This window comes from Lepus europaeus, chromosome 15 (assembly GCF_033115175.1).
Source record: "Lepus europaeus isolate LE1 chromosome 15, mLepTim1.pri, whole genome shotgun sequence".
Taxonomy (NCBI): Eukaryota; Metazoa; Chordata; class Mammalia; order Lagomorpha; family Leporidae; genus Lepus; species Lepus europaeus.
In genome coordinates, this window is record NC_084841.1 from 76,097,485 (window position 1) to 76,163,435 (window position 65,951).

Below are 65,951 nucleotides of genomic sequence, written 5' to 3' on the forward strand. Positions count from 1 at the left end.
CTTGAGGATGAATCATATCATAAAATCCTCAGTCACTTATTTGAGACATAAATAGTCTTCGACCAGAATATGAGGGAGGAATTTCAGGACCCAAACTATTTGTACTTGTGTAGTGATGGGATACAAACTGCCCGGGCTTACCACACCTTCCTGGCTTGGTTTTATCCTATTTCACGCCACAGTTAACCACACATGGCAGCAGCACATCGTGAGAAATGAAGCTTCTTGAAAAAAATCAGTCTCAGGTCATCTGCTCTACTTTTCTCTGACATTGACAGAAGCTACCCTGAACTTCCCATCAGCAGCCAAGTCAGAAGACTTTGTTTCCTTACCAATCATGGTGAGCCAAACTCCATCACTGCTTCACTTCTCCCAACCTCTCCAGACTCACCCAGTAATCCCCAAATTCTTTCACCCCCTCAACTCAGTCACTGTGCCCTTGCCTACTAAGAAATGACTTGTCTTCACATGATAGGGCTTACAAACAACTCTACCACTTAAGAAAATGTCTGATATAACTAAGCAAACATGAGTACATTTAGAATAAACATGAATAAAAGAATAAAACGTTATTCCAGAAGCTTCTACAAAAAAAATTTCAGAGTTGAAATGTTTAAAAACAGCTGATAATAAGTGTCAATCCAAATCTTACCCATGATTTCTGTCATATAAGCATGGAAGACATAAGGATGTTATGTTAACCATCTTCAATAAATCATTTTCAAAATACAAACGTATGTTTTAAAATTCACCCTAAATATGATCATGTCCTTTATTTTGTGTTGGGCTGCATGACCAGTGAAATGGAGTGCAGAATAGATAGGGGCCGACACTGTGGTGCAGCAGGTTAAGCTGCTGCTTGTGATCCAAGCATCCCCTCAGAGTGCTTGTTCAAGTCTTGGTTCCTCTGCTTCTAGTCCAACTTCCCGGGAAGGCAGCAGAGGGTGGCTCAAGTACTTGGGACCCTGCAACCCACATGGAAGGCAAGGATGGAGTTCCAGGCCCCTGGTTCCAGTCTGGACCAGCTCCTGGCCTTGCAGCCAATTGAGGCATGAACCAGTAGATGGCAGGTATTTTCTTTTTCTCTCTCTCTCTCTCTCCCTCCTTCCTCCCATTCTGACCTTCAAATAGATAAAAGTTTATTTATAAAATTGGTATCAAGCTCCCAAACACATATAAAGCTTCTCGCAAGGGAACGAAACTGCTATAGTCTGAATGCTTGTGGCCCCTCAAAATTCATTTGTTGAAATCAAATCCCCAGTGCAGTGGTAGTAAATATCAGGTCTTTGGGAGATGAATAGGTCATGGAGTCAGGGTCCTGATAAAAGAAGCCCAAGGGAGCATTTTTGCCCCTCCACCATTCGAGGATGCAGCCAATAGATACATCTGTGTAATAGAGAGCACGCCTTCACCAAACACTACATCTGCCAGCACTTTGATCTTGGACTTCCCAGCTTCCAGAACCATAACAAATTTCTGTTGTTTATAAATTAACCAGTCTAAAGTAAAGCAGCCATACCAGACTAAAATAGGCATTTAGTACTAACCCCTGTTGAGAACCAAAGGAGCCCAAGTTATTAATTATTAGTCTTGCACCATGATAACTCCTCACATCTATTGTGGATTTACTATGTACCTGCTATGGTTTGAACGTGTCCCTCAAACTTCATGTGTTGGAAATTTAATTCCTATTGCACCATGTAGGGAGGTTAGTGCCTAATAAGAGATGCTGAATCACAAAGGCTCTGCCCTCATGAATGGATTAATGGCATTACAGAGGGACTAGGTTAGTTAGCTTAAGAATGAGTTAGCTATTCTCTTGTGCATGGAAGCCAAGTGCAGGTTTTCTGCCTTCTACCATGAGATACATGAGATAACACAGAAAGAAAGCCCTCACAACATGTAAGTTCCTTGACCTTGGATTTGCTAGCCTCCAGAACTGTTAGAAATAGACTTTTGTTCTTTATAAATTATCCAGTCGCAGATATTCTATCATACCAATACCAAAGACTATGCCATATACTAAAAATATTCTTGTTTACATATTAACCAACCCTAAGAGTATGATCATTAATGGCATTTTACAAAGGAGAGAAGCAGAGACAGGATAATGACTTGCCTAAATTCATCAGCTAATGACTAGCACAAACTGAAATCCCGACAGTCTGGTTCCAGTCCCCTACTGTTAATGACCATGCTGAAATACCTCCAAAAAATCCAGTGAGGGAGTTTCACATGCCAAGACCCTAAAGATGCTATAGAGGTCTCCCCATCCTACTAAATTGTCCTAAGAACTGTACACCACCATGTGTGTTTTCTTCAGAATGATATTATTTTCTCTATAAAAATGAGAAGAGATAAAATGCTATGGTTAGAAATTCTAACTAACTGTAAGGAACATTTGAAAATCATGGATTATCTATAAATATCTTTCAGATAAGTTTTGGGTTTGGGGAGATTTTTTAAAAGATTGATTTATTTAATTCGAAAGAGTTACAGAGAGAGAGAGAGAGAGAAATCTTCCATCTTCTGGTTCACTCCCCAGATGGCCAAAATGGCCAGCACTTGGCCAGGCAAAACCAAGGAACCAGGAGCTTCTTCAAGTGTCCTATGTGGGTGGTAGGGCTCAAACCCCTGGGACATCTTCCATTGATCTTCTCAGGCCATTAGCAGGGAGCTGTATCAAAAGGGGAGCCACTGGGACATGAACTGGCACCCATATAGGATGCCAGTGTCACAGGCAGCAGCTTTACTCACTATGTGACAATGCTGGCCCCTAATGTAAATTTTTAAACAAAGGATCTTATACTTGGAAATTCATGAAGGACTGTCTTCTCAAATTAAATCCAGTTCTTCTGCATTGTGTAAAAATATTTTACGCTCCTAAAGTTATTTCATTCCTAAAAAATTCTTTAAAATTCAAACAACTGAAAAAAATAAGAGGCATAAAATGCTTAAGAAATTTGTGCTAAGTGCATAAAAATATCTCTAATTAGCAAAACAAAAATCTCATATTTGGAAAAACTAGCAATACATCCATAAACATAGAATTAGTACACAAATCTGAAGCTGCAATATGAAAAGTTTCATTCTGTTTGTATTAAAAAATATGTGTGTCATAGGAATGTACATAAATATATATGAGATTAACTTAAAATGTCTTGGCACATTAGACAACTAAAATCCACAAAAATTATTTATTTAAAAACTTTTTTAAAAATAAACTCAGGTGCGGTAGTTGCTGCTTGAGACACCTGTATCCCACCCTGCAGTGCTTGGTTCAAATCCCAGCTCCTCCATCTCTGATCCAGTTTCCTGCTAACATACCCCCAGGGAGGCAGCAGGTGATGGCTTAAGCAACTTGTTTCTGCCATGGATGTTGTCACTCAGCAGGTTAAGCTGCCACTTGGACACCCATGTCCCATATCAGAGAGCCAATTCAAGTCCCTGCTACTCTGCTTCTAATTTGGTTCCCTGCTACTGTACCCTGGAAGACAGTGAATGTTAGCCTGAGTACTTGGGCCCCTGCCATCTGCCTGAGAGAGCAGGATGGAGTATCCGGTTCCTGGCTTTAGCCTGGCCAAGATCTGGCTGTTGAGACCATTTGGGGAGTGAACCAGTGCAAAGAAGATCCATGTGTTTCTGTGTGTAACTCCCTCTCTGTCACTCCGCCTTTCAAATAAATAAATAATAAATCTTGAACCAAAAAAAAGTACCTCCAGATTAAGGATTTTTCATACTGGATCACATCCCTTTCCATTTCCTGGGAAGTTTAAAGAACATGGTATACTCTGGTTATCAGCCTTAACCCTCATTCTGGAAGGAGAAGCAAAGAAGATACTTTTTCATGTTCAGCCTTTTCTGAAGTAGTATGTACATTTGAAAACAAAGGGGCACTAAAACCCAGGACTTCATCGTTAGTAAGGAAATCTGTGTTATCTTCCAGTAATGGTGACCAGTGAAAACAGTTAAGGAAATGTGTCCAATTCTTATATTCTCTGTAAGCACTGAGGTCCTGACAGGTCTTCTAGATTCATAAAATTCTAAAGAAAAGTTTATCAGCTGTGGTAGCTAACTAGAGACAAAGTACTCCACACAAATTTGTTTAGAGCTCTTGAGAAAGTTGTCAGCATCAGTTTAATCTTAGATTTATGTTATTTGTGTAATAATATTACACATCAGTTTAATCTTAGATTTGTTACTTGTGCTTGTATTATTTAAATTTATATCATCTATTTCACTTCAGTAACTATAGCTACAAAACTTCTCTCCAAAAAACTCAAATAATTCACCCTTCTCATGTGAAAAAGATACATAAATTCATTGAAGGAGGAAAATATGAAATTTATACAAGTACTGTATGTTAATCAGAAATTTTTAAATGAAATAATTTTAAAAGAAATTTAAATTTCATTGAAAATGTCATCTGAAATCCTCAGTTCTCAGCTTTAATGACAGACTAAAGGGCCTATCTATCCTCAGTTGTCCAGCATTATTTTCAATATGTACCCATCAAAAAGATGTAAAAAAAAACCTACAAAACAGGAAAATGACTCTGAAATAAGCATCATTTGATTGAAACCCATATAATACACATACATAGTTTATATAGAATGGTTAAAATTGTGATTTAGCTATTTATCTTCAAATCTGTAATAATGCCTAGAATAAACCTTGAAGGAAAAAGATCTGAAGTCACTGATAGCCAATTAAAAGTTCTCTCAGACAAGGAATTATTTAAAAATGCTTTTATCAAAAAGGAAAATTAAAAATAAGTTTTAACTTTGGGATTAAAGAAATACAGGAACAAAGTGTTCGAGAAAATGAAGGAATGAGTCAAAATTACATTTGAAACCAAAACATTTTATATAATTACATAAGAAATGAAATTAGGATTATTCCATTAAATTTTAAGAAAAATGTAGTGATAAGATACAAGAATGTTGTTTTTTGTACACAGTATTCCAATAACATTCCTTATGCTTTTGCATTTCTACGTATTTATTACACACTTAATACTTAACTTTTTAGTTCTACTAAGCAAAGTAAATGACTGTGGTATTCATTTATTTACTGTGTGGTTAACATAATGAATAAAATGTGCTTTGTGTGCAGAAAACCAGATTCAAATATTTAATCAGAAGTTGCCAAAACTATCTTAAGTTATTTTTCTCAAAAACTGCAAGTTGGGTAGAACTGTTTTTTTAAAAATGGAAATTTTGTGTTCATCAGTTTTCATTACTAATGTAATTTTAAATTGCAAGGCTCTGAAGCACTTGGTAATTGGAGCCAAGTTTCACAAGTCACATTTTTCAGTACACAAATATTGACATTGTGGCTCTATCTCATTTCACTTGTGAAACTCTGCTATTCCTGACTTTCAAGGTACCATGATAGTCTTATAAAAGCTTCCCTGATACATTTGCCTTTATCATATAAAAAATCAAATGAGGGCCATGTTTTGCTGCCATTTCAGCAAAATTATTTAGGTTTCTTGGAAAAGGTTGTGGATATTTTTTCCAGAAAAGTACTAAATACAAAATAGACCATTCATATTACCCATAACAGTATCTAACTTTTTATTTACAATAAATCCACATGCCCTAGCTTGCTCTATAAATATAATCTTAACATTGTTTCCTAGGCCAAACTTATCCTCATAAAATTCTGCGATCTTAAAGTTCTCTAGCATCAAGCTTTCATTTTCTTATAATATGTGAATGCTCATTTAAATTTTCAGTAGAGTCAATATTCTTCATTTGCAGCTTCATAAAGTACTAGAGATGAATGGACTTTTCCACATTGTAAAATGAAAATTAGCATAGTATTAATGCTCTCTGTTACAAAACACAGTCCAAGAACAAAGCATTTTCTAGGATAACACTTTAATTTTCTCACTTCCTTTCTACTTATTTCTCCTTGCTCCACGTATGTACACAGGCAACAAAGCACAGTCAACATTTCTACTCAATTAACATATCTTCCCTCACTCTTGGCAGCACATGTAACATAGGGCCTGTCATTCTATCTGGTAAGTTATCATCATGAGGATCTCAGGAATGTGGCCAAGGCCTCAAATTTGTCCCCACCTGTTCCTCAATAACATCACATACCAGAATAGTTCTGCATTGCCTGTAGTTCCTTCAAGTAGACTGTTATCTTAAAATAGCCCTGTGCCATGCTTTTAGGGGAGACAATCAATAATTAGGCATTACTCAGGATAACATTAAGTTACTAACACAATCAGAACGTAATGAGTTTCGGTGATAGCTGGTGATATTTAAAGCTTGAAATACCACAACTACATCTATAACTTCATGATTTGTCACGTATTTATTTACCCTTTGCCCACTATGATCAGCATATGAGAATGAGAGGACAAAGTTTACCATAGTTTACAAATAAGGAAACTGAGGACCAGAGAATCAAGCCACTTGGTTAAGTCACATGGCTAGTAAGTGATAGAAGAAAGGTAGAAACCAAGTTATTAATGCTTTCAAGATGATTTTTTATCATTGGCAAACCCATTTCCTTAATTTTACAAGGCATTTATTACTGAACAGATTTTTAATAAAGCATCTATCATGTGGTTTCACCACACTCAAGACCATGCTCAAAAACTCTATTAAAATTTTTTATTCAATGATAAATAATGAATTGCCCCATTTTTTAAAATTTCATTTGTATTACTTCCAACATATCTATTTTTTGTTTGTTTTGTAGGCTGAGAAAAGCTATAAAGGAGTGCTTTGGTCTTTTTTGGCTGTCATCAGTCATCTATTTTACTGCTAATAGCAAAGTTTGATACAACATTTGAGGCTATATCAAACAGTGTGTTATATAAAGGAACCGTGGTGGTTGTTTTGGAACTGAACTAGGAAACTCTGCACACAGTAAGTTATTTAGGATTTTCCTCTATAGTTTCGAACATAAATATAAAGATATCCATTCATTCAACCCCTAAAAACAGTCAATTAAATGAAGGTGGGTATTCGCCAGCCAACTTCTAAAAGCAAAGGTATTTCATTTTCTGGATAACATATAATAATAATTAATGTAATTAGTAATTCTATAAGTGTGTTATGTGAATATAATATTGAAATTATATGCAATATTTCATTTTCTGGATAATATAATACATGCTAACTATATATTTAACTCAGCTATTCATATATTTATACACTTTTACATGTATATTAAATATATATGATATTTGCAAAATGTGGCACACTCTATCATAAGACTGTTAGTTGATTTGTTAAGAGAATAGAGAAAAATATAAGGAGGAAGGGAGTCTGAGAAGAATATTCTCTGCACCAGATAAATGACCTTATTCCACACTTTGCTTTCAGCTCTTACCCCACTTGAACTTTCAGCAGCATATGATCTACTTACTTTCTCCATTTCTTATCTCTGTCCCCTTGGCTTCCAAGACAATTCTCTTTCCACCACTTTATTCTCTGATGTTTCTTTCTTTATCATGCCTTAAATGTTCATTTACCCAGAAAGGATCAAGGTGTTTATAAGAAACCTAATGGTTTTCAGAGCTGGCACTGTGGCACAGAGGTTAAGCCTCCACTTACAATGCCAGCATCCCATATCAGAATGAAGGTTGAAGACCTGGTTACTCTGCTTCTAATCCAGCTCCCTGCTAATGTTCCAGGGAAGACAATGGACAAAGGCCCAAGTGTTTGGGACTCTACCATCCATGTGGGTGATCTGGATGGAGCTCCTGGCTCCTGGCGTTTGCCTGTCCTAGCCCTGGCACTGCAGCCATTTGCAGAGTGAACAAGCGGATGGTAGATCTCTGCATGTGTGTTTGTGTGTGCATGTTTGTATGTGTGTGTGTGTGTTTGTCTCCCCTTTTTTCTGTAATTCAGCCTTTTAAACAAATAAATAAATCTTAAAACAAAAATGCACGCTAAGAGCCTCTCTTGACTAAGCCTAGTGCTGGCCTTGTCAGGAAGCAATCATCAGTGAATGCCTCTTGATGAGTTTTACTGATGAGTCTTAGAGTCTCACAAGAATTTATTCATGGAGATTTGTATTCTAGAATCTATCCTTTCTAGGAAACATTTTAAGTCTACTTCATTTACCAATGAACATAAATTCAGCACTTGTTAAATATCAGACAACATCAAATCCCCTGAGGATACAACATAATATGAGGTCCTTAGCTCAAAATATTCATGTCTAGTGAAAAATGTTATCAAGTGAACACTTACCATTAGAAACAAGTGTTAAAGGGAGACATGGACTACACGCTGTAGGGGTAGTCAGAAGAGAGGGCCTAATACTGAAAACTGGGAAGAGGATTATGGGGAAAGATGAGGAAAAAACATTCCATCTATGACAGGGGATAGATACAAACTCATGACTAAGGGCCCACCAAGGAAAATCCAAAGGTTTCTGAATACTGCTAAATGTCAATGGATACTCCATGTCAAGGTACAGGAAGTAGAGGGAGTGATGGGAATCATGGAAAATTGGATGACGGTCCAAAATGCACCACCACTCAGTATAGTTCAATGTTGCTATGTGGGAAAGTAGGTTCACTAATGGTCAGATAGTCCAATTTTCCAGAGGTTGGAAATTTGCACTTTTATATGAAAACTTTCAACTGTTAAATACTTGTCATTAATTCACACTTTTCAAAAACACCATATAGGCCAAATAAAATATATCTGTAGGCCAGATTCAGCACACTGAACAGACTAAGACAACTGTCTATCTCATTACAGATGGTGAGAGGACTCACAGAAAGTGTAGGTGAAGGACACAGCACTGCATATGGTAACAATGGTAATTATTATCACTTTGAATAGACAATAATATTTTTAAAGATTTATTTATTTATTTGAAAGGCAGAGTTACAGAAAGGAAGGGAGAGATGAAGAGACAGAGATGGGGGGAGAGAAAAAGGGAAAGAGAGAGAGAGAGAGAGAGAGAGAGAGAGAGAGAGAGAGAGAAGCACTTCCATCCACAGGTTCACTCCCTAGATGTCCACAACGGCCAGGGCTGGGACAGGCCCAAGCCAGGAGCTTCCTGTAGGTCTCCCAGGTGGGTAACAGGGACCCAGGTACTTTGGCCATCCTCTGCTGCCTTCCCAGGCCTTGAGCAGGGAACTGGATAGAAAGTGCAGCAGTCAGGACACAAACTGGCACCCATCGCAAGTGGCTTTACCCACTATGCCACTACACCAGCCCCAACAATAATTTGAATAACAAAACCATAAAGTCCATACCAAATAGAGTTATTTTTGATTATTCAGATCATATTTCAAGATCTTTCAGAGTTCTTAGTTTGAAATGATAACAACAAAACAATAGCAGAAATGGCAGTTAGCAGAGACTTGCTAGAATTCCAGAAACAAATATCCTCCAAACACACTGAGCTAATATGGACCAGGCATCTCTACAACAAGTTTGTGAAACAGTCATAAACTCTTTAGAGAGTTTATAGCGGAGGGTAGGGGCAGGCAGAAAGACAATTAATCATAATATAAATGTGTAAGACACAATGCACCATCAAGTCATAAATGCTAATAAAAAAGAGAGGATAGACTGTGGGAAATTGGAAGTACAGAGTAGTTGGCAGGTGAGATTACAGTTTCAAACTGGGTAGTCACAATAGATCTCACTGGGAAGCGGATATTTAAGGACAGATTTTTAAAAGATGAGGAACTAGCCATGAGAGTACCATTCTAGGAACAAATGCACAGTAAATATTTTTTAATTTGTAAATTGTTAAACCTCGGGGCCCGTCACTGTGGCACAGCAGGTAAAGCTACCACCTGCAGTGCCAGCATCCCATATGTGTGCCGGTTCGAGTCCCAGCTGCTCCTCTTCCGATCCATCTCTCTGCTATGGCCTGGGAAAGCAATGGAAGATGGTACAAGTCCTTCGGCCTCTGCACCCACGTGGGAGACCCAGAAGAAGCTCCTGGATCCTGGCTTCGGATCAGCACAGCTCCAGCCATTGCGGCCAACTGGGGAGTGAACCAGTGGATGGAAGACCTCTCTCTCTGCCTCTCTTTCTCTCTCTATGTAAATCTGACTTTCAAATAAACAAATAAATCTTAAAATAAATAAATAGTTAAACCTCTATCATATCAATTTTTTTCTTATATTTTCTAACTTAAAAATTCCTTTCCAAGTAGCTAGTGACAGATAATAATCAAAAAAGAAAGATCAAAAAAGAAAATCCTCATTTAGTGGGCACTCGATAAACAATTTTTTAATAAATATCACTTATGAGATAAGTTAAATTAGCAAGTTTAAATTTTAGAGATGTTCCTTCACTAACATAAATATCTTTTTTTAAGATTTATTTATAGGCTGCGCCATGGCTCAATAGGCTAATCCTCCATCTGCGGTGCCAGCACACCGGGTTCTAGTCCCGGTCGGGGCGCCAGATTCTATCCCGGTTGCTCCTCTTCCTGTTCAGCTCTCTGCTATGGCCCGGGAAGGCAGTGGAGAATGGCCCAATTGCTTGGGCCCTGCACCCGCAAGGGAGACCAGGAAGAAGCACCTGGCTCCTGGCTTCGGATCGGCACAGCACACCGGCTGCAGCGGCCATTTTGGGGGTGAACCAACAGAAAAAGGAAGACTTTTCTCTCTGTCTCTCTCTCTCACTGTCCACTCTGCCTGTCAAAAAAAAAAAAAAAGATTTATTTATTTGTTTGAAAGGCAGAGTTACAGAGAGGCAGAGGCAGAGAGAAGAAAGAGGCCTTCTATCCGCTGGTTCACTCCCCAAATGATCGCAACAGCTGGAGCTGGGCTGATTCAAAGCCAGGTACTTAGAGCTTCTTTCAGGTCTCCCACGTGAGTTCAGGGGCCCATGCACTTAGGCCATCTTCCACTGCTTTCCCAGGCCATAGCAGAGAGCTGGATTGGAAGAGGAGCAGCAGGGACTTGAACTAGCGCCCAAATGGGATGCCAGCATTTCAGGTGGCAGCTTTACCTGCTATGCCACAGCATGAGCCCCACTTAAATATATTTTTTAAATAATACATTTAGGAGCAGGCTTTCAGTGCAGTGATTAAGCCAGCTCTTGGGACGCCCACATCCCATATTGGAATGCCTGGGTTTGAGTTCTGACTCCACTCATGATTCCAATTTCCTGTTAATGTACACCCTAGGATGCAGTAGGTGATAGTTCACATAGTTGGTTCCTTGCCACCTCCATGACAGACCTGGATTGAGTTCCCAGTTCCTGGCTGGGGGCATCTGGGAAGTGAACCTGTGGGTGGGAGTCTCTGTGGGCCTCTGTATCTCTCTTTCTCTCTTTCACTCCCTCTCTGCTTCTCAAATAAAAAAATAAATAAATAGGGGCTAGCACAGCAGGTTAAGCTGCCACCTGCTACTTATGGGTCTTATGGGACTCTGGCATCCCATATCAAAGTGCAGATTAGCGACCTGGCTGCTCCACTTCTAATCCAGTGTCCTGCTAATGGGTCGAAGAAAGCAATGGAAGAAGTCCCAAGTACTTGGGCCCCTGCCACCCATGTAGGAGACCCAGCTTGACTCAGCTCTGGCCATCACGGCCATTTGGAGAGTGAATCAAGCGATGGAAGATCTTTCTTTCCTTCTCTCGCTCACTCTGCCTTTCAAATAAATAAAAAATAAATGTTTTTAATTTATTTGAAAGGCAGAGAGACAGAGAGGCAGAGAGAGAGAGAGAGAGAGGTCTTCCACCACTGATTCATTCTCCATATGGCCACAACAGCCAGAGCTGAGCCAATCTGAAGCCAGGAGCCAGGAGCTTCTTCCAGGTCTCCCACACGGGTAAAGGGACCCAAGAACTTGGGCCATCTCCACTGCTTTCCCAGGCTATAGCAGAGAGCTGGATCACAAGTGGAGCAGCCGGGACTCGAACCGGCACCCATATGGGATGTCAGTGCTGCAGGCAGTGACTGTACACGCTATGCCAAAAAAAAAAGTTAACATAGATAAATAATAATGCATTTAATAATATTATCTCTCTAAAACCACTTAAAAATATGACCAATATTTTTAGCAATAACATACAAATATGACTATCATTCTTAATAGGCGAGCAGGCTGTGACTCTGTACAGTAAGGTAACTATACACCACACATGATTCTGTTGAAAATTGTGATAAAGAAAGTTGACAAATATGATTCTTGGAAATAATTACACAGAGTTTTCAGTGCTCAGATCTGTGTGTGTGCTCCCAAAAATAGAAATTATATAACAAGACTACCTAAATAATTAAAAGGCTTAAAAAAATAGAGAATCAATAAAAATCATACAAGATTAGAAATGTTCAAAAAAGAAAATGAATCACATAATAGAGCTATGAACTCTACCAGTACTGAAAAATGTTCAAGTTGAATTATAAAACAAACATTCAAATACATATTTTAATATCCTCCCAGCACATTTTAGTATTACCTTGAACCAATTTTATGTAAATGTAATTTATGTTTCTATGTCAAACACCTGCATGTTATAAATATACTAGTACAAAAACTTATTTTGAGGATTTTATTAAATCAGAAGTATGTGCTAGTGCACTTCCATTCAGTTGAAGAAGTTAATACAAGAGTTTCTGGCTGGTTATGGTATAAAACTGAGCCAGGAAAAACATTCATTTATTTAAATACTGTAGCACCTGAAAATGTCTCATTTACACTGTGCCCAGAACCACAAAATTTATCAAATAAATGTCCAGGCTCTCTCATCCAAGTAAAGACTACATGTCTAAAGACACTGTAAAATTCAGGTTGAAAGATTAGCTCTACATAATGGTAGCTGAAAACAGAAAGAAAAAAAAAGAGATGGTTTTCTGTAAATGGTAAAAAGAAGAATGTACTAAAAATTTTGTAAAATAAAGAAGAATATCCAGAAATTGTGGAAATAATGATACAAAGAGTATTTTATATAAATAAATCAAGATTGTACATGATAAAGCTGAAAATCCAAGAGTTTGGGCATATAACACTGTCACAAACATGTAAGAAGAGTTGAAATGCCCATTTTAAAATTATTATTTATAATACTTATAACCAGTCTTTTAATTTAGCATGGAAAAACTATGGTGTTTAAATGTCCAGTCAAATCAACCAGCATCCACACAAATTGCAGCCTAGCCAAAAATCCCATCCCTATACTGGGCCATCAAATTATATAACTTTGAGAACATCTCTTAATAAAGCAAAATTTTTGCCATGAGTTCTGGGAAAACAATAAAAACAAAGTTACCTTGAATCCACCCCCACCCCTAACCTCAGGAACATATAGCAATGTCTAGAGATATTTTTGATTCATATAACCAGAGGTAAGGAGGGGAGGAAGGCAGCAGTACTGGCATATAGCAGATAGATGTCAGGAATGATGCTAAGCATCATATAGTGCACAGGAAAGCCCTTCAAAATGTCAACAGCATTAAGAATTATCAGCCCAAAATGTCAATAGCACCAGTGTTAAGACATCTTGCTTATAGCCGTAGATGTCCTTGTTTAGGACCCCTTCCCTGGGACAATCAGCTTTGAGCAGGATATCAGAGTCAAGTGGAACAAAGACATAATCTCCATAAAGAGTCCATCATAAAAGGGCAATATATTAGAAGACAACATGACTGGCAGGTATGATGTGTCAAAAGAGCACAGTACCCTCTTCTTGGCCACCACCTGTCACTTCTCACACCTCTGTCCCAGGTCTGAAAGACCTCTACTTACTTGGCTGAAAGCTAGTATATTCTAATCCTCCATACACCTTTTTATTTTGTATTATATAAATATTTGGGCATACACAGAACAGAACAGTATAACATAGTTTTGGCATTGTGTCTTTTTTAAGATCTATTTTTATCTATTTGAAAGACAGAATTACACAGAGAGGTAGATACACAGAGAGAAAAAGGTCTTCAACCTGCTGCTTTACTCCCCAAATGGCCACAACGGCCAGAGCTCAACCAATCCGAAATCAGGAGCCAGGAGCTTCTTCCAGGTCTCCCACGTGGGTACAGGAGCCCAAGGACTTGGACCATCTTCCACTGCTTTCCCAGACCATAACAGAGAGCTGGATTGGAAGAGGAGCAGCCGGGACTCAAGCTGGCACCCAGATGCAATGCCGGCATTTCAGGTCAGCTTTAACCCACTACATAACAGCACCAGCCCCAGCATTGTCATTTTTTAAATTCATCTATGTTATTGGTTTTGGTAGGGTTTCTAAAAGCAAATCCCAGATAATATATTATTTTACCAATTAATAGTTCAGTTTCTGTCTATATATTTACCTATAAAGATAACTGGCCTGGATGAACTGAGTTTGATCAACCTGAGAAATGAGCAACAATGGAAAGAGGAGGAGGAGATGAAAGGGACCAGAGCAGATAACTCACACCCAGACAAGAAGAAAAGCAAGTCCCCCACGGCTCCAAGAAGTGAGCCAAGCATTGCACACCAAAAATGATAAAGTCCTGAGCTGCAGATACAGATAACAACAGTTAAGGCAGAAATGAGATGGCATCACATAGAGGCTAGTACCCTCATCAGGGGAGAAAGCCATTGTAATCCATAAGCTGTACTTTGGAAATTTATATTCATTAAATAAAGTTTAAAAAAAGTTAACTATAAAAATAAAATAATGTCCCTCACTTAACCCATGTTGCACCTCTGTATTTTGTGGCCTAGAGCTAGAAGTTGCTTTCAAATGAGGGAAGACTGAAAGACATGTTATGAAGTCCATACACTTTACAGGATAGACAGCAGAGTTACATGTATACACCAGCAATTAGGTGAGCCATATCATGGTAAACTATATGTGTACACAAGAGCCAGTGAGAATTAAGAGCTGGTACACAATTTAGGAAGGGTAGACCATATGTTGATTTCTTTTGTTTCTATACAATCTGAAGACAACAAACTCAATGGTATTTCAGTGTATCACAGCTTAGTTAAATGATTCATAAAGCCAACTCTGAATCAAATAATATGTGTTTAAGTCAGGGAAGTAAATAGTTATGCAAATATTTTCATTCTAAATGATTTTTTAAAAACTTGATACAGATTTAAACTTCAGTATTTTAAAAATTCTACATTATCTCTATAGTATTGGCTACATGGGGACTAGTCATCTACAAAATACATATAATGTCAACTGAAGACTGGATAAAGAAATTATAGTATATGTACTCTATGGAATACTACACAACAGTAAAAAAAATGAAATCCAGCCATTTGCAGCAAAATGGATGAATCTGGAAAACATCATACTTAGTGAAATAAGCCAGTCCCAAAGGAATAAATACCATATGCTCTCCCTGGTCTGTGATAATTAATAGAGCACCTAGAAGGATAGCTGTACAAGTGAATTTGACACTTTGAGTAGCAATGACTTGAACAGCCCTTGTCTTGACTGTCGGGGAACAGTTTTTTGTTGTTGTTTTTGTTGTTATTTCCTTAATGGAGAATGGGACTAGGAATGGGAGAGGGAAGAGGAGGTGGGATAGGAGTGGGAGTGAGAGTGTGGGTATGATGGGAAGAATCACTATATTCCTAAAGTTGTGCTTATGAAATTTATACTCATTAAATAAGTGGTTTCTTTGGGGAAAAAAGCAAAAACAAAATATATATAGTATAAGTTCTTTAATAATTCATTGGTCTAAATATAGGACAGAGGCTAGTCTGTTCAAGGAGACATATATGAGGTTTGGAACTGCATTTGAACAAGTACATGCAAATTAAAATACTGAGCATGAGGAATTTACAGTTGTCTGGAGAACCTCTCATGTATTCCCTGTAGTTGAGGGACATTGTCATCCTTTGCATGACACCCTCATCAGAAAAAGCACATTATGGCAGCAGGTAGAAAAGGCTGAATCCAGGAAGTAAATGCACTGCCCCCCAATGGTTGATCAAAACGTGTGTCTTGAAGACAAAATATGGAACCCATGATAGAGATGTTGGCCTGGGATCAATCAACCAGGATCCTGTGGAAAAGGAATCCAAGCACCCTGTTGTGCTCTGTCAATAGGAGCATTTGAAGGATGCTAGAGGAAAGAAATACATCCTGTATACATCCTGCTTCTATCAGTATCACTCAGCAGTGACACTTGACTGGCAGAAACAGTTGATCCTACAGCAGCAATAGGTTGCAGTTTGTACTCCCCAAACCACCTTCCCTGTGGGCCTCAGAGATACCAGTATCGGATAGCCAGTGCCCATCCCTGACCCCAAGTTCTCAGCCTAGTCCCATACTCCTGAAGTACCAGTACTAACCAGACAATGATTCCTTCTCAGTAGTCTGAGTCCCTCCAGTCTTCTACAAAGTAAAAATATCAACCCATCTCTTACCCTTTTTACCCTCAGACTTAAAGAGAATACCTATGCTCAATCCTGGTTAATAATTTTATATAAAATTCTTTGCTAAAATAATCGGTATGATTTCTGTCTCCTGACTAGACCTTGTAAATCTTGCTGTCCTCAGGAGAACCTAATGCATAACTTACAATGTGACATCGTAGAAGGCATCCTGAAGCCTGTGCCCAACAGATGGTTACCATAAAGACACTAGCCTACCATGGTACCAAGTGTGTCCAAACAGGCTTTAAACTCACTGACTCATAAACAGACAAATTTCCTTAACTCCTTTGAGGCTTCCCCAACCTCTGGAACTCACAATGATCTCAATGAAACCACCTATTTCTGACTTTCACCATGCCCTTCCAGCCAGGTCTTTAACTCAAGACTTTTAGAACTAAAATAATTTCCTGGCCCTAAATCCCCTAAATATTCAGGGCTACCTTTGAAGTTCTCTAAATGCGTCTCTTCAAGGTCCTATCACTTAACCTGAAGTAGAGCTGAGCACCACTCTCCTCTCCAAAGGAAAGGCAGGAGGGAAAAATACCCTAAAATAAGATATGTCTCTCCCAAGAAATTCTCAACATAGGCCTCTACCTGTGAATATCCTGTCTCTCGCATCGTATGGAGGTGGATGGTGAGTCAATGAGAGCAGAACTGAGTTTTGGAAGCTGCTTTGCCAACCTTACACAGATGGCCTAATGTGTAAGCTGAAGTCATAGACACCTAGGGGATAACTTTTTACTTAAAATCCTACCTCTATTAGTTAGGGGGTGAACTAATCTGGTATAACAAGAGACCCTAAAAATATGGTGGCTAAAACAAGGCAAAAGTTTATTGTTCTCTCAACTAACATTCAGAGGTAGGCTGGTAGAGCAGAATTGAAAGATAGTCTGCTCTCTGGGGTCACCCTATAACTAGAGTCCTTAATCTTGCTTTTACACATCCTGAGAGCATTGCCCACATCTCCATGGTTGAAACTAGTTCACTAACACAATGATCAAGGTCCAGTCTGCATGAAAATGGAACAAAACAGGAGGATTCACCATCCCTAATTTCTTTAAGGCAAGACCCAGAAGCAGAATTTATAATTCATACCCACTAACCATTAGGAAAAACTTGGATGTGTAACCACACTTAGCTCTGACAAGGTTGGAAAATGTAATCTGTAGCTCGGAGGTCATGAGCCCAATTGAAAACCAGCAGCTGCTATGGCAAGGGTGAAAAAGGAAAGAATGGATATTGGGGATTATTAGCAGATTCTGCTAATTATCATTTATAAGTAAGTTCAAATCAAAAATGAATACTAAAAAAGTTTAACATGAAATACCACATCAAGAATATACTTCAGAGTCAGGCATAGTGCCTCAGCTAGTTAAGCTACTGCTTGGGACGCCTGCATCCATATCAGAGTCCAGTTCAAGTCCTGGCTCTTCTGCTTCTGATACAGCTTCCTGCTAACACATTTAACAGATAATGGCTCCCGTGCTTGGGCCCTGCCACCTCTGTGGGACACCTGGATAGATCTTCATGCTTCTGACTTCATCTTGGCACAGCCCCGCCATTGTAGCATTCTGGAGAGTGATCCAGCGGTGGAAGATATCTGTGTGTGTGAGTGTGTGTGTGTGTGTGTGTCACCTGGGCCTTTCAAGAAGATGAAAATATAGTTTTAAAAATAATTAAATATGCATAATGGTCTACCTTGACGTTTACAAAACTAATATTGAAATCTACTTTCAATGATCTTAGTGGAAACAAAGGCAAAAAACAGATCCTTAAATAAGCCAATACCCTCAATAAAATACTTCCAAACTCTTAAAAAAAAATACAAATGATACAATTTTCATTTCACCTTACTTTGTTTTATCCAGCTATCTTAAGTTTCACAGTTAGGAAAATGTCCAGATAAGGAATCATGAAGAAAAATCCAAGAGAGAGTTTCAGTTTATTCATAATCTGAATGATCCAGTGATTGCAAAGAGGCTAGGCACTGAAGTACCAGAACATGCCACCACCGATATTTATAGACGCAGTGAAAGCTCCAGCCCAGCAGATTAATTTTGACTAAACTACACTGGGTGAGCTTTATTCCATAACGGTTTAACACATGTTAGATATGTTTCAGGAAAACAAATCAGTTCAACATGAACTAATAGTCGGGCAGCAACCACAGATCAACTAATGCCAACCTCTTACTTCCTTGACGAGAACTCCCTGAGTAATAAATGAGCTGGAATATCAGAGTAATAGTGACCATGGTAACCCTAGTCACTGTTTGAAAAGCTAATTCCAATATTTCCAGATGTTCTCTGACTATGGGTGACAGCTTAACAAGTTGAGAATTCTAAGAGAACAAGTCTTATCCTTGGGAGACTTGTTTGAAAAAGTACACCTGCATTAATAAAAATGGAGCCATTTGAAATGTCTTGAGAACAGCGGTTTTCCAAAACTTTCATGAAAGAAACCACTATATGAACTTCCCGGTTCGTGTTGAACTTTCAAAAAGCATTTTGAGGTATTTATAAATTTACCTATGGAAAAGAATTTGCAGTATTTGGAGGTCTGGCACGGTTACTGCCTTTCACTAAGCTTAACTAGAACCTATTTCCACAATTCGGATCTTAGGTAAAGTATATTTTTGGAGCATCACATACACTTAAGTACAAAATGAAAGCTTTTCCACAGATTATCCTTTATAATAAGGTTTCAACTGATAAACACAAGCGACTAAATAACTACATTCTCATATTTTCTTTTTTTATGTCAGCAGATATTTTTAAGTAGTCTTCAACTAATTAAACCACCATTCACATTTGAACACCTCATTTTTAATATTCTCTATTTATTTGGCCATTTCCTACTGAAAGTTTCATACCACATTTTATATAAAGTCTACCTTCATGAGAATTCCTTGTGAGCAAATAATGTTTTCGTGTTAAAGAGTTGCACACTAAGCCGCGTGAAGGGAAGCATAGCAGAAATGTTTAAACAGTTTGGAAGTCAGGCAGTAGCTCAGACCAAAAAAAGCTCTTCTAACAGTGGCAGTTAAATACTCCAAAATCTGGAGAATATTTTTAAAACCAAGATTCATTATCGAAAAAAAATCGTAAAACTATGTAAAATGCAATATATGTAAATATTTAAAATTCTGGTATTTGAAATAGCAACTTGGAATAGTATATCAAGTGTTCTAATTTGAAACCAAGATAATTAAGCCTACTATTTTAAGCTACTCAAAAATTTCTGCCAGAGCAAGGGAATTAATTTCAGTTCTCATAAACAACAATACAGCAACAACAACAACAAAAAAAAACTAGCATAAGACTTAAGCAAGTAAATTCATTAATTAAAGAAAGGGAGGCCAGCGCCGCAGCTCAATAGGCTAATCCTCTGCCTGTGGTGCCGGCTCCCCGGGTTCTAGTCCCAGTCGGGGCGCCAGATTTTGTCCCGCTTGCTCCTCTTCCAGTCCAGCTCTTTGCTGTGGCCCAAGAGTGCAGTGGACGATGGCCCAAGTGCTTGGGCCCTGCACCTGCATGGGAGACCAGGAGAAGCACCTGGCTCCTGGCTTTGGATCAGCGCAGTACGCCGGCTGCAGCGGCCATTGGAGGGTGAACCAACGGAAAAGGAAGACCTTTCTCTCTGTCTCTCTCTCTCACTGTCCACTCTGCCTGTCAAAAAATAAAAAAAGAAGAGAAAAAAAAAAAGAAAGAAAGGGAATGGAGTAGAAGACCAAAAATTTGACACGTTGTTCTCAAAGTACATGAAAAGTAACCATCTCAAAACAGAAAAACTATTAAGATACTTCCTTAATTACTACCGTGTGCAGGTCTAGCAGGCAGGCAAATAGAATCTCAAAGCTTTGAAATACCCTAGAGGTTATGCCAAGTAATAGGCTACTGTCTCTTAGCTCCAAATCCAAAATCCTAAACTGCCTTCTCTGATGCTAGGGCTGGGTCCTTGTAAACTACCTTTCTGATTGGTCAGCTGGCTCTATGTTGAGCCCTGCCAAAAAGAAGTTGAGAAGGTAATGAACTTGCTCCTTCTGCCTGCCTCCTGTTTGCCTCCTCCAGGCTTCCTGTGTGAGTGCCATTTTTGCTGGCATCCCCCTACTACACTTCTTTGCCCCAGCAGTAGCACAGCAGTTCCATGGCATCAGCTCAACCTGGTTAGCTATTTTCCCAACATTTGTCAGGGAGCCTGATCATGTTCTCTTGTCCCACAGATATCAGCACCAATATGGCATGTTCCTCGGGTCTAGGGGAGCTCTGTTTTAATAATCTAAGTTTTAGACATTTCCATCTCTCACTTGTGCTCCTCCAGTCCTAGTGATGGTAATCATGGTGGCTTAGTTTTCTCCTTTACCCTTTTCCAGTTCTATATTTAATTCATACCTAAATCATAATCCTTAATATTAAATTATCTGTTTAAATTGCTAATATGGTTTCTATCCCCTGACAGGACCCTGACTAATCACCTATCAAGTAACTCTCAAGGTGAATAAGTGGTGTTACCAACATCACTAAGAGTTTGGGAGGTTCAGTTGGAAAATGATTATCTAGTATTCTAGTGTTCTATTTACAAAATGAAAAACATTAATAAAACAAATCTTAACCAAATAGTCTTATTAATATGCTATGGATATAATTAACAAATCATAATTATATGTATTATGGGTTACAATCTGATATTTTGATATGTGTATAGAATGATTAAATCAAGTCAATGAACAGATCCATCACCTTATTTATAATTTTTGTAGTGACATTTGAAATTTATTTTCAAATATTTATTATTGCAAACTAATCACCTTGTGCATTGATCACAAAACTTATTCATCCTATGGAAATTTTGTACCCTTTGAACAACATCTACCCATATCCTCCCTTCTTCCCATCCACAGCCTCTGATAATTGGCATTACACTCTCTACTTCTATGAGTTCAATATTTTTTAGATCCCACATATAAGTGAGATCATGTGGTGCTTGCCTTTCTGGGCCTGGTTTATTTCACTTAGCATGTCTTCCAGGTTCACTCACAGTATCACAAATGGCAGGATTTCCTTCCATTTTAAGGCTGAATAATATACCATTATATATGCTATGGTTTGGAGGTGTCCCCCAAAGGCTCATGTGTTGAAATGTTTGGTCTTCATTAGGTCAGTGTTGAGGGGGTGGAACCTTTAAGAGGTAGATCCTAGTGCAAAGTAATAAGGTCATTAGATCCCAGTTGATCCCACTAGAATGGGTTGCCACAGAAGAAAAAGCCTGATTCCTGCATATCTCTGGCTTCGTCTTCTAGCACATGACCTCTCTATGCACACTCATGCCACAGTGTCTTACTACATGACTCTCTGCACACTCATTAAAGCTATCATGAGGCCCTCACCAGAGCCAAGTAGAAGCCAGTTCCATGCTCTTGAAAATTAGAACTATGAGATGTATGAATCTCTTTATTAAGTATCTACCCTCAGGTATTTTGTTATAGTAACAGAAGAGAGACCAAGATAGTGTATGTACACCACATCCTCTCAACAGTCATCTGTTGATGAACATTTAGGTTGAGTCTGTATCTTGACTATTGTGACACTGATTCAATGAATATGACAGTGAAGGAAGACATCCGTAGGACATAGTGATTTCAATTCCTTTGAATATATGCCTAGAAATGGGATTGCTGTACCATGTAGTAATTGTATTTTTTTTTAATTTTTGAGGCACACCCATGCTGTTTTCCCTATGGCAATACTAATTTACATTCCCACCAACAGTGTGTAAGGGTCCCCTTTTCTTCACATCCTCACCAACGCTTGTTTTTTGTCATTTTTAAAAAATTTTATTTGAGACAAATAAAGTGAACTCCAATCCACTGGTCCACTCCCCAAATACCCACAACAGTCAACAGCCAGGGCAGCTGAAGGCAGGAGCTAGGAATCCAACCCATGTTTCTTACATGGGTGGCAAGTATTCAACTGTTTGAGCCATCATCACTGCTCCCTAGGATCCACATTTGCAGGAAGCTGGATACAGAAGCCAGAGCTAGGAATCAAACTCATGTACTCTGATGTGGGACACAGGTGTCCTAGCCAGCATCTTAACTGCTAGGCCAAATGCCTGCACCTTTTGTCTTTCCAATAATAATCAATGTAACTGTAATGAGGTGATATCTTATGGTGGTTTGGATTAGCATTTCCCTGATGATTAGTGACGTTAAGCATATTTCCACTTACCTTTGGTCCTTTGTATGTCTTCTTTTGAGAAATGTCTATTAAAGTCCTCTGCCCATTTTTTAAAAAGTTATTTGAAAGGCAAAGAGATTCAGAGATCATCTACCACTGTTCACTCCTCAAATGTCTGCAATAGCTGGGGCAGGGCCAGACTGAAGTCAGAAGCCTAGAACTCAACCCACGTCTCCCATGTAGGTGGCAGAGACTCCAGTACTTGAGCTATCACCTGCTTCCTCCAAGGATTCACAGTAGCAGGAAGCTGGAATCAGAAGATTTCAAGCTGGAATCAGGACTCAAACCCAGGCACTCTTTCTTATATGGGATACAGGGGTCCCAAACAGCATCTAAACCACTTTGCCAAACACCTACCTCTCTTTGCCAAATGTTAAATCAAGTTGTTTATTTTCTTGCAATTGATTATAATCAACCCCTCATCAGATGTATTGTTTGTAAATATGTTCTCCCATTCTGTGGGTTTTCTCTTTATTTTGTTAATTGTTTCCTTTGCTGTTAAGAAGCTTTTTATTTGAATGCAATCCTATTTGTCTAGTTTTGCTTTTGTTGCCTGTGTTTCAGAATTCTATCTAAAATATAATTGCCCATATCAATGCTGTGGAGTTTTCCTGCTACCTTTTATTCTAACAGTTTCAGATCTTATATTTAAACTTTAAATTGTTTAATTTTTAATATGGTGTGAGAAAAGAATCCAATTTCATTTTTCTGCATATGAATAAGCTGTTTTCCCAACAGCATTTATTGAAGAGCCTGTCCTTTCTCTGTTTACAGGTACTTGGAAGTTTTGTCAAAAATCAATTGACCATAAATATATGGATTGATGTCTGGGTTTTCTAGCTGGTTCTATTGATCAACGTGTCTGTTTCATGCCAATGTCATGCTGTTTTGGTTATAGTAATTTTACATTTTGAAATCAAGGAGTGTGATGCCTGCAGCATTTTTCTCTTTTCCTCAAGATTATTTTGACTATTTGGTTTTTTATTTTATTGGTTCCTACAGGCACACAGAAGAGTTTCAACCAAAGAATGACTGTGGCAAGATGTGGACTTAACAAAAGGTACAGAAACACCAATTCAAGTCCAATCCTAGTATCCGTTAGATGAATAAGCTCTTTGAGGAAAGGAACCAATATACATTGTGTAGGAAACACTCAAAATAAAAACTTGCATGAAAGAAATTATGAGTTTACCAAAGGTCAAAAATCTCATTAGTGATATAATTAAGCCAATTATATAGCCCTCAGAGGCCTTAACCTTCCTATCCAATTTTGAACGGAAAGGTCCCATTATGGGCCAGCGCTGTGGCTCACTTGGTTAATCCTCCGCCTGCAGTGCCGGCATCCCATATGGGCACCAGGTTCTAGTCCCAGTTGCTCCTCTTTCAGTCCAGCTCTCTGCTGTGGCCTGGGAGGGCAGTGGAGGATGGCCCAAGCACTTGGGCCCCTGCACCCGCATGGGAGACCAGGAGGAAGCACCTGGCTCCTGGCTTCAGATTGGCATAGCTCTGGCCACAACAGCTATTTGGGGGGTGAACCAATGAAAGGAAGACCTTTCTCTCTATCATTCTCTCTCTCTCACTGTCTATAATTCTACATGTCAAACTAAAAAAAAAAAAAAAAAGTCCCATTATTACTAGGCTGGGGTCCCAGAAAAACAGTGGTGAAGGTTGACTTCCCCAGGAAGCAGATTCCGTACCAGAGAGTGACATGTAGGAGTATTTATACAGAGAGTTCTTATGATGAACACGTGGAGAAAAACAGGGGGAAAACAGTATTAAGCAAAAGAAGAGGTTGATTGATTATGCAGTATCAAAAGAAGCCTCAGTTGATTATACAGGGAGTTTTGAAATTCAGATGAGTCCTTCAGAGTTTTGCTGAGTTCTGACATATTAAGCCTTTAGACGTGTCAGCCATTGGTTTTGAGCAAACCCAACGATTAGGTGTGAATTTAGATGAGTTCGCTCTATTCACCAGAGGTAGTCCAAGTGCAAGCTGTGTTGTCAGGAACAATTATGTTATAGTCATATGCCATATATTGACATTTTAGTCAATGATGGACTGCTTATATGACTGTGGTCCCCTAAGATTATAAAGGAGCTGAAAAATACCTTTCACCCAGTGAATGCATAGCTGAAGAGGCAAAATTAAATGGAACTACAGGAAAAGAACCCCAAGAATATGCACAGTTAAGGTCTAGCATAAGCTTTTGCAGAACTCAAGTAGTTCTTCTGAAAGTTTGAAAACAGGGCAGGCACTGTTGGTGGGGTGGGTTAAGCCCCGACTTGGGACACCCACATCCCATATCACAGTCAGGGATCAAGTCCTGCCTCTGCTGGCAATTCTGCTTCCTGCTAATACACACTCCTGGAAACAGCACAGGATGGCTCACACACTTGTTCCTGCTACCCAGGTGGGAGAGCAGAATAGAGTTTCTGGCTTCTGACTTCAACCTGTCTGAGCCCTGACTGTTGAGGGAATTTGGGTAGTAAGTTAATGAAAGATGTACTCATATTCTCTCTCTCCCTTCCTCATTCTACCTTTCAAATAACTTTAAAAAATTTTTCAAACTTTTTTAAGTTTGAAAACATGGGCCCTTACACCACAAAATTTTCATTAATAGAATGTTCATGGGCATGACCTGCTTCTAAGTCTCTGATGAAAAAAGACAAATCAAGCAAACCACCATGGACTTATTTCTGAAAAGAGTGACACCCCCTTAACAGAAGCCTCAGGCAGTTCCTTTAGCAGGTATCCAAAGGCACTTATCATAGGAGATGAGAGCTGTTCCCTGAACACCTTCCAGTGGGACAAGATGTGCAGCTGGAAGGCAGTATGGTGAGCCCAATCTTGTGTAGATTTAGGCTAATACATATGTTTGTGTCTTCGTTTTTAACAAAAAGGTTTAAAAAGTAAAAAATGTTAAATGCAAAAAATGATAGAATAAGGATATAAAAAAAGAAAATATTTTGGTATAGGTGTACAATATGTATTTTAAGGTGTTATTGCAAAAGAGTAAAAAAGTTTTTAAAAGTTTAAATAGTTTATTATTGAAGAAAATGTTTTTATGTTAATGCAGCCTAATTGTTCAGTGTTTATAAAATCTATTGTAGCATACAGGAACTAGGCATTCGCATCTGCTCAGCACTCATTGCCTCACCCAGAGCTACTTCCAATCCTGAGTTTCATCCACAGTAAGTGCCCAACAAAGGTGTTATCACTTTTTATCTGTAATATTTTTACCATATTTTTTCCATGTTTTGATGTGCAGATACTTACCACTGTGATACAACTGTCCATAGCATTCATGACAGTATGTGCTCTACAGGTTTGCAGCCAGGGAGCAACAGGCTATGCCATGTAGCTGAAGTGTGAGGTAGGCTTTATCAGATAGATTTATGCAAATATACTCACAACCCATTATTAAGCAATGCATAACTGTACTTAAAGCTGTGTTTTCTTTTACGCAGAGAGGTGGGTTGAGACTGAGAGCAATTTCTCATACTCGCAGGTCCTGGAAGGGACTATGTGGGAGGAGTGCCAAGGGAGCAGGCTCAAATAAGCAGGTTAGGAGTCATGGACAAGTGCCTTTATTGGGGTAATAGTGGAATACAGCAAAAGATGGCAGATCTCACTGGGTGTTTTGAATGTCTTTAGGTTACAGTTGGGGAAGAGAGGAAAGGAGAATTTGTGGAAGGGAACAGCCTTATCACACTGGTGCATCTAGTTGCCTGGGCAGAGTGCTCACGGACTGTTAGTGGGGATGTTGAGGCACCAGAAAGACACGAAACTTTTTAAATTTACAACACTGGCTGAAAGTTAAGCACTTTCTGCTGGTAGCATTCCCAGAGGCTTGGGGAATAATCCCTTCGTTCCTAAAGAGGGCTACCTAGGTGATACACATCACAGTATCCACCACTGTCCAACCCTTATGCTATTTGGATCCACTTCTTTAAGTTCTGGAAGCAACTCCTTCAAGATTCCAGTGAGCATCCATTCATGGGGAATCTTGGGGGAGGAATGTAAATAGAACAACCTGTAACCCGCACTGCAGCTGGGTTTGTGCTGTGATTGATACTCATTATTATCTTTACATACTTTCCATACTTTCCATTCTAGAGTCCTATCACCCACTGCTGGTGTGCCTGCTATCATCCATGGTTTGTCTGGTTGCATAATTCAGATCTTTTTCATCCCAAGGTGTCCATGCCCCCTCCTGCCATATCTTCTTGAAACAAGTAGTCTGAAGAACAAATTGTTCAACTACATTCTGGCTGGGTCCCTTGGTGGAAGTATTCCTTTGAAAACCAATATTTCTTTTTTTTTCTTTTTTTAAGGCTTATTTATTTATTTTTAGATATATTTTATTTATTTAAAAGAGTTACAGAGAGAGGTAGATACAGAGAGAAAGGTCTTCCATCTACTGGTTCACTCCCCAAATGGCTGCAATGGTCAGAGCTGAGCTAATCTGAAATCAGGAGCTTCTTCCGGGTCTCCCATGTGGGTTCAGGGGCCCAAGGACTTGGGCCATCCTCTGCTGCTTTCCCAGGTGCATTAGCAGGGAGCTGGATCAGAAGTGGAACAGCCAGGACTCGAATCGGTGCCCAAATGGAATGCCGGCGCTGCAGACCAGGGCTTTAACCTGCTGCGCCACAGCATGAGCTCTAGGTTTGTTTGTTTGTTTGTTTGTTAGAAAGAGTTACAGAGGGACACAGGGAAAGAGAGGAAGAGACAGAGAGAGAGCAAGCGTACTTCTAATCGCTGGTTCATTCTCCAGATGTCCTCAACGGCTAAGGATGGGCCAGGCCAAAGCTAGGAGCCAGAAGCTTCATCCATGTCTCCCCCTTGAGTGCAGAAGCCCAACTTCCACTACTTTCCCAGATGCATTAGCAGGGAGCTGGATCAGAAGTGCAGCAGCAAGGACTTGAACTGGTGCCCATATGGGTTGCTGGTATCACAGGCAACAGCTTCACCCGCTATTCCACAATGTGGGCCCCTGAAAACCAACACTTTTAAACCCTCAGAGCCCACAGTTGGATCCCCAAGTGGATCACTGACAATGACAATATCTGGAGCCAACACTTGATTTCCAACTCTTGATTCCAGACCCAAGTATTCTTCCTGTTGAGGGCCACAAAAAAGTTATTGTTCTCTTGGTGAACAGCAACCCAGAGTCACAAGGTACTTCTTTTAGTTGGTATTTCAGCAGTGACTTAACAGGTGTGTCCTTCAACAGACTCTCCCTTCATCCTGTCATACAGCTTCTGAGCAGCCCCACCAGAATGGAAAAGTAAACATATGCCCATATATATCTATTAATGTCAATATGAATCTCTAGCTCTGGCCAATATACGGTAGAAAGAGTCCAAGGTGGTCAATTTGACACCAAGTAACTGTTTAGTCTCCTTAAGAGATGGCATCATACTGGGAATTCAACATTACTGTCTGCTGAAGGCAGAATGGGCATTCAGGAGCTTCAGTTCTACCCTTGGTAAGTTGGAATCCATATGGTCAGACCCATGCATAGCATTGTCCATCCTTGATACACCTCTAATTCATCTGTGTAGCAACTTACCTTCACTGGGGCAGTGGACTGCAATGACAGAGACTGCCTCTGACAACCAGACGAGATTTTAGTTTATCTTGTTTATTATTTAGTTTATCAGTGCCTTTTCTGTAATAGATGCTTTCGGGTAGGTGTTAATACACAAAACATTTCTTGTTCACTTCCATAAACAGTTTTATGCCTATCTCCAATTTCCTCAATCTGCCTATTTTTTCATTCCACATCTCTGACCATTCAGTCAAGACATTCACCCTGTCCTAAATCCATGTATGTTTTGAACTTGGGCTATTTCTCTGGCTATACAAAGCAGATGATCAAGTGTACCTTCCAAAGATCCACCCATTGGGAGGATATTCTCTTATCTTCCAAGGTTACACAAGTGGGACTACAGTTCAACCACAGTATCAAAGTAACCTGTCCATAACCAAATGTGGACTTTCTTTAACACATTGATTATAAGGGAGCCCCAGGGAGGTATAAACTTGGTCAACAGTAGCTCATGACACAGGAAAGTCCAGGCTACCTGCTCTTGATGTTTGTTTGTGCCCTCTCATCTAATTTGTGCTTAGTTCTACATGTATCACTTTCATCTTATGACAGACTGCTGCTGAACTCCCCCCCACACACACTTTATAACATGTGACAAAACCAGTCTGTGAAGCAGAATTGTGAGCACACTATCACCTGACAGATCAATGTCAAGCAACCCATTTTCCAAGGACTCTAGTATGCCAGGAGTTTTCCAACAGTTATACGATAATTCTTGGTGCGTATTCCACTACACTCCAGAACTTCCAAGTCTGAATTATAAGTCCCTCACTGGAATACTCTGCAAATTCCACATATCTACATAATTCATACTGTGTGCTTCCTCACCACTGATATCCCTAACACACAAAAGTACGGCATACACAGCCTTTGTGCGGTAAAGTATTTCACAGCTTTCATGAGTTTTAGCTAGTATGGTATCTTAATCATAAATACACAATTTTTCTTTCCTTTGAACTTAAACTTTTAACTCAGTGTCCTTGTTTAAATTTTGCCACAAATTGTAGATAAGTAAAATAGGCTAAAAAGTCACCAGAATCATTAAAGAGAAGAGGTTACCAAAGATTAGAAGGACCATTTACTTTCTTTTGGGATTATTGTAGGTTGAATAATGACACACAGCCCCCACCCCCACTGAAGAAATCCTAATCCCTCTAGTCCCTGAAACCTATCAACTTATTTTATGTGGGAATAAGTTTTACAGATAGTTTTAAGTTTAGATGGCTCTAAATGCAATTACATGGATTTGTATAAGATAGTGACAAAGGGAGACAGACATACTCAGAAATAGAGAAGGCAATAATGTGACCATGGAGACAGAGGGAGGAGTAAGGCACCACAAGCCAAAGATATGACAGCAGTCACCAAACACCAGGAGAAAGTAGAAGAGGCAAGGAACAGATTCTTCCTAGAGTATCTGGAGTTAGTATGATCCTGCCAACCCCAGGATGTTGACCCAGGGAAAATGATTTCATATTTCTGGCTTCCAGAACTGTGAGAGAATAGATGTTTATTGTTTTAAGGCACCAATTTTGTGACAATTTGTGACGGCAGCCCTAGGAAATTACATATGTGTGTGTGTAGGCAATATAAATAGAAATAATGAAGAAAAACTTTATGAGATGAACATGATTTGAGAAACTGTAGTAGAACTCATGTATATCATGACAAGAAAAAAGAGCCAGGGCATCATTACAGGCGGAAATAGTGAGAAAGGTAATAAAGGGAGTTGCAGGAAGGAAAAATAGCTACTTGAAAGTAATGATACAGATTGTTAGAGAATGGATGCCATCCTAAGGAGTTTGAACTTTAATCTGTAGACAGCCAAGATCTCTGTAGTGTGTGAGGGACAGAGGTGTGTGTGCATGTTAGAGAGTGAGTGAGTGATTGTAGTTGGAATCTGGAAGCAGTAAATTATGATATCATAAACCCTTTGCACCTAAGTCACATATACTCTAATCTTTTAGTTCACTGCCATCCACCATTAAATTTAAGGATTAGGACTGAGTGAGGAGCTAGCAAAAAGTCTGGCATATGCGTTTGATAAATGGTAGATGAAGACTATTGCACATTTTCTGTTTAAGTCATCACTTAAACATGGAATACTAGAGTAGAATAGAATAACAAACTGAACTTTAATTACTTACCTTTACTCTTTGATGGTCTGATTATGAAGATTTCATTTAAAAAATTAATATTGAAAGTAAGAGGTTGCATTCAATGTGATTGATCCTACAGCACACTCTGACTCTCAGCAATTCTAGCCATATCTAGTCAGTTAGTAGTGGCTGTCTGGAGCAGTGCTGTGAAGTATGGATTGTGCTATAACAGTTTGGCAATGTCTGCTAAAGTGCTGAATTAGTTGACACCCAAATAGTGTTCACCACTCCACTGTTGCTCTAGAAGTTAGTCATTTGGTTCCTTAAAATCTTAGCATTTCTATGTGAAGTACAGAAAGAAAAAAGCCGTACAAACGGAGATGTACACCAGTTGCGCATGGTTAACCATGGACTGTTGCGCCCGAGACTGGAGTGCAGTGGGGATAAAGGGCCGTTCTTCCTTTTCCATTTCAAGATTTCAGAACACCGAGTACCCAGCTGGAAAGACAGGGACGATCACAATCAGCTGCCTGCCTGCAGACTCCAAGTTTGTTGTTTAAGCTCTAGCTCTGGACGGAGCGGTGCAGGATGGGACTTGAAGGGGCGGGAAATCAGCACAGCAGTCTGTGGAAGCAAGAAAAAGATGGAGCCATGTAAACACCGAATTCCTAGAGCGGTTAAACACCAGGGATTGGGAGTAAGTCAAGGCTGAGGTGGACCAGAATGCTCCGTAACACTACGTAGCATTCACCATCACCGGGTGAAAAGTGTAGCAGGGTGTTTATCATTCACAGGTTTAAAACAGTACATGACATACGAGGACACACGTCATACACGTGTTGTTACGCTGTTCCTGAAGTTGGAGGGAAGGGTAGAGTGCGCGTCCATTAGCCTGGGTGTAAAACTGCTTTCAATCTGCTCCAGTCACCGTTTCTGTAAGGCGTAGAGCCAGAGTAAACCCCTCAGGCCTCCAAGTACTACTCGTACAGCTCCGCCCACGACCAAGCAAGCACCCACTTCCGGGCAAAATGTGCGCGGAAAAATGACGTCACGGCGCCCACACTCTCGGCTTAAACCCTCCCGCCCAGCAGCCGTATGCGCAGGCGCATTCTTGAGATAGTGAAGAGCGAGCAAGCGCGGAAACTTTCTCCCGAGCTGCGCGATCTCGCGTCCGTAAGGGGTGCAGTTAGGAATTACAGACATCGTCTCTGGTCTTCCTCCAGTTCAGCCCAGCGCTCTTATTGGGACTCTGGGGATAACATGAGTTCCTCCGGTAAAGTCACCACTCCGCTGAGGCGGGACACATCCGCAAGGCAGCCAGTCCTGACAGATGTGAAAAACAAAACGCCCAATTGTAGAGAGCATGTACACTCCGCCAACTCAGTTCCACGCAAAATCGATGGCAAATAAAACGCCCCCTTGTTCCCCGCCCGGCGCTCCATCACACAGGCGACGCCTCCCTCCAGCACGCCCCGGGGACCAGAGCGCCTTCTTTCCGCGACAAGGACCTGGGGCGCCCGCCGGCGCATGCGCAGGCGACGCGCGGCCGGCACGCACGCGGAAGGCCGTGCTCTGCGCGCCGGGCTGGCTGTGGAGCCGCCGCCATGGGCAAGGTGAATGTGGCCAAGTTGCGCTACATGAGCCGGGATGACTTCAGGGTCCTGACAGCGGTAAGAAGCCTCCGCCCCCCTTCCCCAGTGACCTCCCCGACGGTGCGTTCTCAGATGGACAGAGCGGAGCCGGCGCGCCCGGGGCCTGCGGACGCGCCGACGCTGGGGACCGGGAAAAGAGCGCTGGAGAGTCGGGTTTTTACAGGGCTTATGTGTGGCACTTGTCCCCCAGCGAGCGCCAAGGCCCCGTGTTCCAGTCATTTTCCGTCCCTTCTGGTCTGTTACTCCCCGAGCTGGAGAGACTCTCGCCTCGCCGTGGCCTGGTCTCTGCCTCGGGCTTGAGGGTTTGAGGCCCGTCCCACTGTTAAAGTCAGATTCTCTCAGCACGTTTGCCGGGGCTCTTCATAGCGAGCTGGACGGTATCAGGCAGTAAGGGCCGTGAAGACGGGACAGGATGCGGGAATGCCAGGCTCTGGGCCTCCGGCGGAGGGTGCGACGAGTGCTCTCTCTGAATTGTGTAGTCGGGGGGGCTCCCCGCGTGCGAGGGTCTCTCTGTCTACGGTTGTGACCAAGGTCCACCAAGGCTTTCTTGTTTTGTTTTTGTTTAAGTTATTGTCTCTTGGTAGGCAGTAAATTAATGCCCTGCTACGTGAAAAAAGGAATGAGAGGTTGATGGGGAGCCTGCGCAGCTGTGGAAGTTGGGGGCAGTGACAAGAGCAAGACCCTCCCGTGGGAAATCCCTGAAGAAAAGAAAGACCGGCGTGACTGGGGCGGAGTGAGCTAGAGGCTTAGACTGGAGACGTACCTGGAAAAGCTGTTGCTGGGTTATGTACCGTAGAGCTTTTCAGGCTTGGTAAAGGTGGCAGGGGAGGGGGAGCCACTGAACGTTTCTGGTCAAGGCACAGAGATCAATGACATTAATGAAGCCAGTACTTTTTTTTAGGACCCATTATGGTTTGGTAAGGAGTGAGCCCCATGCTGAAGACTCTATATGGTGTCATTCTGTGATGGGATTCAAGCATGTCTCATGAGTCACACTGATTCTTGTACTATTGTTAAGGCTTTATGTTGGATTTTGGAAATGAATCTTAAATAGGCACTACTTAAGGATTAAACTATCAAAGACAAAAATCTATATGAAATTTGGAAGACATTCTTCTTTCTCCCGTACATCCTTCAGGTCAACTGGTCTTCCTGTAATTACCTCCGATCATCTCTGAAAGATAGCTCCCTTTTCTGCTTGCTCAGCACATTAATCCATTCCTTACTGCCTCTCACAGAGTCACGAGGAATAGTGTTAGGTCCTGGAGAGACAGGGACCAAGTGTGCAAGATGAATTAAGTTCAAGTGTAAAGTTTGGAGGGACATCACAATGATGACAGATTTATCTTCCCAAACGTGGACTCTTAATATTGAAATTCGTTCTAAGGGGGCCAGTACTTAACCTACCTACAGTGCCGTCATCCCTCATAGCCTCTCCACTTCCCATCCAGCTCCCTGCTAATGCATCTGGGAAAGCAGTGGAAAATGGCCCAAGTGCTTGGCCCCCTACACCCACATGGGAGACCCAGAAGAAGCTCCTGGCTTCAGACCAGCCCATCTCCAACTGTTGCAGCCATTTGAGGAGTGAACCAGCAGATGGAAAACCTCTGTGTGTGTGTGTGTGTGTGTAGTTCTGCCCCTCAAATAAGTAAATAAATATTTGAAAAATTAAAAAATTTTCTCTGGAGCCCACCAAGGAATACTCCAGCCATTAAACATGACAGCCCAGTCTCAGTTGAATTTCACCACTGCCAGCCGGCGCCTTGGCTCAATAGGCTAATCCTCCGCCTGCGGCGCCGGCACACCAGGGTCTAGTCCCGGTCGGGGCACCGGATTCTGTCCCGGTTGCCCCTCTTCCAGGCCAGCCCTCTGCTGTGGTCCGGGAGGGCAGTGGAGGATGGCCCAAGTGCTTGGGCCCTGCACCCGCATGGGAGACCAGGAGAAGCACCTGGCTCCTGGCTTAGGATCAGCGCGGTGCGCTGGCCACAGTGCACCGGCCACGGGAGCCATTGGAGGGTGAACCAGCGGCAAAAGGAAGACCTTTCTCTGTTTCTCTCTCTCACTGTCCACTCTGCCTGTCTAAAAATAAAAATAAATGAATTTCACCACTGCCAACACCTTTTCTTACCCTTTTGTCTCTTTATATTATCGTTTGTTTTGATTTGTTGGCCCTACCTTTTTTTTTTTTAATATTTTATTTATTTATTTGAGAGGTTGAGTTACAGACAGCAAGAGCGAGAGACAAAGAGAAAGGTCTGCCATCCGCTGGTTCACTCCCCAATTGGCCGCAATAGCCGGAGCTGCGCTGATCCGAAGCCAGGAGCCAGGAGCTTCTTCCAGATCTCCCACACAGGTGCAGGGATCTAAGGACTTGGGCCATCTTCTATTGCTTTCCCAGGCCATAGCAGAAATCTGGATTGGAAGAGGAGCAGCCAGGACTAGAACCAGTGTCCATATGGGATGTCCGTGCCTCAGGCAGAGGATTAACCTGCTGTGCCACAACACTGGCCCAGCCTTACCTTTCAATGTGAATTTCCCGCAAAATTCTTTCACCAGCCTTTCCTTTTGTTCCACTATTTCTTGGTGATGGTATCCACTTTACAGTCTCATCTTTCATCTCTGCCAAAAAATTGACCCTTTTTCCCCAATTAAGAGTTCACTCCTAAGTTCCCAATTTTCCTATAAACATCTGCTAGTGACTTTTATGTGCTCAAACCAAATCAGTCAACTTTACCCTCTTCCTCGTTTCCCAAACTACCAAAAAATGTAATTTTAAAATGTATTCTTCCTCCTCACTTCCAGCTTAAATTCCTCTCTCTTTTTGCCCTCCTACATCAAAATGCAAAACTTCTTAAAGCCCTTGAAGTCCTCCCTTCAATTATCACTAAAACATTTATAGTTTTTCAAGACAACTATTTAGATGTCAGCAGGTATTTTAGGCTTTATCATGTATCTATGCCAAGGACTCAGAATCTGTACCCTTGAAGTGCAGTAGAGATATGTTGTTAGTGATTACATAACAAATTATAACTGATGACATGTTTAGAGAAGCAGGTAATTTTGTTTTGTAATCATGAGCCCCAGAAGATGTTCTAGTCAATGACAGACTGCATATGCAATAGGGGTTCCGCAAGATTGTATCACTTAGTGACATAGCAGATGTCTTAGTTTGTGGAAGTACAAAACTTGCCTAATGACCCATGTCTCAGAATGTATCCCTTACAGAATTTTGGTAGACAAGGCTTTATGGTAGTTATGATCATATAATGATTCCTTTCATTTCAGGTTGAAATGGGCATGAAGAACCATGAAATAGTTCCCTGCAGTTTGATTGCTTCTATAGCCAGCCTTAAACATGGTGGCTGTAATAAAGTTTTAAGAGAATTAGTGAAACATAAACTCATAGCCTGGGAGCGTACCAAAAGTAAGTATGTTTTAAGACAGAATTCGTGATTTTTTTCAGGTAATTGGTTTTCTCCATAGCAGGTGTTCCAAAAGCAACAGGTAGAAGTTGCCAGACTACTAAAGCACTAAACCAATTTAACTAATAGTAAAGCACTGTTACTTCTATCATATTCTTGTTGTCAAATGCGTCACAGGGCCCACCCAGGCCAAAAGGGAGGCCGGGGAAAGGAGTGGCAAGGTCACACTGCAGAATAGCAAGTGGAATAGAGAGCTTATTGCTGCCAGCCTTGGAAGGTACAATCTACCACAAAGCTCACTCTGGCATTACATGTCAGACTTTCTGTGGGGAGAGATGAGGGTTTTTCAGACCTATCACAGATCTTTACATTTATAAAATACACTAAAAAATAATTGCTATAAAAATGAGGTGAAAAACGCATACAAATAAGCAAAAAGTCTTGGTCTAATTAATATAAGAAATTCTAAACTTGAAATTCTTTCTTTTTGTCTAGCTGTCCAGGGCTATCGGCTGACAAACGCAGGCTATGACTACCTTGCTTTGAAAACACTTTCTTCTAGACAGGTAGTCGAGTCTGTTGGAAACCAGATGGGTGTTGGCAAAGAATCAGGTTAGTGCTGTTACTACTATTAGAATATTTTCTTTGCTTTTATTTGTATTTCCCCCTGAGAAAACATTCCTGTTTCAGTTTTAACATTTTATTCATCCGAACAGTAAATTGGAAAAGGTTATAAACATACTCTTAGTTTGGAATGTTATTGTTTTCTGCACAAGTCCTTCAACAAGAATTAATTTAATTCTAACAACTGAAATCTTTGGTAAATATTTTCTTTGTTCTTATTTTGTATCTGATGAGCTATACATTTGTAATAGTTAAAAATAGGTGCCACAGAGGAGTTTAGGAGACAGTGAATATCCACAAACCACACACACAGTTTTTCATCGTAACAATGTGATCAGGCAAAGATAAGTATGTGTAGGACACAGAAAAGGTAAGAGTAAAGAGCAGGGAGTGATTTTCTCTGTGCCGTAGCCTTTTGTGTCCTGCTTTTAATTGTGTAGTTGTATTATTTAAACTGAGGAAGCAAAATTAATTGGAGATAAAGGAATTATTAGGAAAGCTATGCCCAAGAAGATTTGTGGTACTTCATGTGATTAGTGTGTTTTCTGTACTGACATCCATTTTGCAGCATATATTTAGGAAGAGATGCAGGAGTGCTCACTAACTACAGCACAGGGTTGGGGTGTGTGTGGAAAATGTATAAGCAGAAATAATGAAGAACCCCCTTTGGGGTAGGCTTCTGTTAACATTTTTAAGAAATTTGTCACATGGCAAAATCATAAATAGTATATATGAGTGTATAATTAAAACTGAGGGGCAAGTTGTTATGGCACAACAGGTTAAGCCACCATTTGGTTAAGCCACTCCCATATTGGAGTGGTGATTCAGGTCCTGGCTGCTTCCAATCCAGCTTCCTGCTAACGTGTCCTGGGAGGTAGCTGATGAGGACCCAAGTGCTTGGTCCTCTGCCACCCTTGTGGGAGACAGATGTAGTTCCAGGCTCCTGGTTTTGGCCTACCTCAGCCCTGGCTGTTGTGGGCATTTGGGGAGTGAACTAGTACATGGAAAATCTCTCACATTCACTTTCTCACTCTACCTTTCCAGTAAATAAAAATAATAATACATTTAAAAAAATAAATATTGTCTTATTCCTAACCTATTCTCAGTCTCCTGTTACTATATCCTTTCATATTCCTCTAGAGTTTTCTGTATAAATACTACATTTATATGTATTAAGAATATATGCACATACATTTCACAAACCATTTTAATCAGAAGTGAAAGCAAGCAGTGCTCACTGTTCTGCACCTTGACTTTTGTCCACTTGCTGCGTCTTTGATACCATTTCACAGCAGCAGGTGCATCTTGCTCCTGGCTACAGGGCATTACTGTGTGTGGGTCTCCATCTGGACTTTACTGGTTCCCAATTTGAAGTCACTTGAGGTACCTCTGCTCCTTCTTGTAAGTAGTGACAAAGTGAGCACCCTATGCAAACGTCTCCATGTGTGCACGCAAATAAGTTTATAAAGGTATTCTTAGAAATTGAATCATTGGGGGATGTATTCGTTTTCTGTGGCAAAATAACACAGATTGGTGATATTTTTCTCATGGTTTTAGAGGCTAAAAGTCTTAAGATCAATGTGTGATGTCTCCTAAGGCCTCACTTAGGCTTGCAAACACCTGTCATGACCCTTCATGGCCTTCCCTGGTGCCTCTTCTGATAAAGACACTATTCCTATTAAGTTAGAATACCCCCCCTCCCCCATTACCACATTTAGCCTTAAGTACCTCTTTAAAGGGCCAGTCCCCAAACCATTGCATAGTGGGTTAGGACTTTAATTTTGGGAATTTTGGAGGAACACAGCTGAATATATAACAGGTCAATCACTTGGAATTTTGATATTACCAAATTTCCCTGCACTAGTTTGTAATCCCCTTAGCAATGTCACTGAGCCTTTAAGAGTTTTTTTTTGTTTGTTTGTTTTGTTTTTGTTTTTTTGTTTTTTTTAATTTAAAAGGCAGAGTAACAGAGATCTTCCATCCTCTGGTTCATTCCCTAAATGCCCACAACAGCAGGGATTTGGCCAGGCCAAAGCCAGAAGCCTGAAACTCCATCCAGGTCTCAAGTAGGTGGCAAGGACCTAAGCACTTGGGCTGCCATCTGCTGCCTTCCCAAGTGCATTATCAGGAAGCTGGATTGGCTACCCAATATGGGATGCAGGCATTCCAAGTGGCAGCTTTTCCTATTTTTTTTTTTTTTTTGACAGAGTTAGACAATGAGAGAGAGAGAGACAGAAAGGTCTTCCTTCTGTTGGTTCACCCCCAAAATGGCCGCTGCAGCCGGTGTGCTGTGCCGATCCGAAGCCAGGAGCCAGGTGCTTCTTCCTGGTCTCCATGCGGGTGCAGGGTCCAAGCATTTGGGCCATCCTCCACTGCCTTCCCGGGCCACAGCAGAGAGCTGGACTGGAAGAGGAGCAATGGGGACTAGAACCCGGTGTGCCAGTGCCACAGGCGGAGGATTAGCCTAGTGAACTGCAGCGCTGGCCAGCTTATCCTATTGTAACGCAGCCTGTGTGTTTTTTGTTTTGTTTTGCCCCAAAAAACCTTTTATTTAAGGAATACAAATTTCTTAAGTACAACTTCAGGAATGTAATGATTTTTCCCACCACTCACCCTCCCACCCACACTCCCACCCCTCCTCCTCCTCTTTCTCCCATTCCCAGTCGCATTCTCCATTAAGATTCACTTTCAATTAACTTTATACACAGAAGACTAACTCTATATGAAGTAAAGATTTCAACAATTTGCACAGACAAACTGAGAACAAGTTTTATGGATAACTCTCATAATACAACTCATTGAGGACAGAGGTCCTTTAAGGAAAGTTAGTACAGTGACTCCTGTTGTTAATTAAACAATTAACACTCTTATGTATGACATCAGTGACCAACCGAGGCTCTTTTTTCTTCTTTTTTTAAAGCTTGTATTGAGAGATAGAGTTACAGACAGTGAGAGGGAGAGACAGAAAGGTCTTCCTTCTATTGGTTCACTCTCCAGATGGCCGTAACAGCTGGAGCTGTGCCTATCAGAAGCCAGGTGCTTCTTCCTGTTCTCCCATGAAGGTGCAGGGGCCCAGGCAGTTGGGCCATCTTCTACTGCTTTCCCAGGCCACAGCAGAGAGCTGGATTGGAAGAGGGGCAGCCAGGACCAGAACTGGTACCCATATGGGATGCTGGCGCCATAGGCAGAGGATTAACCCACTGCTCCACGGCACCGGCCCCCAACCGAGGCTCTTGATATGAGCTGCCTAGGCTATGGAAGCCTTTTGAATCCATAAACTCTGTCAGTATTTAAACAAGGCCATAAGCAAAGCTCTCTACTCCCTTCAGAGAAAAGTACATCCTTCTGATGGCCAGTTCTTTCCACTGGAATCTCACTCTCAGAGATCCTTCGTGTAGAATATTCTTTGCCACAATGTCTTGGCTTTCCATGCCTGAAATGTTCTCATGGGCTTTTCCTGAAGCCTGTTTCTTAACAGAAATTTAATAATTAACATTTCCTCATGAGTAATGAGAATATACTCTAAATGTTGGTTTTACAAATAACATCCTGTTTTGATAGTTAGCAAACTACTTATTGGAAGATCTCTGTTTATAGAATTCTAACAATTGAGTGGAACTCATTAAGGAGCAATTGAAGAATTGAACTTCATGCTGTTGAAAAGGAGGATATTAAAACCCTCCTTTCATAGGACATTAAGGAACAATTAGATGTTTTTCCATTAAATTGTTTCTATTAGATTGTTTTGACATAACAGTAGATAAGTGCGTTAAGCAATAACCTTTGACACATGGTATCTCTGCTTTCATTTATAGTAGATGTTCATATATGTTGACTTATAATTTGGGGTTGTAATTAAAGTAAAATGGTGAATGTGTGGAATACGAAGAGTTTTGCCAAAAATTTCTAGTTATATTAGGAAATAAAACATACTTGAGGACCCAGTGTTGTGGCACAGCTGGTTAAGCTGTTGCCTGTGATGCCATCATCCCGTATAGGCTCCAGTTCAAGTCCTGGCTACTCCACTTCGTATCTCATTCCCTGCTAATGTGCCTGGGAAGACAGTAAAAGATGGGCCAAGTACTTGGGCCCCTGCCACCCACATGCAAGACCCAGATGAAGTTCAAGGTTCTTGGCTTCAGCCTGGCCCAGCTCCAACCATTTCAAACATTCGGAAAGTGAACCAGTGGAGAGAAGATCTCTCTGTCCCCCTCACCCCTGCCCAACCCCTGTAACTCTGCCTTTCAAATAAATAAATAAATCTAAAGAAAAATACTTGATACAAATAAAGTCATACCCAGTTAGAATTTTTAACTCAATGCAAAAAAAGTATAATGATGATCTGCTTAAATCTTGACTCTAGATATTTACATCGTTGCAAATGAAGAAGGACAGCAATTTGCATTGAAGCTTCATAGACTAGGAAGAACTTCCTTCCGAAATTTGAAAAACAAGCGTGACTACCATAAACACAGGCACAATGTCTCTTGGCTTTATTTGTCTCGTCTCTCTGCCATGAAGGAGTTTGCCTATATGAAGGTAATTTTTAAGTCATTTTACATTTTCTAACCAAATGATACATGTACTTTGAAAGTCTTAGAAACAGGCATCAATCTGCTGCCCCATGTCTCCTTACCTCCAGACCCAATCTCTGTAATCACTGTGCTGTTCTTGGAGGGGGGAGTGGGGGGCAATCATTCTTTTTTTATTTTTTGTTTTTTAAGATTTTATTTATTTGAGAGGTAGATTTACAGAGAGGAAGGTCTTCCATCCGCTGGTTGACTCCCTAAATGGCCACAATGGCCAGAGCTGGGCTGATCTAAAGCCAGGCGCTTCTTCCAGGTCTCCCATGTGGGTGCAGGGACCCAAGCACTTGGGCCATCTTCTGCTGCTTTCCCTGGTTGTAGCAGAGAGCTGGATAAAAAGAGCAGCTGGGACGTGAACTGGTGCCTATAAGGGATGCCTGCACTACAGAGGCTTAGACTACTCAGCCACACTGCTGGCCCCTCTGTAATCACTAACTCTGAAGACTGTTATTTTCTTAGTGATTTCCTCCTAATGAAGATAGTTTTCATTATTATTAGTACATGAAGGCAATGTATATTCTATAGTATTAACATTGTGGAGTAGCCTAAAATAATTAGTGATATTGTTGCTTCACAAACCTGTGAATGGGAGTATGTATGTTCAGCATGTATAGTTACAGACGTCTAGCTCTAGTTGAACGTATTATAGAATTACCATCTGTAGAAACCTTTTGCATAATCGAACAAATGTCAGGTTATAAATCTGTAAATAAATGAAAAATAGTAAAAATTGTTAGCCTTTTACTTTAAGTTCAGCAAAGATTTGCTACTTATCTTTAATACCCAAATAAAATCTCTTCAATAACAAAGTTTAACAGAAAATAACACTGTGTGTTTATTATTCTGTCCAATAGACATTGTAATAATTTATCTTCATTTTTTAAAATTTTTGAATTTTTGAAAATTGCTCCAATGTGTGAACAGTTGATTTGGGGGAGTTCCACTTGTTGTTCTTTGAGTCATTTTAATTGTGTTATGTATTTCTTGTCTTATGTCTGTGTCTTAGGATATTCAATCAGTAGTTAAGCAGCTTGATAGGAATCGTTAGACATTTTCCCAAACTGTGATAGATATTTGCATTAAAGAACAGAAATGGAACATTTCTCTCCCAAGAAAGAAGAAGATAAAGCTAAATGCTAGACAGATACTGAAATCTCCAAGGTTATCATATGCTGTCAGTTTAGGCATGTTTCAAATGTTCTTCATTCACTCTTTAAAAACAAAGCAGACAGGAGCCAGTGTTGTGATGCAGCCAGTTAAGCCACTGTTTGCAGCTCCTGCATCCCATAGCAGGGTGCACTTTCAAGTCCCAGCTACTCCACTTCCAATACAGCTCCCTGCTAATGTGCCTAGGAAAGCAGCAGATGGTGGCCCTGCCACCCATGTGGGAGAGTTGGTGTCATTGTGGACCAGCTCTAGTTATTACAGCTGTTTGGGGAGTGAACCAGTGGATAGAAGTGTCTCTCCCTCTCTCTCACTCTTTTCAAATAATAAATTATTCTTAACAAAGAAACAAACAAAAACTCCTGGAAAGTGGGGAAGTAGTTCAGTTCATCTCCACAGAAGGCAGGATGTAAAATAGAAAACCCTTTAAAATTCAGTTCTGGGATAGGGTGGAGTGGGGTGAAGGAGTGGATCCCAAAGATCTCATGCACTGTTTCTTAAAGGTGGGAACCTGATAGCAACACACAGGGACCATGAAAGAATTTTTAAATTATGTGTTGAGTTTAGAGAAACTTCAGTACAGTGAAATAGTTGGTGATTGAGTGGGAGTTCAGTAGAGTCATGAGGTTTGTATGTGACTTACCTGAAAGGAGATGATGTGCTTTGCAAGAAAGCTAGTGTGGGCAAAGACATGAATGGATTTGAGCCCTCTCTGTATAAGCGACACTGAGATGATTTCTCTGACTGTGCTGCCGGGTGCCTGTTAGTATTTGGAGAACTAGGACTGGAAAAGTAGATAAAAGGGAACCAGGACAAGTTGTGGGTTTGTTTTGTTGTTGTTGTTTTTAATGGAATGTGGACCTAAGTATATTAGTCTAATATTAGATCAGGTATACTGGCTAAAGCCAGAATCCTGGTGGAGACCAGGCATAAATGACAAAGGCCTACTTAGAAATGCTAGCATTCCAAATGGCACATGGTGTAAACCCAAGGTACTTTGAAAGAAGTGGTAACATGGATTTATAAACAAGAAGAAATTAGGTGTAGTAAACAAATTTAGATCCATTTGAGTCAGACTGCTGCTGTTTCTATGTTTTTCACATGATCCATTAATTGTGGTCTCAGGGAAAGATCAGTGGTGTATGAACTAAAGGGTCTGCTCTTTACAGTCTACTTTATTTCCTAAAATGCCAGAAAACAGTTTCCTAAATCCCAGTTTGTTTTCATTTGAATAATTTAAGCACACTTAAGCAAATGACAAAGATTTATAAAGTAGGAAATATCCTAAGAGACCTTGAGTTTCTTAAGGACAAATATTTTCATGGTATTTTTGTAATTTGCACAATGCATAGTGTTCATTTTTGGCAGAAAAATGAATTCAAGCAAATTTTAGTTTAAAATTTGTTTTTATGTGTAGCTTATTCTACACAGTAGTTAAGCAATACATGAATAACCATGTGTTAATTATAATTTTGTAAAGACTTATCTGCTTTTGTTTTGGGTTTGGGAAGGTATTATTTTTTAAAAAATATATTGATTTCTTTAATAGCTTATACATGTTTTGCTGTGTTTTAGGCATTACATGAGAGGAAATTTCCAGTTCCAAAACCAGTTGATTACAATCGCCATGCAGTGGTCATGGAGCTCATAAATGGCTATCCTTTGTAAGTATTCACTACTGTCCCTGAAATCATGGCTCAAGTTTGTTTGGTTGGTGTTAATAAAAGCTTTTTTAAATTAACATACTATTGCTTTTGGGAGGTTAGAAATTGACTTAAGACTTGAAAATTGAAAACTCAGTTTCATTCTGACAGAATGGACTTTGTAATCTCTATGATTCATTCATTCATTTATTCAGTAAGCTCAGCAGTGACCCAAAGTCCTTTCCTTGTAGAATTTACATTCTAATGGAAGGAGACTTGCAATAAATAACTGAGCAAGGAAATGCAATGTTTCAAGTGGTATAAGTGCTATGGACAAAAATAAAGAAGGGTAAGGAAGATAAGAAGTATGAAGGTTGAGATGAGAGACCGCTATTTTGCATGGTGTGGTCAGGAAAAGTCTCATTAGTGAGGTGAAAACTTATCAGTGCAGAAACTTGAATAGGGAAGAAACTAAGCAGCTATATGAAGGACTATTCCAGACAGATGAGAGCACACATGTCTCAGGTGAGCATATGGGAGTGGGAACAGGTGGCCAGATCACTTAACAACTTGTGGGCCCTTATTCAGAATTTTTAATTTTGATTCAGGCAGAAGCCATTATTAGAGTGTTGTAAGCAGTGAAGAGACATTACATTTTCATAAGGAAGCTCTGGCTGCTACATGAAGAACGGAGACTTGGGGAAAACAAAAACAGGATTAGGAAGATGAGTTATGGTACTCTTGTATAATCCAGCAGAAGAGATGATGGTAGCGTTACTGCTGTGATAGTCCAGATGTGGTGGTCAGATTCTGGTATGATTTGCAGGGAGAACCTGATTGGTTAGGGATTGGATATGGATGTGAAGGGTTGAGTCAATGATAACAGCAAGGTCTTGGTCTGAGTTACAAATTAATAGAGGAAGAAGTTGCCACTTAGAAGCAGGAAGAATAGTTTGGAGTTAGAGGGTGGAGCAGAATCAGATTCTATTTTGGGCAGGTAAGTTTGAGATATCTCAGAATCCAGGGGAGCTGTCAAGATTGAAATCAGGCCGGCGCCGCGGCTCACTAGGCTAATCCTCCGCCTTGCGGCGCCGGCACACCGGGTTCTAGTCCCGGTCGGGGCACCGATCCTGTCCCGGTTGCCCCTCTTCCAGGCCAGCTCTCTGCTGTGGCCAGGGAGTGCAGTGGAGGATCCCTGCACCCCATGGGAGACCAGGAGAAGCACCTGGCTCCTGCCATCGGAACAGCGCAGTGCGCCGGCCGCAGCGCGCCTACCGCAGCGGCCATTGGAGGGTGAACCAATGGCAAAGGAAGACCTTTCTCTCTGTCTCTCTCTCACTGTCCACTCTGCCTGTCAAAAAAAAAAAAAAAAAAAAAAAATTAAAAAAAAGACCTAAAGAAAGAAGAAAGAAAAAAAAAAAGATTGAAATCAGTGTTTGAATTATAGTGTTTGAAGCCATGAGCCCAGCTTGATCACCATGAGTGAATCCTATGAGTGAATCCTACATAAGAAAAAGAAGAGGTTCTAGGAACAACTTTTGAGGAACTCCAAAATTTAGAGGTCAGGGAAAAGTTGAAGAACCAGTAAAAAAGACTAAGGAGGAATGATCAATATGGAAGGAATAAAACTTGAAGAGCATTGTGTCCCAAGAGTTAAGTGAAGGAATGTGTTTCAGGGAGGGCACAGACCAGAAATGATGATGACCAGGATTGACCTTTGAATTAAACAATATGGAAGTCATTGGTAGTCTTGGAAAGAGCATTTCATTAGTGAGAGGTGGATGAAACCCTATCTGAAATGGGTTCAATAGAGAAGGAGAGGGAATAAATTGGAAAAAACCTGTGTAAGAGTTTGGCTGTAAAGAACAAAGAGGGGCTGGTATTGTGTCATAGTATGTAAAGTCGCCACCTCCACTGCCAGAGTCCATTATGTGCACCAGTTGGTGTTCCAGCTGCTCCACCTCTGATCCAGCTCCTGCTAACAGCCTGGAAAAAGCAGCAGAAGGTGGCCAAAGTGTTTGGGCCTCTGCCACCCATGTAGGAGACTTAGATGAAGTTCCTGGCTTCTGGCTTTGCCCTGGCCCAGTGCTAGGCATTGTGGTCAATGGGGAGTGAGTTAGCAGATGAAAGGTCTCTCTCAGTATGTCTCTCCCCCTCTCTCTTTGTAACTCTGACTTTCAAATAAATAAGTAAATCTTTAAAAAAAGAAAAAAGAAAGAAAAAGCATAGTAGTAATAGAAGACAGAGTCTAAGCAGGGTGGCTTTTTTTTAATTTATTTGTTTTTTAGTACTTGGAAGGTATTATGTTTGCTGGTAAGAATGAGGAGAAAGATACTGGGAAGATGGGTTGGAAATAATATATGTGCATATACAAACATACTTTTATTAAAATCATAAATGAGTACACATATTCTCTCTTCGTGTGTAAAATACCTTTAGGTGTCAGATACATCATGTTGAAGACCCTGCATCTGTATATGATGAAGCAATGGAACTAATTGTCAAACTTGCAAATCATGGGCTGATTCATGGAGATTTCAATGAATTCAATCTCATTTTGGATAAAGATGACCATATCACCATGATTGATTTCCCACAGATGGTTTCAACTTCTCATCCCAATGCTGAGTGGTATGTACTGAAACTGATTCTGGATGTGAATGTGTTTAGGTGTGATGAAATCTTTTTTTCCCTCATAATTGTCCAGTTCTTGTATTTTTCCTCATGAGACAGTCTTACTCCTCAGTATTTTAAGGAGGAAAAAATGTACTTTGATCCCATTTTTAAAACCTTTTCACATGGCATTGTGGCATAGTAGGTTAAGCTGCCATTTGGGATGCCTACATCCCATATCAAAGTCCCAGTTGGAGTCACAGCTGCTCCACTTCTTGATCTGGCTTCTTGCTAATGTGTACTTGAGGCAACAAATAGATAATGACCTAGCCATCTCTGCCAGCCATCTACCTACCCACTTGAGTTCCCAGCTCCTAGCTTCTTGGTCAGCACCAACTGTTGGAACAAGTGGTTAGAAGATCTCCAACTCAAACTTTCAAGTAAATAAATTTCAGAAGAAAATTAAGCTTGTATATTTGGAATTTGAAGAATTGCCTTTTTTAATGTAAACCACAGTGAAGATAGCATAAAAATAATTTGGATTACTCTTGTAATTTGACAGTTGAAAGTCAAACTTTGTTAGCCATGGGACCCTTTGTTCAGACAGTTTTGAGATGGAACCCTAGTTTTTAAAACAGGTCAGTACCTACTCAGGGACATGGAGTGAAGAGCCCTCAAGCCACCATATGCTCTTCCCCTTTCCTCACTTCTCCATGGTCACCTTCAAGAGAGCTTCAGCAAGCACAGCTTAGTAATCCTAATGGCCTTAGAAAAAGGTGTGGTGTGAGACTAGACTCAGTTGCCAGATCAATGATAATTATCTTCATTTTCTTTTTTTTTTTTTTTTTAAGATTTATTTATTTATTTGAAAGGCAGATTTATAGAGAGAGGAAGAGACAGAAATCTTTCATCTGCTGGTTCGCTCCCCAAGTGGCCACAAAGGCCAGGACTGAGCCTGGTAAAAGCCAGGAGCCTTGAAATCATCCAGGTTTCCCACATGAGTGGCAGGGGCCCAAATCCTTTGGCCGTCTTCCACTGCTTTCCCAGGGGGATTAGCAGGGAGCTGGATCAGATGTGGAACTGCCAGGACTCAAATCACTGCCCATCTGGGATGCCAGGGTCAAAGGTCGTGGCTTAATCCTCCTGTTGTTTTAGCTTTTATTCAATTAGTAAAAAAATTCATGTGAAACTTCCATCACTTGCACAGAACAGCATCACTTTTGTACTATTATAATCATATTTTTTACTTTACTTAGCCACTTAAACCAACAAAGTTGTGAAATGCAACCTTTTCCTTATTTGCTTGTATTCCATGATGCAATTGAGTGTAATCAAATTACAAGTGTGTGTGTGTTTTTAACTCCTATTTAGTTTTATGAGAAACAGCTTTTCCCTAAAGTAACAACTGGTGTGTGTGTGTGTGTGTGTGTGTAAAATCATTCTTGTAAAGTTTAGGATTGAAGCAGTTTATGTTATGCTAGAGAAAGAAATTTTACTTAAAAATAACTTTTAAAATTATTTCCAGCAAAACAATACTAAATATTCATGGCACTTGAATGATCAGTACTCTTGGATGATGACTAATCATCATTTTTATTAATACAGAGTAGCAGAGTCACACAATAAAGAACATCTGGGAACCACCACAGTTAGAGAAGGAATTGATGACAGGTTATGACGTTCCAAATGATTTAATTAGAATTTTTATGAACCCTAGTACTGGGGAAAGGAGTTGGGCTGAGCACTTGTGGTTGAGATATAATTAAGCCCTGTCACTTTGCTTTTGAAGAAATGACTAGTAAGAGAGATAGGAGTGTATGTAAAATGATCAGTTTTAAAATATACTAACATTTTGCCAGGGTGCCCTGAGCGAAGAAGAGTGATATTGTCTTCCCTATTTCCAAACTTCTTCTTTCTCAAGATAGTAATTCAATTAAAATTTAATGACATAGTCAGCTCCATGTCATCCTGTCTAATTCTTCATTATCTAGAAAGCTTCTAGAGAATTGAATCTGTTCTTGCTGCTCTATGCTGACTTTAAAAAGCAAACTGGTATGCAGAGGTCCTTCTACACTCAATCCAGATCAGCTTGTCTTCAGATTGGGTGAATGTTTTTGATAATTATTGTATATTATCATAAACATAATTGAGTAGTTCCCAGACCCTTCCTAAGGAGTCATTAATCCCTTTTTATCTGGTTTTTCCAATTGGCTAGAGGCTTTGGCGTGTGTTGCCATTGGGAACACAGCCAGCCGACTGGGAACTAAAGAGAGTAAGTCTCCTCGGGTTCACACTCACTTTCCCTTAGTATGTCCTCCTATTCTGAGTCATGCTATGAGAAAACCTCGACTTCCCTACCCACAGGAACTGTGTTTAAAACTTTTATCCCTTGTACTTTCCTCAGCTTTTTCATTTTTAAACACAGGCTGCTCTTTTGTATCTTCTTTCTCCTCTGTAACAACTTTTTCTGCTTCCTAGAAGGAGCAGGAGTATCACAATAAATGATAAGGTAATGTGATTGGCTAATGGAAAAGTTCGCAATGCCTGTATCAAAAATCATTCTTCCTTTTGCAGGTATTTCGACAGAGATGTTAAATGTGTGAGAGATTTCTTCATCAAACGTTTCAACTATGAAAGTGAGCTTTATCCAACATTTAGTGACATCAGGTTTGTACTCAGCATTGCTTAAAATGATAGGACCTTTTAAATATCTCGTTTATTTAGTTCTAAAAGTTAACCCTTGCACCAAAAAAAAAAATATATGTAGTCATCTTTGACACCTAATAATTACTGTTAAGGGCCATTGTTCTGTAGCATATAAATGAAATTTTAAAATTTGAAAATGCCTGCCTTGGGGCTGGCATTGTGGCACAGCAAATTAAGCTATTGTCTACAATACCAGCATCCCATATCAAAGCCCAGTTTGAGTCCCAGGTGCTCTGCTTCCGATCCAGCCCCCTGCTGGGCCTGGGAAAGCAGTGGAAGATAGCCCAAGTACATGGGTCCCTGCTACCCATGTGGGAGACACCCCAGAAGAGGTCCAGGCTCGTGTCTTCAGCTTGGTACACCCTCAGCTTTTATGGCCATTTCAGGAGTGAACCAACAGAAGAGAGAGTGGCCATTGAGGGGTGAACCAACAGAAAAGGAAAACCTTTCTGTCTCACTGTCCACTCTGCCTGTCCAAAAAAAATAAATTAATAAAGAGCTCACTTGTTCTCTGTCATACTATCGCCTTCTTTCTTTTCTTTTTTTTCCCTAAGATTTATTTTATTCGTTTGAAAGGCAGTGTTACAGAGAGAGGTGGAAACAGAGGAGGTCTTCCATCTGTTGGTTCACTCCCCAAATGGCCGCAGCGACCAGGGATAGACCAGGCCAAAACCAGTAGCCAGGAGCTTCTTCCAGGTCTCCCATGTGGGTGCAGGACCCAAGCACTTGGGCCATCCTCCACTGCTTTCCCAGGCCACAGCAGAGCTCTGGATTAGAAGTGGAGCAGCCAAGACTCAAACTAGCACCTGTATGGGTGCCAGCTCTGCAGGCCAGAGCTTTAACCCATTGTGCCACAGCACCAGCCCTGCCTTTCAAATAAATAAAAATAATCTTTCAAAAAAGTAAAGAAAAGGAAATACCTGTTTGGTCCTTTGAGATACTGCTATTGGATCTTGGGAAAGAATATGTAGAGTTTCTTAAAAATGTAGGAACTTTTACTGGGTGGAGTGCTATGTGAATAACCAGTTCATAAAGAATCAAACCAAAGAGTTACTGAAATTTCTTGAGGTATACATTTTCTCATTTATTTTTGGTACATTAAAATATTTGCTTTTTTGGTGAGACATATAATTTACAAGAAATTTTAGCCCCCTTTGGAAGTTAATTTACCAACTAATAAATATCAATTGAATTTTTGTAACCTTTTTATTAGTAGGTGTTATAAAAAGTCATCTTATCCTTAAAATGACAGCATGTATCTTTTATATTTGCATACTTAATTTCTGAGTATTAGGCTGTAGGCAAAGAAAAACTTTTAAATGTATCAACTATTAAACTTACTTGGGAATCAGAATTTATCAAATAATGGGTACTTAGATAACTGTGTTTTCTTTCCCTTTTCAACTCCTGTTTTCCCTCCTAGGAGGGAAGACTCTCTGGATGTGGAGGTCTCTGCCAGCGGCTACACAAAGGAGATGCAGGTGGATGATGAACTGCTGCATCCACTCGGGCCAGATGATGGAAACTCCGCCACAGAGCGGGGATCTGATTGCTCACTTTCTGATGAAGAGGCATCAGAAGAAGCAAAGGTCTGTAGGTCAGAGAATGAGAGTGAAAAGAGCTCTGTGGATGAAGCAAGTGGCCACTGTCGCAGGTCACCTGGAGAACTCGAGCAAATAAAGGAGGACAGTTTGTTAGGGGAGCATGCTGGCATACACATGTTTGAAATGACTGGATTCAGGCAGGCTTTGGAGGAAATGAAAGGTCAGGTTGTTGAGAGCAATTTAACAACTGAGCTTTCTGGGGAGAAAAACAGAACTGAAAATGGCACGTGGCAGGATGGTCAGACTGGTCCCAGAGGAGTCGCTGCTGGCCCTGAGGAGTGTGAAGACGAGTGCCCTGATCTGATTGCCCTGTCGTCACTAAACAAGGAATTCAGGCCTTTCAGGTATAGATTTTTGTTGATTGTTTTTCTGTGTTGAACCTTGAGACTGGTACTTTTCTTTGATTCTTTCTAAATTAATGGTTGCTTTTTTTTTTTTAAGATTTATTTATTTATTTGAAAGTCAGAGTTACACAGAGAGGAGAGGAAGAGACAGAGGCAGGGGGAGGGTCTCCCTTCCAATGGTTCACTCCCCAATTGGCCACAATGGCCGGAGCTGTGCCAATCCGAAGCCAGGAGCCAGGAGCTTCCTCTGGGTCTCCCACATGGGTGCAAGGGCCCGAGGACCTGGGCCATCTTCTGCTTTCTCAGGCCATAGCAGAGAGCTGGATCGGAAGTGGAGCAGCCGGGTCTCGAACCAGTGCCCATATGGGATGCCGGCACTTCAGGCCAGGGCGTTAACCTGCTGTGCCACAGTGCCGGCCCCTCTAAATTAATGTTTTAGGGGAAAACATGATATGACAGTTTCATTCACTATAAAGATGGGTAAATTAAAGTCAGATAGCCTTTTTTATATTTAAAATTCAAAATATCCTTCTTTACAATTGACCTGATTCTAGGCAGCCTATTGATTAAGCTTTGTGTAATTCTGCCTTACACTACAAACTGATGTCTCATAAATTAATGAGGTTTTGGGTAGATATATTTTCATAATTACACATTTCATGTTTACATGTAAAACATGCAGTAGATGTGCTTTCTGTGTCAAGCATCTAAAGTGAATTTCCTCTGGTATTTTGAGCTTTCTGTCCTTTTGTTCCTGTTCAGCTAAAATCATATAATGGTATTGTGTATTTAAAATTTTTGTCTTGGAAATACTAATCCATGAGGCTAAGCTTAGATTAGCAAAAGTTCTAAAACTTGATTTTTTGATTTGGGGAAGCTTACCCAGAAACCAGCTGTAGGTTAATGAATAGTAATACAGAAGTTAAAATTAGACCAGGAATACATTTTTTTTTTTTTTTTTGGACAGGCAGAGTGGATAGTGAGAGAGACAGAGAGAAAGGTCTTTCTTTTTGCCGTGGGTTCACCCTCCAATGGCTGCTGCGGCCGGCACATCATGCTGATCCGAAGCCAGGAACCAGGTGCTTCTCCTGGTCTCCCATGCGGGTGCAGGGCCCAAGCACTTGGGCCATCCTCCACTGCCTTCCCGGGCCATAGCAGAGAGCTGGCCTGGAAGAGGGGCAACCGGGATAGAATCCGGTGCCCCAACCGGGACTAGAACCCGGTGTGCTGGCGCCGCAAGGCGGAGGATTAGCCTGTTAAGCCACAGCACCGGCCAGGAATACATTTATTAAACATTTTCTCTTACATGTTCACACTTATATTTCAAGGTTGTCTTTGTCTTTGCAGTTTTTGTGTATGAGGCAGAGTATGAGAGTTTTGCTTCTTGTCCATGTAATTCTCTATCTTAAGCCTCAAGGCTATTGCCATTTGAGTCCACTTGGAAAATTAAGCGGACACTTAAGAGACAAAAAGTCAAAAATACAGTGGTTCGGGATTCTGACTGATGGTGTTAGTCTGGATTCTGTAGAGAAATAAAACCAACACAAGATATTTACAAGTATTCCTCAATTTTCAGTGGGATTATGTCCCAATAAACTCTTCCTGAGTTGAAAATATCGTCAATCAATAACACATTTAATGTACCTAACCCACTGAACGTTAGCAACACAGCACACTGTAAACAATCAGCTGTCCACCTTCATAACTGTATAACTGACTAAGAGGTGCAGCTTGCTCCTGCTACACAGCAGCATGAGAGAGAATGCACTGAACATTGCTAGCCCAAGAAAAGATCAGAATTTGAAGTGTGGTTCTTACCAAATGTATATTGCTTCTTGAACCATCATAAAGTTGAAAAATCTGAAGTTGAACTATCAGAGGCCAGGGACTATTTGTATGAAGAATTGGCTCACGTAGTTATGGAGGCTGAGCAGTCCCCAGATCTGCAGTCATTGCTGGTGGAGTCACAGGAGTGCCAGTGGTATATAGATCCAGGCCAGACACCTGACAAAGAGGCAATAGTGTACACTCCAGTCAGAATCCAAACTCAGAAGGCTGATGGGCCAGCTCAGTCAGGCAGAGAGTAAGTTGTCTCTTGCTGTGCCCTTGTGCTCTCTTTGGGCCTTCAGAGGATTGGATGAAGCCTGCCCTCATTAGGGAGTGCCGCTTCCAGAGTGCTCTCACACATGCACCCAGAATAATATTGAACATTGTAACCAGTCCACGGTGATGGAAAAGACCTGCAAAAGGATAAATGGTCTTCTGAAGAGATAATAGGAGTAATTATTTGTTCTCCCTTCCTGGATACATACTAGGTAGAGCTTTTATTCAAGGTAGAAGCAAAATAGTCATTGCTGAAAAAATTGACTATTAGAAGTTAATGTTGTCTGAATTCATATACATTAAAACTCTGAGCAATGTGAAAAAAAGTTTTTTACCTTAGTTGAGCAGACTCAGAGTACTATCTCTGGTCCCATTATTTCCACATTGTTTAACAAGGTGACAAAGTCTCAGAAATTTAAATTGGGAAGAGCAGTTTTGCGTGGTTCAGTAAAAGAGGAGAGGTTTATTGGAAAAGAAGCATATGAATTGTGGAAGAATAGTAAATTTTGATGGCTAAAACATTTTACCAATTTTAAGATGTTGATATTGACAAGAAGAATGCTGAAAAATTAAAATTACTGATATGTTAGACCGAAGTGTTACAGTTTTACAAAACTACATAAAAATTTTAAGTATAATAATGTTTCTGGCTTATTTTATACCCAAGTTTTACTGTCCTGTGGGGGCGGGGAGCGGGATGAATTAATTTAATCAAGTGTGATTAGTTGCATTGCAAAAATTAAGTTGATTAATTATGGGGCTTTTTGTTTTAGAGATGAAGAAAGTTTGGGAAATCTTACTCAGTGTAGAACAAGAACTCTGAGTGTTACTTCTGCAGGCAGTGTTGTAAGCTGTTCAACAATTCCTCCGGTGAGTATTCACTCAACATCTGTCAGAGGTGTATTAGGTCACTGCTGTGGATCAGTTAGTGAATTCAGACCTGTGAAGACTACAAGGTGTGCAGGACTCAGACATTCGTATTGCCTGAGTTCACTTTTAGCTAGAGTGAGCAAATCTTTCAGGGGAAGAACAGCACATAAGTGGGATTGACTTAAAGGACAAAGTCATAGAAATTTAGATCCAAGGGACACTAGATTTTCATGTGGTTTGGTCCCTTCATTTTAACAGGAAGTTGAGGCCCAGGTAGGTTATGTGACTTTGCTCAAAGTTCCCTGACCAGTGACAGCATGCAAATAAAGTGTGGTGAAACACCAACTTCATTCATTAGCTTGTTCTTAAATTTTGAAAGAGAAGAATAGGTGATTTTTAAATTTTTGGTGTCTCGAGTTTTTGTTGTACCCTTTGGATGTTGGCAGCAGTGTCCAAAGAAATTTCAAGAGGGACGTTTTCTGGACAGATTGGGCACAGTGCAACTCCTGCTGAGCAGTTTTGTCTGCCAGCTTCCTTTCAGAGCTAACCATGAGTGTTAGAGAATCTTGACTCTCACTGCACAGCCATTCTCTCTGGCCCATGCGGCCTTGGTTTTCCTGCTCACTGATGGCAGTGTTGTGAAAAAATGCCACCCTCACTGCCATTTAGGAACGGTGTGAACTTACAAATACCACTGTTTTGGGATGAATGAGACAAAGCTACTCTTCGTTTTCCTATTCCTCTCCTGAGTCCTTTGGCCGTCAGGTGAAGGACACTGGTGTGTAAACCTATAGCACATACCCCTGCTTCCTAACCGGACTTCTAGATTAAGCAGTGTTTTGAAAATTGTAACTTCATGGAGCTTTCTGAAAATTTATTTTCTGTCCATCATTAAGAAAGTAAAGCACAGTAATTTAGCCATATTTTTCCACAAAATTGAGTGTTGGGTTTTCCCTTCTGCCTAAGGAATCACATTGAGTACAACTGAAGCTGGGTATTAGTGATAAATGTTATAATGAGCAAAAGAAGCTGATAGAACCAGATCTAATCAGATGAAAGTAAATTTGAAAGAAAATGAGTTTCTGTTCCTGAATTTTTTATTCCAAGTCCAGAAATACTGTCAGTAAGCATAACTGTATAACCCAGTGCCTGGGTGACTCCAGCTGCTGCTGATTTCACCCCCCTGATAATTTGTACCTGGGGAGGCAAAGGTGTTGGCTCAAGCAGTTAAATTCCTGCGACCCATGTAGGAGACCTGGATTGAGTTCCTGGCTCCTGGCTTCATGCCCCAAGGTAGGAGATCTCTGCCTGTTTTGTTCTGTCTCTCAAATAAGGGAGAGAGAGAGAGGGAGCGGAGAGAGAAAGAAAATCTCCTTCTGAGTATTATCAACCTATCTTGTCTTTATTTTGGATTTCTCACACTTCATTATTGCCTGTACACTCAATTATTGGGATGTATTTACTTTCCTTTCTTTGGTTTCTCATAATCAAAACATTTCTCTGATGTCTAATTATAGTAGTATAAGATTAGTAATTATATACAAAGAATAGTTAGACAAATTGCTAATTCATGCTACTTCCTTAAATTCTAAGTTATGCTCGCTTTGTGTATGGAGATGATGGCACTACTATTTTCAGAACCCCAGTTAGAATTGTATTTGCGTGTTTTACCTCGTTGTTTGTTTTTGTTTTTTTTTGTTTGTTTGTTTGTTTGTTTGACAGGCAGAGATAGGCAGTGAGTGAGAGACAGACAGAGAGACAGAGAGAGGTCTTCCTTTCCGTTGGTTCGCTTCCCAAATGGCCGCTACAGCCGTCGCGCTGCACCATTCCAAAGCCAGGAGCCAGGTGCTTCTTCCTGGTCTCCCATGCGGGTGCAGGGCCCAAGCACTTGGGCCATCCTCCACTGCCTTCCCAGGCCACAGCAGAGAGCTGGACTGGAAGAGGGGCAATCAGAACAGAATCTGGCACCCCAACTGGGACTAGAACCCAGGGTGCCGGCGCCGCAGGCGGAGGATTAGCCAAGTGAGCCGCAGTGCTGGCCTACCTCGTTGTTTTTACCCATAATTCTACTGCCTGATGCATTTTTCTTCTGGCTAGTAGCACAGACTTAAAAAAGTTTAGAATGATGTCAAACCTTTACCTCTTACATCTTGGGTTTTATGAGCTACATTATAAGAATACAGATTTGCCTTCAAATGAAAGACGGGAAAAAATTTTCTTCAACCTAGCTTGATCAGTAACCATTTCTCTATAACCGTTTGAAACAGATTCATCATCTTAACTATATTCTCTTGAAAATTTGGTCACACTGTTTTGTTTAGGGTAACATTTCATTTTGTTAAACGTTCAGGAGAAAAAACCATTAACTTAATGGTTGTTTTGGTATCTGTACAGAGCCAAAAGATTTGTGTTTCTTGAAATTATGGTTGTAAGATCTGTTCCTTCTTTAAATATTTTCTAGTTTCTACTTCCTGGCCATTTGTGAACTCTATTCTCGCTAATCTTTAACAGAATTAAATTGTAATGAAACAGTAAGGCCTATTTGCTTTTTAAGTAGCTATGCATGTGGCTACTATCTAGTGGAAGAATTCTTTGGCTGTAGCAACAACAAAAAAAGTGTGACTTCCATTAATATTTACGTACTCCTTAAAGTAGCACACAAGTATTTTATTTCATGTTTGCATCATTTTTAAATATATTAAGTAGGAATTTTCTCCCACTGGTTTGTTTTTTTTGTTTGTTAAAAAATTTTATTTTATTTGAGAGTTGGAGTTACAGAGAGAGAGGGAGAGAGCTCTTCCATCTGCTGGTTCACTCCCTAGATGGCCAAAACAGCCTGAGCTGGGCCAGGCCAAGTACAGGAACCAGGAGCTTCTTCTGAAGCTCCCAAATGGGTAGCAGGGGCCCAAGTACTTGGGCCATCTTCTGCTGCTTTTCCCAGGCCATCAACAGGAAGTTGAATTAGAAGTGGAGCAGCTGGGACACAAACCAGCACCCATATGGGAAGCTGGTGCTGCAAGCAGCGGCTTTACCTGCTGTGCCACAACGCTGGCTCCTCCTGCTGGTTTTTAACGTGAAGAAAAATAATCATGTAGGATTTGTAAATTGTTCTGAACCTAAAGGGGAAACATGCATTCAGTCCATCGTCTCCTTATTTTGCGTGACATGGTTACCCTTGCAGTTTCATCAAAGTAAAGAATAAGAGGACGTCTAGAAGAGGACTCGGAAAAGCTCTGGAGGCCAGTCTGCCTTCCTCCAGTAGAAAGCTGGTGCCCGTGCTGCTCTTCCTTCTCAGAACTTTCCATCTCCTCTCGGTTGGATGCCTCTCTCCTAGTCCTGTCTCTTGTTCACAGCTTTATTCAGCATAGCTACCAAAGTTTTTGGAATGAAATGGTTTTGGGAACTTTATTATTAAAGATGCCTTTGTTCTGTCATCACGCTTGACTGGAGGGCTGATTAAGTGTTCTGTTTGTGGTTCGGAAGTCATTTTCCTTCAGAATTCTGCAAGCATTGCTCTGACTTGAGGCTTCCAGCATTTAGTTGCAAAGATGCCATTCAGACCCCAGATTCCAAACTCCTGCAGAAGTGGGGAGGCAGTGGTGCTGCTTGGCTTCCTGGGGTAGGAAGGGTCCTGAACCTGTTAGCCAGTTCTGCTGTCAGTCCCGACACTCAGGGAATGTCAGGTTCTTCCATGTCTCAGGCTTCCCAGATGTGGGTAGCTGCCTCTCCTCAGTGTCAGCCTCTGTAGAAACACGTTCTGATTCCCCTACTCCATTTCCCCTCTCCTCTCACCTCCTCCCACTAACAACCTTTAAACGAAAACAAAGAGGAAAAGTGGTTTACAGCTGTGTATTGACTGTAGTCTGCTCCACTGTAAAATAATCCCAGATCTGCACTTTGACTCATCTGACCCACAGCTTTATATTCTGCAGCCCAAGAAATAGGACAATAGGCAGACTAGTTCTTCTGGCTCCCTTTTATCTCTGAAATCCATTTTTCTTTGATTCTTTAACTCAACAGTTTACTAAGTGCCTCTTTGTGCCAAGCATATGCTGGGACACATGAAGATGACCCTGGCTTCTTCCCTTGAAATATTATCTTCCTTTGTAGGAGACAAGCTGGATGATACAATTAAGTAGCAGCCTGAAGTGGTTCTGAGAAACAAAAGGTCATTGTGGACTGAATATTTCAAAGTTCATCCTCATCATGCAAGTCATGTGACATGTGTAGCTTGTGTCCTAACTAATGAATAATTTGAATGTACAGATCGTTTTCTATGAGAAAGCATTCTACAGCTCCAAAAAAGCTCTATGGAAACTTTTCCCTGGTAGCTGATGCCATCAGGTCATTTCTACAGCTGCAGTTATGAAAGTATTCTTGAATATACTGGCCAATAGTGAATGCTTTAGAAAATAACTTCAGGCCGGCGCCATGGCTCAACAGGCTAATCCTCCGCCTTGCGGCGCCAGCACTCTGGGTTCTAGTCCTGGTCGGGGCGCCGGATTCTATCCCGGTTGCCCCTCTTCCAGGCCAGCTCTCTGCTATGGCCCGGGAAGGCAGTGGAGGATGGCCCAAGTCCTTGGGCCCTGCACCCGCATGGGAGACCAGGAGAAGCACCTGGCTCCTGGCTTCAGATCAGCGTGATGCGCCGGCTACAGCAGCCATTGGAGGGTGAACCAATGGCAAAAAGGAAGACCTTTCTCTCTGTCTCTCCCTCTCTCACTATCCACTCTGCCTGTCAGAAAAAAAAAAAAAAGAAAGAAAAGAAAAAATAACTTCATATTACAAAATGGACCACTGGAAAGCAGAGAATTTCTTTTTTTTTCCTACTGTTCTCATGATGGACACTAGGTGGCACTATGATAATGTGTTATCTAAAGAACTGTGCACTGTACTTTTTGCTATAGGAGTAAAATCTGTTAGGAATTTCATTTTTCCCATTTTATAACATTTTTTTCTGTTTTATTACTGGATCATATAGTGCTGCCAGTGGAGTTTTGAAAAATACACTTTTAAAAACAAATTTGATAAGTATCAGCAAATAGAGATGTTTGTTTTATCAAAATGATTCACTATCCCAAATACTAACTTCTGAAATCTTTCCAGGAACTGGTAAAACAGAAGGTAAAACGTCAGTTGACAAGACAGCAAAAATCAGCTGTGAGACGTCGATTACAGAAAGGAGAAGCAAATATATTTACCAAGCAAAGGAGAGAAAACATGCAAAATATTAAATCAAGTTTGGAAGCAGCCAGCTTTTGGGGAGAATAACATGTTTTAAGATCTTGGATAGGGACTGGCATTGTGGCACAATGGTTTAAACCTCTGCCTGTGATGCCCATATTTTAGTGCTGGTTTGAGTCCTGCCTACATTTGGGAAAGCATTGGAAGATGGCCCACGTACTTGGACCCTGCCACCCACATGGGAGACCAGATGAAGCTTTGGGCTCCTGGCTTTGACCAAGCCCAGTCCTGGCTATTTGGGACATGAACCAACGGATGGAAGATCTCTGTGTCTCCCTCTCTGTTGCTCTACCTTTTAAATAAACAAACAAATATTTTTTTAAAAAAAACATCTTTGATAAGCCTAGTGTGTGTTTTAAGTTACTGTAACCCCATTTCTCTCCACCTTTAGTTTTGCTTTCGACAAAGACCAGTATGTGAATACATACATAAGTGCTCCTTTCATCTATAAATTTCTCATTCAATATGTTTTCCAAAGACTGTTATGGTAATTTTGCTGAAGAGTCTTTTTAAAAAATAATTTAGAGAGCTATGGTAAGTCTGCTAAAGTCATTTTTTCGAGATAAGTTTATTAGAGATTTTTGCATTTTTTTAAAAATCATTAATCGTTTTTTGGTCTCTACCAAGAACAGGTAGATTATACTTGTTTTTAGATCCCAACTTTAAGCAATTCATACATAGTTATCTTTTCCTCTTCTGCCTCAGTTTTCCTGCTGTGAAAATGGGATTTCCAACTACTTTGTATGATTGTTTTGAGGATTCCATGAGACATGCACATCGAGCAGTTAGAAGAGTGCCTAACACACTATATGCATTCAATGAAACACTATGAGGATGATGATTGTAATGCCGTTAGCCTTTCTGAAATTCCAGTGAAGCGGCTGAATTTTATTTGGCCACTACAAAAGTTCATTGCCTTTCATTTTTGTTAGTCTTTAGAAGAAAGAATATGTAATCAGTTAATAGATTGATCCATAACACTTTTGTGCCACTAGCATTGGTAACATGGCCCTGGAAAGAGAAATTTAAAAGATAGTCCCACCGTGGTATTTACAGTTGCCAGCTTTTATGCGGATCCAAGCAGGAGTAGGATTGGGTGGAAGGAAGTAGAGGGGATGAAGAGAGAAATGTTCCCCTTTTTCCTCAGTGTTTTATTCATTGTTCATTTATTTGAAAAGCAGAATGATGGAGTTTCCATTTGCTGACTAGATGCCTGAAACAGCCATGGCCCAGCCAGGCTGAAGCCAGAAACCAAACTGGCCCAGCCCTAGCTATTACTAGCATCTGGGTAGTGAACCAAACAAATGGAATCTGTGTATTGTGTATGTTTGTTTCTCAGTCTCTATGCCTTTCAAATGAATGCATAAATGAAAAACTTTTAAAATTATTTTCCCTTTAAAAACTAGATATTTCTCTAAAAAAGGAGTTTATAATCAGTGAGATGTGAAGGTGGGTGCTCAAGTGAATGTAGTCACCTGCAGTGAAAACTGGCCACTAGATGGCAGTGTCACTTCATAGTCACCAATTGGAATGCAGGAGATTTCTTCCTGAGAGTGATACAGACATCAGATTCACTTTTGGAAAATTAATTCTAATGGCTATTTGCAAGATCCTCCATTATGTGATAAACTCATTTAAATATATAAATGCAAGAAAATGTCAAATCCAGTTCCTTTGAATATTGGATTCTCAAAATATGTGTATAATCCCACTTTGAATTTTAGATATGCCTTTAAATTCAGTGTTTTTTTTTTATCTGCTCTAAAGTATTTTTATAGCATAAATTATTGTTGAAGACAGCTTAATAGAACCACAACATGTTTATTTTGGAGTACATTTTCTTATCCAGAGTGCTGAAAGCAAACTGTGAATAAAACTGTATGACCTCATCCTGTTTGGCTTTACTGAATTGACTTGGTCAACTTTGGGGAACCCACCATATAAAAAACTCACTATTATTTGAGAAACTTAGAAGGCAAATAAACATGGTTCTTACCCTCAACAGCCTCAGATTTCATGTGGACCACAGGACAAATACTTCAAATCAGAACTAGAGGTGCAGCCGTATTTGAACAATGATACTGAAGACTTGGTAATAAATGATCTGATAAGGCATTTAATTTCTTTTGGATTATATTTTGGTGGTATGAAACTAGGACCCAGTCACAACAGTTATTTTTTAAAAGATGGTTTTTTGATAACCATTGATGAAAAAGAATCTGCCTTAGCAGACAAATTGTCACATTTTAAAGCACCCATAGTGAACAAAAACAAAAAACTCCACAAATGTGATAAAGCTACATATTGTGATAGAACACTTTCTGAGTCCAAATTTAGATCCTGATTCCGCCACTTCCCAGACTTTAAGGAACTTCCATAACCACTCTAGTCTCACTCTTTAGAACTGTAAAATGGGAACATTAAATAGTGCTTGTCACAGGGTGGTGAAGATTAAATGAACTAATGCTTTTCCACTTGTTGAGAAGAGCTCAGCACAGTGCCCACATGCCGTGTGCTCAGGAAGTATTGCTAACGTGACCAACAGGAAGCTTCTACAGGCTGACCATCTTTCCTAATTTCAGGGTCAGTGTGATTCAACTGCAGGCCTTTGTTGTGTATTTTTCAAGATTTGCCTCACATAGTATACTTACTATTTCCATTAAATAAGCTTTTCCTTAAGAACATGGTTTATATTTGTTCCAACTTGGAAACCATTGATCTGTTCTTGAGCACAGATTTTCTGAGCCATAAAAATGTTTAAGGATACCAATCAGAAGTTAATGTAAATTGAGAAAACTGTTCATTCACCGAAGAACTTAGTAAATTTTCTGACAAATCCTGTAGGTGTCTGAAGAGCTCTGGCCAATGATGCCCCTCAGATTTTCCAGCTACTTCCAAAGGATCAAGAGGTAAATTCATTAGGTCTCAGTGGCTAATGGGTTTATTTCACAGTCACAGATTGAGTACTCCGGTGGTTAAGACTCGCTGTCCTCAGTAGAGCTCCCTAGAGAGCAGCAGCCCGTATCTCAGTTTGCCCTGGCGTGTTTTATGAAGTTCGGGTGCCACTTGATGCAACCCTGTAAGCAGTCAAGAGATCACAGTTGAGAACAGCCATGGGTTATGCACGGATTCACAGCCAGGGGTGTGGGGAGCATGGGAAACTCAGTCACTCACAAAGACTTTGGTGTCACATTTTAAGACTTTTTCTTTTACCTTAATACTGTAAATAGCAATGACATTAAAATTAACATCTTCTGTGATGTTTAGAATCAGATTGTTGTAGATTTTTATGTCATAGTGTGCCTCATAATTCAAATGAGTATTCAGATTAGTTGGGACATTCACGACAATATTATGTGCTTCCATTTCTTTAAAAACTATTTGAAATAAGTGAATCTGTAATCTTGCTATTGGTAAGAGATTTGGCCCAGATTAGGAAGAGAAAGGTGTGTTCATACTTCAGTGTTTCATGTATCTGCTAGTGTGTAAAGGGATATCAGGAGAGAATATGTATATTTTTAGGGTATATTTTTCTGACTGAATGCTTCAGCTATATTTGGATAGGCAAGAATAGCACAGAGCAATGACATGGCAGCCCAGAGTAGATGTCCCGCTGATGACTGCTGAGAAATCCCAAGGACAGTCTGAGGGGCAGGCCAGCATGCTTTGGGAGTTGTTTTGTGGAAGGGGGATTTGGCTGGACAGGTAGAAGGCAAAAGAGCTTGCAGAGAGGAAATCATGCAGAAAATCCCGGAGACAAGTGAATGCAGTGTGCTACCAGACCGTCGATGGGGGATGGGTGCTGTGCAGGAAAGGACTGAATTAAAGGATGACTGAATTAAAGGATGAATTTGAATTTAAAAAAGAAAAATGTGATGTATTAGGGAAAAGCCACTGTAGGTTTTGAACACTACAGTGATGTGATTGTCAGTGTTTGAATGGATTGGAGGGAATTCAGAACAGAATCTAAAAGATTGTCCAGTTAGCAGCCTAAGTATTAAGATTGAGACCATTTATATAGAATTCTGTTACACTGGAGCTATAACAGAGATTCTGTTACCTTTCTTTTATTTTAAAGATGAGAAAACATCTTTAAATGTAAAATTGCTTGCTTAAAGTCATAGAGTAATAAGGTTGAGAGGTGAAAGGAAGAAAACCAATATGCTTGGGTGGTTTCAAGCTTGTGTTCAGCCTTAGGATCTCTTCTGGAAAGTTAATAAGCTCCACAAATTTGACGTGTCTTCCTATTGCTTGGAAGTATCAGAAAAGACAGTCCTTACAACCAGGTTTGGGGTTTTGTATTGTTTTTGTTTTGTTTTGTTTTTTTATTTGAAAGGCAGGGAAAGATAGAGGCAGAGGGACTAAGAGATCTTCCATCCACTAGTTTCCTCCCCAGATACCTGTAACAGCAGGAGCTGGGCCAGGCTAAAGCCAAGAAACTAGAATTCCAACTGGGTCTTCCCACGTGGGTGGCAGGGGCTCAATACCTGAGCCATCATACGCTGCCTCCCAAGGTATGCATTAATCGGAAGACGGATTGGAAATGGAGTAGCCAAGACTAGAACCAAACACTCCAATATGGAATGTGGGCATCCCAAACAATGACTTAATGTGCCAGGCAAAATGCCCACCCCACAACCAGGTTTTGAGTTCTATCCTCCAAAAAACTTTCTGAACATTTTAGAGGACAAAGCTTGTTTCCATAATAAACAGTTTCACCTTTATATCACATGCCCAAGAAAACCCATCTCAGTAGACAGACACCCTCAGTGGAACATCCCTGGGGTTGGGGGAGGTGGGGCAGTGCTGGGGGAGTACTTACCCTTGAATTCAAAGCTATGGAAGTACCTGGAGATCATCAGAAGAATATATTATTCTAGAATTTGGTCTTTCCCATTTTCTTTTTTATAATATTTATTTATTTATTTGAAAGGAAGAGTTACAGAGAGGCAGAGGCAAAGAGAGAGAGGTCTTCCATCTGATGGTTCACTCACCAAATGGCTGCAACAGCTGGAACTGGGCCAATCAGAGCCTGGAGCTTTTTCCGGGTCTCCCACGCAGTGCAGGAGCCCAAACACTTGGGCCATCTTCTACTGCTTTCCCAGGCTGTAGCAGAGAGCTGGATCAGAAGAGGAGCAGCCAGGACTTGATCCGGTGCCCATATGGGGTACTGACACTATAGGCAACGACCTCACCCACTACACCACAGTGCCGACCCCTGCCCCATTTTCAATTTATGGAAAAATAAGTCCATGTCTATGCTGTTTACTATTCCTCTTCCTTTAAACAAATTTTGGAAAGAAATAATGCTGCTTCTTTGTTGGCAGGATGCATGCTAAGTGCAGGGCTCTGGCGGTGACTGAAGTACCTGGAAACTATAGTTTACAGGTGAAATAGATGGGCACTAGGCTTTTATCTTAATGTAAGCATACCCGCAAGTGTAGCTGCAATTGAATTAGAGTACACTGATGCAGCCTTATGGGAAGCTTCTTCTGAGATACATGGAGCTGTGAAATTACTGTTACTTGAACCTGAAGTCGTCAGCTAATCTCAGGTTTAGTCATTTGTTTATAGACAGTCTCCCTGGGTTTGTTTCAATCCCATATTTTGATTCTTGATCTCCATTTTAATTTGCTCACTATGTTTGCAAATAGTTAAATGTTCTATATGACTCATAGCTCCAGAAACATTAACTCTATCTAAGAGAAAGAAGAAAATGGCAGGGGTGGTGTTTGGCGCAGCAGTTAAGATACCACTTGGACACCTGCATCCCGAGCCTGGAGACCTGTTTCAAATCCCAGTTCCTCCACTCTGATCCAGTTTCCTGCTAGCATGCACCCCGGGAGGCAGCAGTTTATGGCTCACGTACTGGGGTCTCTGCTATCCAAGTGGGAGCCCCAGATCGACTTCCAGGTTCCTGACTTCAGTCTGGTTTAGCTCTGGCTGTTGTGGGCATCTGGGGAGTGAACTGGCAGATGGAAGATCTCTGTTTCCCCCCAAAGTACACCATGCTTTTCAAATAAATAAATATTTTTAAAAACAAAACAAGGGCTCATTATATATAAAATTCCAGTCGTTAATTGACTCTTGCCTGCCCTAGCAAGGATTGAAGGCAATTTACCAGCATATTTCCAAATATTTCTATATAAATGAAGAAATTCATTTAATCTGTATTTGGCCTATGAATCAGTATTCTAATTATTTTCCATGTAGTGCAACAGATTTGTTCTCTCTGATGATTTCCTTAGTGAAGAACAGATGTCCGAGATCAAGTTCTTTCATGTCATTTGTGTTTTTAAACTTTTATCTAGAAGCCATCTGAAGTTGCCTTTCTAACTGACCTTCCCAGAAGTACCTTGACGCAAACATTTCATTGGCCCCTGACCAGTTGAAAAGAAATAAATTAACATATGAGCAGCCATCTCTGCCGCCCACTGGTCTCTTCCTAGTGGAGGCCAAACACAGCAGATACTACACGGTCATTACTCTTTACCTCTGTAAGGCCAGCTCCCTCCCTGCCCCTGCTCTCCTTTCCACACATCCTCAGAAACACTCGAGATCAGCTTTGACCCTCCTGCCAGTTCCGCATGGAGACCCTTCCAGATCCTTCTGCCCATCTCCCACTGGAATCAAAACAACGGCTGTCAGTCACTTCCTACTGATTTTTTAAGTGATGTGCTCTCTATCCTAATGTATTCAACTGCATGACTTCAATTCTTTTTTCAATGTATCTGTTTTAAATTGCAAATTTTTAAGAATCAAGTGCAGAAATTATTTGGGGGAAGGTAATCTTCCTAAGTCTCCATCGGGCCCTCTCCCTCTCTCAGTGGGTGGATTCCCTAGGGATGAGGAGTGTAAGTAACCCCGGCTCAGTGACTGCAGCCTTTTTTGTGCCTTCATGGCTTGAGCTGAAATCTTCTGGGACCTGGGGCATGGAGTCCCATCACCCTCCCCTGCAGGCCCACTCCTGCCTGGCCAGCCCCAGTCTCTTCCTTCAGAGCAACATGCATTGTGGCATGGAGGGGGGAGGTTCCCGTTTTGAACTAAACATTTATTATGTTTTCTTATAATCTGGATGTTATTTTAATCAATGACTCCCACA

The 65,951-nt window shown here is 40.6% G+C and overlaps 1 protein-coding gene and 1 long non-coding RNA gene across 2 annotated transcripts; one reads left to right on the top strand and one right to left on the bottom strand.

The window, feature by feature from the left end:
• Positions 1–26,903: 26,903 nt before the first annotated feature.
• On the bottom strand, positions 26,904–31,265 carry LOC133774201 (uncharacterized). The gene is made up of 3 exons (XR_009868052.1): positions 31,109–31,265; positions 30,323–30,898; positions 26,904–27,682 (listed from the first exon to the last, which is right to left on the bottom strand). It is a non-coding gene; the product is annotated as an uncharacterized LOC133774201 (long non-coding RNA).
• A 567-nt stretch (positions 31,266–31,832) lies between these two features.
• On the top strand, positions 31,833–59,360 carry RIOK2 (RIO kinase 2). Its single transcript, XM_062212364.1, has 10 exons — positions 31,833–31,944; positions 35,212–35,350; positions 35,844–35,960; positions 40,336–40,511; positions 43,298–43,386; positions 45,805–45,996; positions 48,553–48,645; positions 50,108–50,632; positions 53,509–53,605; positions 58,712–59,360. The coding sequence occupies exons 1-10, from the start codon at positions 31,879–31,881 to the stop codon at positions 58,874–58,876; spliced, it is 1,659 nt and encodes a 552-aa protein (XP_062068348.1). The 5' UTR covers positions 31,833–31,878; the 3' UTR covers positions 58,877–59,360.
• The last annotated feature ends 6,591 nt before the right edge of the window (positions 59,361–65,951 follow it).

Coding starts and splice junctions, on each gene's coding strand:
- RIOK2 (XM_062212364.1), top strand. CDS start 31,879: ATGGGCAAGGTGAATGTGGCCAAGTTGCGCTACATGAGCCGGGATGAC. Junction 35,351..35,843: donor AGCCTGGGAGCGTACCAAAA/GTAAGTATGTTT, acceptor CTTTTTGTCTAG/CTGTCCAGGGCTATCGGCTG. Junction 48,646..50,107: donor CCAACATTTAGTGACATCAG/GTTTGTACTCAG, acceptor TTTCCCTCCTAG/GAGGGAAGACTCTCTGGATG.